The following is a 71,519-nucleotide window of genomic DNA, read 5'->3' on the forward strand; positions in this document are numbered from 1 at the left end:
ATGAAAACGTCTTATGGGTCATCCGACTCATAAGTAACCGTGGATAAAATCAAAGTCATCACAAATATAGTGTCGTTATTTTTCCCCAAAATACAATATATATAGCACCTGTATTGTGTTTTTTGTATTTGTGTCTAAGGCTGTTGTCTTGGCACAATCTACTAGACAAAACACTTTTTTAATAATAATAGAATATCTCAGTCTTAATCACTGGGGATGACAAGGCGGCGCAGGCTCTTTAAGTCCAGTGGCCGGCAAATCATGTCAGTGCGGTCGACAACTGAATACGACAGTGCTGGTTTTTTTCGCTCACGCAGCACAGATACACTGTATTCATTTTTGCTTCGCAAGACGTCACCTTTAAGCTCAAGGATCCAAATCGCCGAAAAACGGTTGCCTCACATGAAGGTCACCTCCACCTTATCAGGAGATCAGAGCCTCTCCCTCCCTGCAGCTCAGACGAGGGCAGAAGTCAAGAACCGAGCCAAGTTTCCTTCTAAGGGTTCCCATGGATAATCCGACAGCTGCTTTTAATGCACGGGATCTCGATATCACGGTAACATCGACCAGGATCACGCGAGGTCGGAAGAAGAATTTCAGCATCTGTTTCTGCATATGGAAACACCTGAAAAAATATGTCATTCTCCCAAATCGCTTTAAATTCATTGATCTGACAGGCTGAGCGTTACGTCACACGTTTCTCTGGTTTTATATGTAAAATATGTCTGTTCTGCAAATAATAAAACATACGAAACTAACCTGAAGGGAGCTGGGAGAGAGCCGGCGATGCTTTGTTTGGCAATTAAAATGGCCTCAAAATGAAGATTTAATTACATTATGAAGATATGTGTGTGTTTGTGTCTGGGTATGTTAGTGTGTGTGTCTGTGCGTGGTTGGGTATGTTAGTGTATGTATGTGTGTGGTTGTGTATGTTAGAGCGTGTCTGTGTATGTTGTGTGTTTTTGGGTATGTTTGTATGTGTCTGTGTGTATGAGGGTGTTTCTGCGTGTGTTTGGGTATGCTAGAGTGTGTCTGCGTGCATGGGTGTGTTAGTATGTGTGCGTCTGGGTATGTTAGTGTGTGTGTTTGGGTATGTGAGTGCGTTTCTGTGTGTCTGGGTATGTTAGTGTACCTCTCTCTCTCTCTATTTTTATTATTAAAGATAATAAATTGTAAAAAACCCGCGGGATGCGGTCTGTCAGTAGTACTCGCAGGGCTCCTCCATCCCAACTCTATCTTATCTATAAACTTGGCCTCGTGACTTAGCAGGACCTTGAACGTGTCACCCGCTGTGATGAATGAATGATATTATTTATTCCGACACCTGCGGAACCTTGAATGTAACTCGTTCTGTGCGTTCTAGAATGTATTCACCCGTCTCACTCATGCAGTGTGGGGGGTATGAGAGTGAATGGGTTAAAGCAGATATTTTGTGTCCTTAATTTGCTGCCCCCCCACGGACACTGATTTCAGGGGCTGTTGTATATCCAGAACCGCTCTGTGTGTATTTAAAAGTGGAACAATTAAATCTAATATAAACCTCTTCAGCGTTTCTGCGCCTGCATAATTTCCATCTCGGAAAAATATTAAATCTCTGGGTGTGCGATATATCAAAGTGACAACTTAATCCCGCCAGCGGGTAATGGAAAGTTCTTACACATACCTGGCACTAACCTGCCGAGTCCCCGAGATCTGTACCTGCAGAGCGTGTGTTACTGCGCTGAGCTAGAGTGTGTATACATCAGTGTATGGTGTTAGCATGAGTGTTAGAATACAGTGCTGGCATGTGTGTGAGTGTATAGAGTTAGCGTGTATGGGTGTAGGCTATTAGTCATACTGTATGGTGTTAGAGTGTGTGTGTGTTAGTGTATGATGTGAGCGTGTGTTTTAGTATTTGGTGTCAGTGTGCGTGTTAGTGTATGATGTGAGCGTGTGTTTTAGTATTTGGTTTCAGTGCGTGTGTTAGTGTATGATGTGAGCGTGTGTTTTAGTATTTGGTGTCAGTGTGCGTGTTAGTGTATGATGTGAGCGTGTGTTTTAGTATTTGGTGTCAGTGTGTGTTAGTGTATGACGTGAGTGTGTGTTTTAGTATTTGGTGTCAGTGTGTGTGTTAGTGTATGATGTGAGCGTGTGTTTTAGTATTTGGTGTCAGTGTGTGTGTTAGTGTATGATGTGAGCGTGTGTTTTAGTATTTGGTGTCAGTGTGTGTGTTAGTGTATGATGTGAGCGTGTGTTTTAGTATTTGGTGTCAGTGTGTGTGTTAGTGTGTTATATCTGGAATGTAGGAGACTGCATCTCGCTGTCCCTCTCACTTTAACTAGTGGCTCCGCCTCTGTATTTGCCTCACAGGTCAGGGAGCACGGTGGCCATTTTGTAGAGAGGTTGTTAAGCAGTGATGCAGCTTGGTATGAGACTCTGATTTGTGTCAGCATTAAATATCCTGATGATTCATTAATGTTCAGCAATAAAGCAAGGTTGTATTAAACTACTGGTATTATATATGAAGCAGTTAGGACTACAACAGTGGCGACGAGGATGGGATTTACAAAGGCCCTACTCAGCCTGAACTAGAAAATAACAAGAGGTATTGTAATCTTTACTCACTGCCATCCACAGACAGCCCAGCAAGATAATGGCACTGATAGGCACATTATGTGAGTTTGATGGAGAGCAGACCTCCTGGAGTTCCTGGACTGAAAGATTAGAACATTACTTCAGTGCAAACACCATACCACCTGAAAGGCAGGTAGCTGTATTCCTGACAGTGGTGGGAGTTAAAACATATGACACTGTAAGAGACCTTCTGTTTCCTGAAAAACCAGCAAGCAAAACATTAGTGGAATTACTAAAACTACTAGGGGATCATTTCCAGCCAAAACCTCTGGAAATTGCAGAAAGATTTCGCTTTTATCAGCGGCAGCAGCAATCCGGGGAAGATATTAAGGCCTATGTGGTAGCCATTCGCAAACTGGCCTCCACCTGTTCATTTGGGGAGTACCTACCCATAGCTCTTAGGGACAAGTTTGTCCTGGGACTGAATAGTGAAACCATTCAAAAGAAACTTCTGACTGAACAAGGACTCACCCTTACACGGGCGATTGAGATTGCATCAGTCATGGAAATGGCTGTCAGGGATACTGAGGCATTAAACCATCAGGTTCACAAAGAAGGAGTGAAAGAGGAGGTTTTCAGAGCAGCAGTCACTTCTGCTACATCCAACTGGAAATACAGATCTCCACCCCAAACCAAATCAGCTTGCTACCGGTGTGGCAATACAGACCATGACTCCAAAACCTGTCGATTTAAGGACCAACCTTGTCACCATTGTGGAAAAATGGGCCACCTCAGACGCGTCTGCCGTAGCAGGAACATAAGGGAAAAACAACCGCGGTACATCAAGAAGAACACGTACAGAGTTGAGAAACCTATCTCTTCATCTGAATCAGACAACGATGAACCATTACACAGATTAACTATACATCGACTACACTCGTCAAACCCTGCAATGACAGTAGAAGTAACCATTGAAGGAAAGGCACTAAAAATGGATGTTGATACAGGAGCTGCGGTTTCAGTCATCACACAAAGACACTGGAGACAACTACATATTCAGGCAACTATCCACCCAACCCCAATCAAGCTGCAGACATATTCCATGCAAGTACTCCACCCACTTGGTTGTGCAAAGGTACAGGTATCATACAAGGGTCAGACAAAGAGACTATCATTATATATTCTGAAACATGGAGGACCACCTCTCTTTGGTAGAGACTGGATTGCTCATCTGGGAATGCCAGACATCATCAAGAACCCTTGCAACACCCTTACAGTCCCATCAACACAGAATGATGGATGGGTGGAATCCTTGAAAAAGCATTTTCCTGAGATTTTCAAAGACCAGTTGGGAAAAATAAAAAATGACTGTGTGAAGCTCAAGCTGAAACCAGATGCCCATCCTAGATTCTTCAAGGCCCGGACAGTACCATTTGCCCTTCGAGCAGGAGTGGAAGCTGAACTCATCCGGCTAGAAGAACAGGGCGTCATTTCCAAAGTAGAACACAGTGAATGGGCATCGCCTATTGTGCCAGTAAAGAAATCAAATGGGGACTTACGCATCTGCGGGGATTTTCGCATGGTATTGAATTCTCAACTGGACGTAGACCAGTATCCTCTACCCAGAGTAGATGACATCTTTGCCTCACTTGCTGGGGGACAGAAGTTCACTAAGATTGATCTCCGACAAGCCTACCTACAGTTTGAGGTCCACCCCTCTTCCAGGAAATACCTCACCATTAACACGCACAAGGGCTTGTACGAATACAACCGTATGGTGTTTGGCATAGCACCTGCACCAGCCATCTGGCAGAGGAAGATGGATACAATCCTAGCAGATATTCCTTTCACACAGTGTCTCTTAGATGACATGCTCATCACTGGTCGTACGGACCAAGAACATAAGCAGAATGTAGAGCGTGTTTTACAAAGACTTCAGGATCATGGTCTTAAGGTGAACTTAGCAAAATGCAAATTTATGGTGCCCAAATTGGAGTTTTGTGGCCACCTAGTAGATGCTGAGGGTATACATACCACTGAAGCCAAGGTCGACGCTCTAGTCAAAGCGCCAGCCCCATCAAATGTCCAACAACTAAGATCATACCTTGGCCTACTCAACTACTATAATAAGTTTCTTCCAGACCTGGCTCATACCTTGTTCCCACTGCATAAGCTTCTAGAGAAACAATCGAGATGGGAGTGGTCAGCAGAATGTCAACAGGCTTTTGAGTTCTCCAAACGTAAACTATTGGCCTCACGTATGCTTGCACACTACGACCTCCACAAGCCTCTCATTTTGGCTTGTGACGCCTCACCTTATGGTCTGGGTGCGGTACTTTCCCACCTCCTACCTGATGGTTCTGAGAAACCAGTGGCATTTGCCTCGAGATCCTTGACAAAGACAGAAAGCAACTATGCCCAAATTGATAAAGAAGCACTTGCGTTGATATGGGCAATTCGAAAGTTTCACCTTTACCTCTATGGCAGAGAGTTCGCCATATTAACGGATCATAAACCTCTACTTCAAATCTTTAGCCCCGACAAAGGAATCTCCCAGACAACGGCAGCCCGTCTGCAACGCTATGCCCTGTTCTTGGGCGCATATAACTACCGTATACAGTATCGAAGCCATGATGCAAATGCCAATGCGGATGCAATGTCCCGGCTGACGGAAATGCTTCCAACCTCTTCTCCATCTGTCAAGGTTTGTGGGTACACCACCACACACCTCCTGACTTCTGGAGAGATAGCAGCCCATACGATGAAGGATACTGTTCTGAAAACAGTGCTTTCCTTTGCACAAACAGGCTGGCCAGTGACTATAACAGAGGATTATGAACCTTACTACCGAAGGCGGATGGAATTGACTGTGAATGACAATTGTGTCTTATGGGGAGAACGAGTGATCATTCCAAAAACCCTGCAGAGACATATCTTGGACTTGCTACATGCTGGTCATCCTGGTACCACACGGATGAAACAGTAAGCACGAGGCTATGTGTGGTGGCCTTGCATAGATGCCGATATCACAGCCTATGTCAATGCTTGTATAGGATGTGCACAAACTGCCAGAGACCCACCACGAGGATGTATTCAGCCCTGGACTTGGCCCACGGTTCCTTGGTTTCGCCTTCATTTGGATTTTGCCGGTCCAATAAAGGGGCAAACCTTCTTGGTTATAATTGACGCCCACTCGAAATGGCCCGAGGTGTTTCCGATAAACCAGCCAACTACAAAAGCTACGATTGTCATATTATTGCATCTCTTTGCCACATTTGGATACCCTAGAGAGATTGTCACAGATAATGGGGCCCAATTCACAAGCTATGAATTTAAGAGTTTTGTTACTGTTCATAACATCAAGCACAAGTTAACCGCGCCTTACCACCCAGCGACCAATGGCCAAGCGGAACGGTTTGTACAGACTTTCAAGAATTACTTCAAGGCCACAGTGACTTCAACTAACCAAAGGTCCCTATCTCCTCAGAAGTTGGACTCTTTTCTTTTCGCTTACAGAACAACACCACATGCTACTACTGGTACAACACCAGCTGAGTTGCTTTTAGGCCGACGGCCATGGACTGCTTTTGACATGCTTCATCCTAAGACTGTTCATGACCATGTATTGCACTCCCAGGAGAAAATGGTCACGTCCAAAGAGTCACCCATTTTTGAAGTCCGCCAAGCGGTCTGGACACGATCTTATGGATCTTCCAACACTCGGTGGCTTCCTGCCACTATTGTGGAATCTTTGGGACCCAAGATGTACACAGTCCGTCTGGAAGATGGTTCTGTTACCAGACGACATGTAGACCAATTAAGGTCCCGTTCCCGGTTTCCCGAACCCTTGAACCCCAAACTTTCCGATTTCAAATCCAGTGAGACGGAGGACATCTGGAACGGCGTTTGGGTTGACTCTGAAAGCTTGAATTCACCTTCTGGGGCGGTCTGCGATTCTGGTTCTGAGGTTCCTCATGGTTCTGAGGTTCCCAGCTTGAACCCACCACATACCCCTTCGTCCTGTCCTGCCACCTCTGACACCCTGACGGCTGGGGGCCGTCCCCAGCGCCACCGCCACCCTCCTGACCGCTTACAACTTCAAGAACGAATACGCGACTTCAGTCGGTCCTTCCATAGGACACGGAAAAATCCTGAAGGTTATTCGTCCCCTCACCTTCCTTCAGAAGACTAGCCTTCTGACACCAGTAACACTGTTCCTGTGGATTAACTGTGTTCGGATGGATTTTTATTGTTTTTGTTATTGGGACATATGTTTATTTTGTTTGTTTGTTTTGTTTTTTTTTTTGTTTTGTTGGAAAGGAGGTGTTATATCTGGAATGTAGGAGACTGCATCTCGCTGTCCCTCTCACTTTAACTAGTGGCTCCGCCTCTGTATTTGCCTCACAGGTCAGGGAGCACGGTGGCCATTTTGTAGAGAGGTTGTTAAGCAGTGATGCAGCTTGGTATGAGACTCTGATTTGTGTCAGCATTAAATATCCTGATGATTCATTAATGTTCAGCAATAAAGCAAGGTTGTATTAAACTACTGGTATTATATATGAAGCAGTTAGGACTACAACATAGTGTATGATGTGAGCGTGTGTTTTAGTATTTGGTGTCAGTGTGTGTGTTAGTGTATGATGTGAGCGTGTGTTTTAGTATTTGGTGTCAGTGTGTGTGTTAGTGTATGATGTGAGCGTGTGTTTTAGTATTTGGTGTCAGTGTGTGTGTTAGTGTATGATGTGAGCGTGTGTTTTAGTATTTGGTGTCAGTGTGTGTGTTAGTGTATGATGTGAGCATGTGTTTTAGTATTTGGTGTCAGTGTGTGTGTGTGTTAGTGTATGATGTGAGCGTGTGTTTTAGTATTTGGTGTCAGTGTGCGTGTTAGTGTATGATGTGAGCGTGTGTTTTAGTATTTGGTTTCAGTGCGTGTGTTAGTGTATGATGTGAGCGTGTGTTTTAGTATTTGGTGTCAGTGTGCGTGTTAGTGTATGATGTGAGCGTGTGTTTTAGTATTTGGTGTCTGTGCGTGTTAGTGTATGATGTGAGCGTGTGTTTTAGTATTTGGTGTCAGTGTGTGTGTTAGTGTATGATGTGAGCATGTGTTTTAGTATTTGGTGTCAGTGTGTGTGTGTGTTAGTGTATGATGTGAGCGTGTGTTTTAGTATTTGGTGTCAGTGTGTGTGTTAGTGTATGATGTGAGTGTGTGTTTTAGTATTTGGTGTCAGTGTGCGTGTTAGTGTATGATGTGAGCGTGTGTTTTAGTATTTGGTGTCAGTGTGTGTGTTAGTGTATGATGTGAGTGTGTGTTTTAGTATTTGGTGTCAGTGTGTGTGTGTTAGTGTATGATGTGAGCGTGTGTTTTAGTATTTGGTGTCAGTGTGTGTGTGTTAGTGTATGATGTGAGCGTGTGTTTTAGTATTTGGTGTCAGTGTGTGTGTGTTAGTGTATGATGTGAGCGTGTGTTTTAGTATTTGGTGTCAGTGTGAGTGTTAGTGTATGATGTGAGCGTGTGTTTTAGTATTTGGTGTCAGTGTGTGTGTTAGTGTATGATGTGAGCGTGTTTTAGTATTTGGTGTCAGTGTGTGTGTTAGTGTATGATGTGAGCGTGTGTTTTAGTATTTGGTGTCAGTGTGTGTGTTAGTGTATGATGTGAGCGTGTGTTTTAGTATTTGGTGTCTGTGCGTGTTAGTGTATGATGTGAGCGTGTGTTTTAGTATTTGGTGTCTGTGCGTGTTAGTGTATGATGTGAGCGTGTGTTTTAGTATTTGGTGTCAGTGTGTGTGTTAGTGTATGATGTGAGCGTGTGTTTTAGTATTTGGTGTCAGTGTGTGTGTGTTAGTGTATGATGTGAGCGTGTGTTATAGTATTTGGTGTCAGTGTGCGTGTTAGTGTATGATGTGAGCGTGTGTTTTAGTATTTGGTGTCAGTGTGTGTGTTAGTGTATGATGTGAGCGTGTGTTTTAGTATTTGGTGTCAGTGTGTGTGTTAGTGTATGATGTGAGCATGTGTTTTAGTATTTGGTGTCAGTGTGTGTGTTAGTGTATGATGTGAGCGTGTGTTTTAGTATTTGGTGTCAGTGTGTGTGTTAGTGTATGATGTGAGCGTGTGTTTTAGTATTTGGTGTCAGTGTGTGTGTTAGTGTATGATGTGAGTGTGTGTTTTAGTATTTGGTGTCAGTGTGTGTGTCAGTGTATGATGTGAGCGTGTGTTTTAGTATTTGGTGTCAGTGTGCGTGTTAGTGTATGATGTGAGCGTGTGTTTTAGTATTTGGTGTCAGTGTGTGTGTTAGTGTATGATGTGAGCGTGTGTTTTAGTATTTGGTGTCAGTATGTGTGTTAGTGTATGATGTGAGCGTGTGTTTTAGTATTTGGTGTCAGTGTGTGTGTTAGTGTATGATGTGAGCGTGTGTTTTAGTATTTGGTGTCAGTGTGTGTGTTAGTGTATGATGTGAGCGTGTTTTAGTATTTGGTGTCAGTGTGTGTGTTAGTGTATGATGTGAGCGTGTGTTTTAGTATTTGGTGTCAGTGTGTGTGTTAGTGTATGATGTGAGCGTGTGTTTTAGTATTTGGTGTCTGTGCGTGTTAGTGTATGATGTGAGCGTGTGTTTTAGTATTTGGTGTCTGTGCGTGTGTGTTAGTGTATGATGTGAGCGTGTGTTTTAGTATTTGGTGTCTGTGCGTGTTAGTGTATGATGTGAGCGTGTGTTTTAGTATTTGGTGTCAGTGTGTGTGTGTGTTAGTGTATGATGTGAGCGTGTGTTTTAGTATTTGGTGTCTGTGCGTGTTAGTGTATGATGTGAGCGTGTGTTTTAGTATTTGGTGTCAGTGTGTGTGCGTGTTAGTGTATGATGTGAGCGTGTGTTTTAGTATTTGGTGTCAGTGTGTGTGTTAGTGTATGATGTGAGCGTGTGTTTTAGTATTTGGTGTCAGTGTGCGTGTTAGTGTATGATGTGAGCGTGTGTTTTAGTATTTGGTGTCAGTGTGTGTGTTAGTGTATGATGTGAGCGTGTGTTTTAGTATTTGGTGTCAGTGTGTGTGTTAGTGTATGATGTGAGGGTGTGTTTTAGTATTTGGTGTCTGTGCGTGTTAGTGTATGATGTGAGTGTGTGTTTTAGTATTTGGTGTCAGTGTGTGTGTTAGTGTATGATGTGAGCGTGTGTTTTAGTATTTGGTGTCAGTGTGTGTGTTAGTGTATGATGTGAGCGTGTGTTTTAGTGTTTGGTGTCTGTGCGTGTTAGTGTATGATGTGAGCGTGTGTTTTAGTATTTGGTGTCAGTGTGTGTGTGTGTTAGTGTATGATGTGAGCGTGTGTTTTAGTATTTGGTGTCAGTGTGCGTGTTAGTGTATGATGTGAGCGTGTGTTTTAGTATTTGGTTTCAGTGCGTGTGTTAGTGTATGATGTGAGCGTGTGTTTTAGTATTTGGTGTCAGTGTGCGTGTTAGTGTATGATGTGAGGGTGTGTTTTAGTATTTGGTGTCAGTGTGCGTGTTAGTGTATGATGTGAGTGTGTGTTTTAGTATTTGGTGTCAGTGTGTATGTGTTAGTGTATGATGTGAGTGTGTGTTTTAGTATTTGGTGTCAGTGTGTGTGTTAGTGTATGATGTGAGCGTGTGTTTTAGTATTTGGTGTCAGTGTGTGTGTTAGTGTATGATGTGAGCGTGTGTTTTAGTATTTGGTGTCAGTGTGCGTGTTAGTGTATGATGTGAGTGTGTGTTTTAGTATTTGGTGTCAGTGTGTGTGTTAGTGTATGATGTGAGCGTGTGTTTTAGTATTTGGTGTCTGTGCGTGTTAGTGTATGATGTGAGTGTGTGTTTTAGTATTTGGTGTCAGTGTGTGTGTTAGTGTATGATGTGAGCGTGTGTTTTAGTATTTGGTGTCAGTGTGTGTGTTAGTGTATGATGTGAGCGTGTGTTTTAGTATTTGGTGTTAGTGTGTGTGTTAGTGTATGATGTGAGCGTGTGTTTTAGTTTTTGGTGTCAGTGTGTGTGTTAGTGTATGATGTGAGCGTGTGTTTTTGTATTTGGTGTTAGTGTGTGTGTTAGTGTATGATGTGAGCGTGTGTTTTAGTATTTGGTGTCAGTGTGTGTGTTAGTGTATGATGTGAGCGTGTGTTTTAGTATTTGGTGTCAGTGTGTGTGTTAGTGTATGATGTGAGCGTGTGTTTTAGTATTTGGTGTCAGTGTGTGTGTTAGTGTATGATGTGAGCGTGTGTTTTAGTATTTGGTGTCAGTGTGCGTGTTAGTGTATGATGTGAGCGTGTGTTTTAGTATTTGGTGTCAGTGTGTGTGTTAGTGTATGATGTGAGCGTGTGTTTTAGTATTTGGTGTCAGTGTGTGTTAGTGTATGATGTGAGCGTGTGTTTTAGTATTTGGTGTCAGTGTGTGTGTTAGTGTATGATGTGAGCGTGTGTTTTAGTATTTGGTGTCAGTGTGTGTGTTAGTGTATGATGTGAGCGTGTGTTTTAGTATTTGGTGTCAGTGTGTGTGTTAGTGTATGATGTGAGCGTGTGTTTTAGTATTTGGTGTCAGTGTGTGTGTTAGTGTATGATGTGAGCGTGTGTTTTAGTATTTGGTGTCAGTGTGTGTGTTAGTGTATGATGTGAGCGTGTGTTTTAGTATTTGGTGTCAGTGTGTGTGTTAGTGTATGATGTGAGCGTGTGTTTTAGTATTTGGTGTCAGTGTGTGTGTTAGTGTATGATGTGAGCGTGTGTTTTAGTATTTGGTGTCAGTGTGTGTGTTAGTGTATGATGTGAGCGTGTGTTTTAGTATTTGGTGTCAGTGTGTGTGTTAGTGTATGATGTGAGCGTGTGTTTTAGTATTTGGTGTCAGTGTGCGTGTTAGTGTATGATGTGAGTGTGTGTTTTAGTATTTGGTGTCAGTGTGTGTGTTAGTGTATGATGTGAGCGTGTGTTTTAGTATTTGGTGTCAGTGTGCGTGTTAGTGTATGATGTGAGCGTGTGTTTTAGTATTTGGTGTCAGTGTGTGTGTTAGTGTATGATGTGAGCGTGTTTTAGTATTTGGTGTCAGTGTGTGCGTGTTAGTGTATGATGTGAGCGTGTGTTTTAGTATTTGGTGTCAGTGTGTGTGTCAGTGTATGATGTGAGCGTGTGTTTTAGTATTTGGTGTCAGTGTGTGTGTGTTAGTGTATGGTGTGAGCGTGTGTTTTAGTATTTGGTGTCAGTGTGTGTGTTGTTAGTGTATGATGTGAGCGTGTGTTTTAGTATTTGGTGTCAGTGTGCGTGTTAGTGTATGATGTGAGCGTGTGTTTTAGTATTTGGTGTCAGTGTGCGTGTTAGTGTATGATGTGAGCGTGTGTTTTAGTATTTGGTGTCAGTGTGTGTGTTAGTGTATGATGTGAGCGTGTGTTTTAGTATTTGGTGTCAGTGTGTGTGTTAGTGTATGATGTGAGCGTGTGTTTTAGTATTTGGTGTCAGTGTGTGTGTTAGTGTATGATGTGAGCGTGTGTTTTAGTATTTGGTGTCAGTGTGTGTGTGTTAGTGTATGATGTGAGCGTGTGTTTTAGTATTTGGTGTCAGTGTGCGTGTTAGTGTATGATGTGAGCGTGTGTTTTAGTATTTGTTGTCAGTGTGTGTGTTAGTATATGATGTGAGCGTGTGTTTTAGTATTTGGTGTCAGTGTGTGTGTTAGTGTATGATGTGAGCGTGTGTTTTAGTATTTGGTGTCAGTGTGCGTGTTAGTGTATGATGTGAGCGTGTGTTTTAGTATTTGGTGTCAGTGTGTGTGTTAGTGTATGATGTGAGCGTGTGTTTTAGTATTTGGTGTCAGTGTGTGTGTGTGTTAGTGTATGATGTGAGCGTGTGTTTTAGTATTTGGTGTCAGTGTGCGTGTTAGTGTATGATGTGAGCGTGTGTTTTAGTATTTGGTGTCAGTGTGTGTGTTAGTGTATGATGTGAGCGTGTGTTTTAGTATTTGGTGTCTGTGCGTGTTAGTGTATGATGTGAGCGTGTGTTTTAGTATTTGGTGTCTGTGCGTGTTAGTGTATGATGTGAGCGTGTGTTTTAGTATTTGGTGTCAGTGTGTGTGTTAGTGTATGATGTGAGCGTGTGTTTTAGTATTTGGTGTCAGTGTGCGTGTTAGTGTATGATGTGAGCGTGTGTTTTAGTATTTGGTGTCAGTGTGTGTGTGTTAGTGTATGATGTGAGCGTGTGTTTTAGTATTTGGTGTCAGTGTGTGTGTGTGTTAGTGTATGATGTGAGCGTGTGTTTTAGTATTTGGTGTCTGTGCGTGTTAGTGTATGATGTGAGCGTGTGTTTTAGTATTTGGTGTCAGTGTGTGTGCGTGTTAGTGTATGATGTGAGCGTGTGTTTTAGTATTTGGTGTCAGTGTGTGTGTTAGTGTATGATGTGAGCGTGTGTTTTAGTATTTGGTGTCAGTGTGCGTGTTAGTGTATGATGTGAGCGTGTGTTTTAGTATTTGGTGTCAGTGTGTGTGTTAGTGTATGATGTGAGCGTGTGTTTTAGTATTTGGTGTCAGTGTGTGTGTTAGTGTATGATGTGAGGGTGTGTTTTAGTATTTGGTGTCTGTGCGTGTTAGTGTATGATGTGAGTGTGTGTTTTAGTATTTGGTGTCAGTGTGTGTGTTAGTGTATGATGTGAGCGTGTGTTTTAGTATTTGGTGTCAGTGTGTGTGTTAGTGTATGATGTGAGCGTGTGTTTTAGTGTTTGGTGTCTGTGCGTGTTAGTGTATGATGTGAGCGTGTGTTTTAGTATTTGGTGTCAGTGTGTGTGTGTGTTAGTGTATGGTGTGAGCGTGTGTTTTAGTATTTGGTGTCAGTGTGTGTGTTAGTGTATGATGTGAGGGTGTGTTTTAGTATTTGGTGTCTGTGCGTGTTAGTGTATGATGTGAGTGTGTGTTTTAGTATTTGGTGTCAGTGTGTGTGTTAGTGTATGATGTGAGTGTGTGTTTTAGTATTTGGTGTCAGTGTGTGTGTGTTAGTGTATGATGTGAGTGTGTGTTTTAGTATTTGGTGTCAGTGTGTGTGTTAGTGTATGATGTGAGCGTGTGTTTTAGTATTTGGTGTCAGTGTGTGTGTTAGTGTATGATGTGAGCGTGTGTTTTAGTATTTGGTGTCAGTGTGTGTGTTAGTGTATGATGTGAGCGTGTGTTTTAGTATTTGGTGTTAGTGTGTGTGTTAGTGTATGATGTGAGCGTGTGTTTTAGTTTTTGGTGTCAGTGTGTGTGTTAGTGTATGATGTGAGCGTGTGTTTTTGTATTTGGTGTTAGTGTGTGTGTTAGTGTATGATGTGAGCGTGTGTTTTAGTATTTGGTGTCAGTGTGTGTGTTAGTGTATGATGTGAGCGTGTGTTTTAGTATTTGGTGTCAGTGTGTGTGTTAGTGTATGATGTGAGCGTGTGTTTTAGTATTTGGTGTCAGTGTGTGTGTTAGTGTATGATGTGAGCGTGTGTTTTAGTATTTGGTGTCAGTGTGCGTGTTAGTGTATGATGTGAGCGTGTGTTTTAGTATTTGGTGTCAGTGTGTGTGTTAGTGTATGATGTGAGCGTGTGTTTTAGTATTTGGTGTCAGTGTGTGTTAGTGTATGATGTGAGCGTGTGTTTTAGTATTTGGTGTCAGTGTGTGTGTTAGTGTATGATGTGAGCGTGTGTTTTAGTATTTGGTGTCAGTGTGTGTGTTAGTGTATGATGTGAGCGTGTGTTTTAGTATTTGGTGTCAGTGTGTGTGTTAGTGTATGATGTGAGCGTGTGTTTTAGTATTTGGTGTCAGTGTGTGTGTTAGTGTATGATGTGAGCGTGTGTTTTAGTATTTGGTGTCAGTGTGTGTGTTAGTGTATGATGTGAGCGTGTGTCTTAGTATTTGGTGTCAGTGTGTGTGTTAGTGTATGATGTGAGCGTGTGTTTTAGTATTTGGTGTCAGTGTGTGTGTTAGTGTATGATGTGAGCGTGTGTTTTAGTATTTGGTGTCAGTGTGCGTGTTAGTGTATGATGTGAGTGTGTGTTTTAGTATTTGGTGTCAGTGTGTGTGTTAGTGTATGATGTGAGCGTGTGTTTTAGTATTTGGTGTCAGTGTGCGTGTTAGTGTATGATGTGAGCGTGTGTTTTAGTATTTGGTGTCAGTGTGTGTGTTAGTGTATGATGTGAGCGTGTTTTAGTATTTGGTGTCAGTGTGCGTGTTAGTGTATGATGTGAGCGTGTGTTTTAGTATTTGGTGTCAGTGTGTGTGTCAGTGTATGATGTGAGCGTGTGTTTTAGTATTTGGTGTCAGTGTGTGTGTGTTAGTGTATGGTGTGAGCGTGTGTTTTAGTATTTGGTGTCAGTGTGTGTGTTAGTGTATGATGTGAGCGTGTGTTTTAGTATTTGGTGTCAGTGTGCGTGTTAGTGTATGATGTGAGCGTGTGTTTTAGTATTTGGTGTCAGTGTGTATGTGTTAGTGTATGATGTGAGTGTGTGTTTTAGTATTTGGTGTCAGTGTGTGTGTTAGTGTATGATGTGAGCGTGTGTTTTAGTATTTGGTGTCAGTGTGTGTGTTAGTGTATGATGTGAGCGTGTGTTTTAGTATTTGGTGTCAGTGTGTGTGTTAGTGTATGATGTGAGCGTGTGTTTTAGTATTTGGTGTCAGTGTGTGTGTTAGTGTATGATGTGAGCGTGTGTTTTAGTATTTGGTGTCAGTGTGTGTGTTAGTGTATGATGTGAGCGTGTGTTTTAGTATTTGGTGTCAGTGTGTGTGTTAGTGTATGATGTGAGCGTGTGTTTTAGTATTTGGTGTCTGTGCGTGTGTGTTAGTGTATGATGTGAGCGTGTGTTTTAGTATTTGGTGTCTGTGCGTGTTAGTGTATGATGTGAGCGTGTGTTTTAGTATTTGGTGTCAGTGTGTGTGTTAGTGTATGATGTGAGCGTGTGTTTTAGTATTTGGTGTCAGTGTGTGTGTTAGTGTATGATGTGAGCGTGTGTTTTAGTATTTGGTGTCAGTGTGTGTGTGTGTTAGTGTATGATGTGAGCGTGTGTTTTAGTATTTGGTGTCAGTGTGCGTGTTAGTGTATGATGTGAGCGTGTGTTTTAGTATTTGGTGTCAGTGTGTGTGTTAGTGTATGATGTGAGCGTGTGTTTTAGTATTTGGTGTCTGTGCGTGTTAGTGTATGATGTGAGCGTGTGTTTTAGTATTTGGTGTCTGTGCGTGTTAGTGTATGATGTGAGCGTGTGTTTTAGTATTTGGTGTCTGTGTGTGTTAGTGTATGATGTGAGCGTGTGTTTTAGTATTTGGTGTCAGTGTGTGTGTTAGTGTATGATGTGAGCGTGTGTTTTAGTATTTGGTGTCAGTGTGTGTGTGTTAGTGTATGGTGTGAGCGTGTGTTTTAGTATTTGGTGTCAGTGTGTGTGTTAGTGTATGATGTGAGCGTGTGTTTTAGTATTTGGTGTCTGTGCGTGTTAGTGTATGATGTGAGCGTGTGTTTTAGTATTTGGTGTCAGTGTGTGTGTTAGTGTATGATGTGAGCGTGTGTTTTAGTATTTGGTGTCAGTGTGTGTGTTAGTGTATGATGTGAGCGTGTGTTTTAGTATTTGGTGTCAGTGTGTGTGTTAGTGTATGATGTGAGTGTGTGTTTTAGTATTTGGTGTCAGTGTGTGTGTGTTAGTGTATGATGTGAGTGTGTGTTTTAGTATTTGGTGTCAGTGTGTGTGTTAGTGTATGATGTGAGCGTGTGTTTTAGTATTTGGTGTCAGTGTGTGTGTTAGTGTATGATGTGAGCGTGTGTTTTAGTATTTGGTGTCAGTGTGTGTGTTAGTGTATGATGTGAGCGTGTGTTTTAGTATTTGGTGTCTGTGCGTGTTAGTGTATGATGTGAGCGTGTGTTTTAGTATTTGGTGTCAGTGTGTGTGCGTGTTAGTGTATGATGTGAGCGTGTGTTTTAGTATTTGGTGTCAGTGTGTGTGTTAGTGTATGATGTGAGCGTGTGTTTTAGTATTTGGTGTCAGTGTGCGTGTTAGTGTATGATGTGAGCGTGTGTTTTAGTATTTGGTGTCAGTGTGTGTGTTAGTGTATGATGTGAGCGTGTGTTTTAGTATTTGGTGTCAGTGTGTGTGTTAGTGTATGATGTGAGGGTGTGTTTTAGTATTTGGTGTCTGTGCGTGTTAGTGTATGATGTGAGCGTGTGTTTTAGTATTTGGTGTCAGTGTGTGTGTGTGTTAGTGTATGGTGTGAGCGTGTGTTTTAGTATTTGGTGTCAGTGTGTGTGTTAGTGTATGATGTGAGGGTGTGTTTTAGTATTTGGTGTCTGTGCGTGTTAGTGTATGATGTGAGTGTGTGTTTTAGTATTTGGTGTCAGTGTGTGTGTTAGTGTATGATGTGAGCGTGTGTTTTAGTATTTGGTGTCAGTGTGTGTGTTAGTGTATGATGTGAGCGTGTGTTTTAGTATTTGGTGTCAGTGTGTGTGTTAGTGTATGATGTGAGCGTGTGTTTTAGTATTTGGTGTTAGTGTGTGTGTTAGTGTATGATGTGAGCGTGTGTTTTAGTTTTTGGTGTCAGTGTGTGTGTTAGTGTATGATGTGAGCGTGTGTTTTTGTATTTGGTGTTAGTGTGTGTGTTAGTGTATGATGTGAGCGTGTGTTTTAGTATTTGGTGTCAGTGTGTGTGTTAGTGTATGATGTGAGCGTGTGTTTTAGTATTTGGTGTCAGTGTGTGTGTTAGTGTATGATGTGAGCGTGTGTTTTAGTATTTGGTGTCAGTGTGTGTGTTAGTGTATGATGTGAGCGTGTGTTTTAGTATTTGGTGTCAGTGTGCGTGTTAGTGTATGATGTGAGCGTGTGTTTTAGTATTTGGTGTCAGTGTGTGTGTTAGTGTATGATGTGAGCGTGTGTTTTAGTATTTGGTGTCAGTGTGTGTGTTGTTAGTGTATGATGTGAGCGTGTGTTTTAGTATTTGGTGTCAGTGTGTGTGTTAGTGTATGATGTGAGCGTGTGTTTTAGTATTTGGTGTCAGTGTGTGTGTTAGTGTATGATGTGAGCGTGTGTTTTAGTATTTGGTGTCAGTGTGTGTTAGTGTATGATGTGAGCGTGTGTTTTAGTATTTGGTGTCAGTGTGTGTGTTAGTGTATGATGTGAGCGTGTGTTTTAGTATTTGGTGTCAGTGTGTGTGTTAGTGTATGATGTGAGCGTGTGTTTTAGTATTTGGTGTCAGTGTGTGTGTTAGTGTATGATGTGAGCGTGTGTTTTAGTATTTGGTGTCAGTGTGTGTGTTAGTGTATGATGTGAGCGTGTGTTTTAGTATTTGGTGTCAGTGTGTGTGTTAGTGTATGATGTGAGCGTGTGTTTTAGTATTTGGTGTCAGTGTGTGTGTTAGTGTATGATGTGAGCGTGTGTTTTAGTATTTGGTGTCAGTGTGTGTGTTAGTGTATGATGTGAGCGTGTGTTTTAGTATTTGGTGTCAGTGTGCGTGTTAGTGTATGATGTGAGTGTGTGTTTTAGTATTTGGTGTCAGTGTGTGTGTTAGTGTATGATGTGAGCGTGTGTTTTAGTATTTGGTGTCAGTGTGCGTGTTAGTGTATGATGTGAGCGTGTGTTTTAGTATTTGGTGTCAGTGTGTGTGTTAGTGTATGATGTGAGCGTGTTTTAGTATTTGGTGTCAGTGTGCGTGTTAGTGTATGATGTGAGCGTGTGTTTTAGTATTTGGTGTCAGTGTGTGTGTCAGTGTATGATGTGAGCGTGTGTTTTAGTATTTGGTGTCAGTGTGTGTGTGTTAGTGTATGGTGTGAGCGTGTGTTTTAGTATTTGGTGTCAGTGTGTGTGTTAGTGTATGATGTGAGCGTGTGTTTTAGTATTTGGTGTGAGTGTGTGTTAGTGTATGATGTGAGCGTGTGTTGTAGTATTTGGTGTCAGTGTGTGTGTTAGTGTATGATGTGAGTGTGTGTTATAGTATTTGGTGTCAGTGTGTATGTTAGTGTATGGTGTGAGCGTGTGTTATAGTATTTGGTGTCAGTGTGTGTGTTAGTGTATGATGTGAGCGTGTGTTTTAGTATTTGGTGTCAGTGTGTGTGTGTTAGTGTATGGTGTGAGCGTGTGTTGTAGTATTTGGTGTCAGTGTGTGTGTTAGTGTATGATGTGAGCGTGTGTTTTAGTATTTGGTGTCAGTGTGTGTGCGTGTTAGTGTATGATGTGAGCGTGTGTTTTAGTATTTGGTGTCAGTGTGTGTGTTAGTGTATGATGTGAGCGTGTGTTTTAGTATTTGGTGTCAGTGTGCGTGTTAGTGTATGATGTGAGCGTGTGTTTTAGTATTTGGTGTCAGTGTGTGTGTTAGTGTATGATGTGAGCGTGTGTTTTAGTATTTGGTGTCAGTGTGTGTGTTAGTGTATGATGTGAGCGTGTGTTTTAGTATTTGGTGTCAGTGTGTGTGTTAGTGTATGATGTGAGCGTGTGTTTTAGTATTTGGTGTCAGTGTGTGTGTGTTAGTGTATGATGTGAGCGTGTGTTTTAGTATTTGGTGTCAGTGTGTGTGTTAGTGTATGATGTGAGCGTGTGTTTTAGTATTTGGTGTCAGTGTGTGTGTGTGTTAGTGTATGATGTGAGCGTGTGTTTTAGTATTTGGTGTCAGTGTGTGTGTTAGTGTATGATGTGAGCGTGTGTTTTAGTATTTGGTGTCAGTGTGTGTGTTAGTGTATGATGTGAGCGTGTGTTTTAGTATTTGGTGTCAGTGTGTGTGTTAGTGTATGATGTGAGCGTGTGTTTTAGTATTTGGTGTCAGTGTGTGTGTTAGTGTATGATGTGAGTGTGTGTTTTAGTATTTGGTGTCAGTGTGTGTGTTAGTGTATGATGTGAGCGTGTGTTTTAGTATTTGGTGTCAGTGTGTGTGTTAGTGTATGATGTGAGCGTGTGTTTTAGTATTTGGTGTCTGTGCGTGTTAGTGTATGATGTGAGCGTGTGTTTTAGTATTTGGTGTCAGTGTGTGTGTTAGTGTATGATGTGAGCGTGTGTTTTAGTATTTGGTGTCAGTGTGCGTGTTAGTGTATGATGTGAGCGTGTGTTTTAGTATTTGGTGTCTGTGCGTGTTAGTGTATGATGTGAGCGTGTGTTTTAGTATTTGGTGTCAGTGTGTGTGTTAGTGTATGATGTGAGCGTGTGTTTTAGTATTTGGTGTCAGTGTGTGTGTGTTAGTGTATGATGTGAGCGTGTGTTTTAGTATTTGGTGTCAGTGTGAGTGTTAGTGTATGATGTGAGCGTGTGTTTTAGTATTTGGTGTCAGTGTGTGTGTTAGTGTATGATGTGAGCGTGTGTTTTAGTATTTGGTGTCAGTGTGCGTGTTAGTGTATGATGTGAGCGTGTGTTTTAGTATTTGGTGTCAGTGTGTGTGTTAGTGTATGATGTGAGCGTGTGTTTTAGTATTTGGTGTCAGTGTGTGTGTTAGTGTATGATGTGAGCGTGTGTTTTAGTATTTGGTGTCAGTGTGTGTGTTAGTGTATGATGTGAGCGTGTGTTTTAGTATTTGGTGTCTGTGCGTGTTAGTGTATGATGTGAGCGTGTGTTTTAGTATTTGGTGTCAGTGTGCGTGTTAGTGTATGATGTGAGTGTGTGTTTTAGTATTTGGTGTCAGTGTGCGTGTTAGTGTATGATGTGAGCGTGTGTTTTAGTATTTGGTGTCAGTGTGTGTGTTAGTGTATGATGTGAGCGTGTGTTTTAGTATTTGGTGTCAGTGTGTGTGTTAGTGTATGATGTGAGCGTGTGTTTTAGTATTTGGTGTCAGTGTGTGTGTTAGTGTATGATGTGAGCGTGTGTTTTAGTATTTGGTGTCAGTGTGTGTGTTAGTGTATGATGTGAGCGTGTGTTTTAGTATTTGGTGTCAGTGTGCGTGTTAGTGTATGATGTGAGCGTGTGTTTTAGTATTTGGTGTCAGTGTGCGTGTTAGTGTATGATGTGAGCGTGTGTTTTAGTATTTGGTGTTAGTGTGTGTGTTAGTGTATGATGTGAGCGTGTGTTTTAGTATTTGGTGTTAGTGTGTGTGTTAGTGTATGATGTGAGCGTGTGTTTTAGTATTTGGTGTCAGTGTGTGTGTTAGTGTATGATGTGAGCGTGTGTTTTAGTATTTGGTGTTAGTGTGTGTATTAGTGTATGATGTGAGTGTGTGTTTTAGTATTTGGTGTCAGTGTGTGTGTTAGTGTATGATGTGAGCGTGTGTTTTAGTATTTGGTGTCAGTGTGTGTGTTAGTGTATGATGTGAGCGTGTGTTTTAGTATTTGGGGTCAGTGTGTGTGTTAGTGTATGATGTGAGTGTGTGTTTTAGTATTTGCTGTCAGTGTGTGTGTTAGTGTATGATGTGAGTGTGTGTTTTAGTATTTGCTGTCAGTGTGTGTGTTAGTGTATGATGTGAGTGTGTGTTTTAGTATTTGGTGTCAGTGTGTGTGTTAGTGTATGATGTGAGCGTGTGTTTTAGTATTTGGTGTCAGTGTGTGTGTTAGTGTATGATGTGAGCGTGTGTTTTAGTATTTGGTGTCAGTGTGTGTGTTAGTGTATGATGTGAGCGTGTGTTTTAGTATTTGGTGTCAGTGTGCGTGTTAGTGTATGATGTGAGTGTGTGTTTTAGTATTTGGTGTCAGTGTGTGTGTTAGTGTATGATGTGAGCGTGTGTTTTAGTATTTGGTGTCAGTGTGTGTGTGTTAGTGTATGATATGAGCGTGTGTTTTAGTATTTGGTGTCAGTGTGCGTGTTAGTGTATGATGTGAGCGTGTGTTTTAGTATTTGGTGTCAGTGTGCGTGTTAGTGTATGATGTGAGCGTGTGTTTTAGTATTTGGTGTCAGTGTGTGTGTTAGTGTATGATGTGAGCGTGTGTTTTAGTATTTGGTGTCAGTGTGTGTGTGTTAGTGTATGATGTGAGCGTGTGTTTTAGTATTTGGTGTCAGTGTGTGTGTTAGTGTATGATGTGAGCGTGTGTTTTAGTATTTGGTGTCAGTGTGTGTGTTAGTGTTTGATGTGAGCGTGTGTTTTAGTATTTGGTGTCAGTGTGTGTGTTAGTGTATGATGTGAGCGTGTATTTTAGTATTTGGTGTCAGTGTGTGTGTTAGTGTATGATGTGAGCGTGTGTTTTAGTATTTGGTGTCAGTGTGTGTATCAGTAAATGTCAGGCGTGATTTAAGGATTAGTGGTGTGAGGGAGAGGAGGGAGATGTGTGTGTATGTGTAAGTGTATGGTGTCAGTGGGTGTTAGTTAGTTGATGTGTTACTATGTGAAGGCGTGATTAACCCCAGCCTCACCACTGCCAATAGGCAACAAGGTCACATGAAAAGTTTTGGTAATGCGACCCCCCACAGGCCCCCCCACACCTCCAGCCACCTACATTAAAATTTTTAGTGAATAAACTCCTTTTGGGTTTTTGCAGATTGTGCCAACTGCATACAATGGGTTAACCGGTCGGAGTCATTTTTTTAAAGACCAGATTCTCCTACTCTTATGTTTTTCGTTTTTAGAAATGAGTGCAAAAAGCCCCGTCCCGGCCAAAATAAGTAGAAGTCTCCAGATCGTCCGGCCTCGTTCCCGTTCCCCTCCCAGACTGGGCCCTCGTAATGTCTCCTCGCGGTACAAGCGGCCCATTCACGGGCCGTGTTTTAATTTCGCCTTCCGACTCCCCAGATGCCGGGGCTGGGATTACGGCCCAGTTTAAACAGCAGTAAAATAAAGTGAAACAGCGCAGGATGTTTCTGACAGCGGAAAATATGACACACGCACGTATATATATATGAATGCAGAGAACAGATGTGTAACTAACTGCCCCTAATTGCCCCTGAACGGCTCTGCTAATATGATCACAATATATGAGGCTAGAAAGAAAGGTTAACTCTTTGGGTTCCTGAAATGTGACTTTCTTTTTATTCACCCCTATCGGGTGACAGGGACGTATTCTGGGACACCTCAAACGAGGGCTGTAGGTCTAGGGGGCATCAGTCGATCAGGCCCCCCCCAGTATCCCGCTGCTCAATGAGCCGGTTATAGGCTGCACGCCGGTAAGACATGGAGCACAAGGATGTGATGTCATATTCTGGAGCTCCGTGCAATAAAGGCATGACGCCACTTTTAAGGCGATGTAGATTCCGACGAGAAGGCAGCAGCCGGGGGGCTGCTCTAGGTGGGGCTTCGGGTGTCAGTGGGGCCGTCTGTGACGGTATCGGGGCCACTCATTGACATCACTGGGTAGTCCTGACCGCGTCCCGCAAGGGGGGAGCCTAAAAGTTCCCAGGTATGGTCCCGGGGTAAGTGTCCCTGGACTACAGGCTCCTGGGATCAGACCCCTCGACTCAGTAATTATTCTGTGGATATTCTTAGAATAATTTACTCTGATTCCGAGTGAAAGTTCAAGGATTCTATAATTTTGCAGAATTAAAATCTTTTTTTAAAAAAAAACGTATTGTTTTCAGTCAAAATCCTTTAAATATATTAATTTTGTTAATCACCGTTGCTGCAGTATAACCTTACAAAAAAGCAAAACGGAATAAAAAATTTAAAATTTCCCATGCGGAACGGATAGAATCCGTTCACAATTTAATTTCATGTTACATTTATAGAGCGCCAACAGATTCCGGAACACTGTTTCAACCAATCGGAATGCAAGACAAATATCCCAATATTCCAGAAGCACTTTAATCAAACGACTCCGTGCTTTCCATTTTATTTTCATCTTTTACCATTTATATTTTGGGTGATTTTAATTGTTTCATTTGGTTTTAGCGATTCTATTGGTTCCTAAATCTTGAAATTTGGTGTAAAATCTGCTTATTATTATTATTATTATTAGAATGCGTCGTTATATCAGAACCCGGGTAAGGAAATGTTATTAGATTATACCATTCATTAACTATATGGATTTAATATCAATAAATACAGTACATTTTGATATTAAATATTTTTTAATCATCTCTTTTTTTGTTATTTCCTAGCAGGATATGAACATTTAAAAAAGAGCAATAAAAATAAATGATATATATTTTGATAGATGACGTATTCCCGACACACCTGTCTGCAGCCGGTTTATTAGAAGGTGAAGCATTCAAAGCTCTTGGCTCGGTACTCATAAAGCCGCGTATTATTTCATTATGAGAGGCGGCTGGTACAACGGCGGTAAAAGCCAACGCCTGCAGGTAAACGTTCACCAACACAGTGATTATTATTATTATTATTATTACGTTATTTTGTTATAAAATAGCCGTAATATTTCCATACAGGATTGAATAGGGCTCCCTGCTGACATCATACATCCACTTCCTGTTCCAATACATCATAAGGAGGTAGAGGAAGTGGGCTGTCCTACCTCCAACCACACCCCCACTGTGAGAGGGAATGCGTGATGTCAAACCCCGCCTACGTCACATTTGGCTTTTATGATGTCATAGTTACATGGTGGGGATGAAATATTGGATAAATGCAGTAAAATCTCATGGACATCTAAATAATATGTTGAGGTTTTTTTTACACTGCACACACTTTAGACTGACCATGCGCATTATACGTGGGGCAAACACAAACCTCTTTTGAACGGCGGGGACAGCGTACATTTATCCCTGCGCAAGGGAGGGCCAGTTTTTGTAGTTTTGTTCTAGTTACATTTAGGGAACAACTTTATACTTTAACTGGGAATACAATATATAGAATATAATTATGTCAAAAGTTTGGGGTCACTTAGAAATTTCCTTGTTTTTGAAAGCAACGCACATTTTGTCCATTAAAATAACATGAAATTGAGCAGAAATCTAGTGCAGACGGGGTTAATGCTGTAACTGAATATTGTAGCTGGAAATGATTGATTTTTAATGGAATCTCTTCATAGGCGTCCAGAGGCCCTTTATCACTCCCATCACTCCTGTGTTCCAATGGCCCTTTATCACTCCCATCACTCCTGGGTTCCAATGGCCCTTTATCACTCCCAGCACTCCTGTGTCCCAATGGCCCTTTATCACTCCCAGCACTCCTGTGTTCCAATGGCCCTTTATCACTCCTGTGTTCCAATGGCCCTTTATCACTCCCATCACTCCAGGAGTTCCAATTGTGTTCGTTAATGCAAGTTTAAGATTGAATCGATGGTTGGAAAACCCTTTTGTAATTATGTTACAGCCAGAAATGTTTTTTTTTCCCGAGGAAACCACAGAGTGACCCCAAACTCTTGAACGGCAGTGTATGAATTTAATTTTTTTTATGAAAAACTTATGGCAAACCATGTGTTCCATTGATAATATATAACGTAATATAACGTAATAATTAGATTATTTTCCCATACAGACCAAACCCAAAGAAGTAACATACAAAAATTAACTAATTCTCTGACATAGATTGCCAAGCGTAGTGATTTTGGGCGATTAAAAAAAATATCAATGAACAGAGGCACTCAGGGTTATTGGAATTTTTTTGTGCAGGAAAGGTCATGGTGGTATGGAAGGGAGTGATGAAAGGAGCGATAAAGAAAGTGAGATGGTAATTGTGCTAGGGAGGAAGTATATGTGTATGTATGTGTGTAAGTATGGTAGAGTTGGTGTGTATGCATGAGTGTGTATGTGTAAATGGGTGTGCGCTTGCACAAATGTGTACGTGTGCGTGTGTTAGTGTATAAGCGTGTCTGGTAGCGTGTTACTTGGCGTGAGTGTGCGTGTTAGCGTGTAAGTTTGAGAGTGTGCTGATGGGGCCGCTTGGCTTTACCTGACCCCAGGCTAGAACATGCCAGCCCTTCCCTGCTTTGGAATCAAGAAGGATTATTTTTACCCCTTTGGGACAATATTGTACAAAAGTCTTCATTTGTTTTTTATTAACAACTTTTTTTTTGCCTTCTTCTGGACCAACAGATACCGATCCTAAGAAGGGTTTAGACTTGATTGACCTTTTCAGCCTATGTTTTTTTGTTTTTTTTGTAACTAACTTTCCAAAGAAAAGATTCAAAAATAAACCAGCACATATTTATTTTAAAAAAATGCTTTTTTTAATTTTCTCTCTTTTACATATATATATATATGTATGTAATACAGCAAAAAGTGTCATATTGCGTTATGGTGTATACATACTGCTTATGTACATTTCTCAGCCAAATGTGCGTGTGAAAAGCCAACAAAATATTAATGCTTTGCAGTCTCTTATCGACATCCTGTGATGTCACTTCCTGTAGCGATTTCGATCCAAAATAACTTCCGGTTTGGAAGCTCCGTTTTTTTTTCTTGACATGTTATAGAGTTTATTTTGCTGCCGGAGACGTCTCCCGGTTTAATAATCTCTGCGACGGAATCGAACGTCCGTATTGTGACTCCTTTCACCGAATGCGTCGGCCCCTTCCGTTTATTGATCATTTCAATATCTCATTATAAAGAAAATAAACTCTATGTACAAGTGCATAAATATATAAATATATCTTTCATACAAAAATAAATTCTTCTTCTATTTACCTTAAAGAAAGGGTGAATTTGCTGCAGGATATAATAATACTAAGCACCTCTAACCGCGTTTACTGATACAGAACCCTTTGTTGGTTACGAAACACAATCTCCTTTGGATGAAAACGATTTAAAGGAAGAAAAAGGGTTTTTTTGCCATTCTCCAAAAAAAGCCACAAGCCATAGGTCAAGAACTTGACGTTACCAAGTAAAAGCGTGGAAATCTGTAGCGATATTAGGACTATAATTCCTATCAGCCTTTCTAGGAGAGGGTGGCTGAGAGCGAAGATGGATCCTTCAGCGCTTCCTCGATGTTCTGAACCGGTCTGTATGGAGACATCGTCCCCGGATTTTTATTACTAACCGGTCGGCAGTTGAAGATGGGAACAAAGGTCTTCTCTAGGCAACAGAAACGATGTATCCATCTCTTCCGTTAGTTCACAAAAAGAATCTTTTGAGACGGTACGGACACGGAGATACCGAGTATTACTTTATACTGCATCAGGATCACACCTGTCAAGAGTCCTTTAGTTATTTTGCGGTCCTTTAAGTGGCCGGTCTCTCCGATGAAGTCTGTGGACATACGGCATCTCGCTGCCGAGAGTCTGAGCTTCTGTCTGTGTCCACGACCAGTATCGTGTCGTGATGGAGTCCACCAAGAGCCTGCATGCAAATAGGTATTTCCGAAATCTCCACTGGTGGAAGCGCGTGTGTGGAACCTGAAAAAAAATATATAAAAACCCAGTTACTATATTTGCTTGGGGTAAAAAATACATACATATTATATATATATATATAATATTAGTACTAATATACAGTCACAGACAAAGGTAGCCAATAGTATGTCTCAGTCTTAATCATTCAGTCTATGGAGGAACGGACTTCATTAGCATTGCCGTAAAGCATCAGCTCAGTGTGGTTTTTGAGCCCGGAAAGTCACCCAAAATATCACGACTGACAGCAACGGCGGCTCCAGGTCTGCAGGTAAAGGGGGGTTATTGGGGCATTTAGCGATAATCAGCACTGGGTTTGTGTGTTTATTTTTCCTTGGGACTTGTCCTTTAAGCAGTAAGCGTTGCCCGTTAGTAGAGACGGGATGTGGGTCAGGCAACAACAGACAATCACAACAGAGGGTCGTTTAATAAGAAATGCTAAGGCCCAGCGGGTAATAAGCCGTGCACTAAATAATCAAATGACCTTGTTCGGTGGGTAAGGTGAGGACGGGGCAGTTGTCGGTTGTCACACAGCGAAGGACTGAAGTCTTGTCATCCTCCTCCATGTCGTGCAGAGAAAGCTCTTCCTTCAGTGTGGAGCACGACCTGGGATTTAACAAAGAACATTAGCTATGCAACTAATCCACCTTGAATGACAGAGAAAGTCTGTTTTCCAAAACAAGGGGCCCCAATTTACGTAAAACTGTGTAATAATTACGGTTATTAATAACCACAAATATGTCATAATCAGAAGCGAACTTAATGACACCGGCACCAGACACCGAATGCCAGTCTAGAGGGGCCCTGCGGAAATTACCCTAAAAAAAGCCCCCTTGATTGCAGACCCTTCATATATATTTAAGGAAAGTTCCGGGGTTATCCCAAGCATTACTGAATCCAATTACTGCAATTTTCTGTAATTACATCTACTCAACAACAAAAAATAATAATTGCTCTGCGTAATTTTTCCTGAATTTGCAGATTAACTTCCAGCATCGGCGGGAGCGGCCAGAAAAAAAAAAAAAAAACTTACCCTGCGGGTTTGTGATTTTCAGTAAAATGCCCGTCTTCTACGTCGCCTCCCTGGAGAAGAGTATTAGCTTCATCCTGAAAAGAGATCAGCACAAAAAAATAATCAGTGGTCACAGAATAAAAAAATTAAAGCAAAACTAAAGATGTTGTGTGAGCGTGAATGTGTATGTGTGAGCTTGAATGTGTATATGTGTGAGCGTGAATGTGTATATGTGTGAGCGTGAATGTGTATATGTGTGAGCGTGAATGTGTATGTGTGAGCGTGAATGTGTATGTGTGAGCGTGAATGTGTATGTGTGAGCGAGTAGTGTACCTTAGAGAGTTAACAAATAATTGAATACTAATAATAATCTACATAAAAACATTTAACTATACATTATACAAGGCCAGTTTAGCCCAGTAAAAGATTACGACCCGCAATAAATTTGACGTTGGATTAGTAATTGACATCTTTAAGACTTCAGAAAGGATCCACAATGTCTCTGTACCTGATTTACGGTGTCTGAGCTGTAATCTCTCTGCTTTGCTGCCGGATAGCCTGGCTTGTCGGATGGGCAGGAGCCGTTCACGACGTCACCGTTTGAATACGGAATGGGGCCGACGGCGGGCGTCCCTCGTAGGGGCACCATGGTGTACTGGCTCGATTGGGGGATGAGGCTTACGCTGGGGAACCCAATGTCGGTGGTCTGCTCTGTAAAGGGAGAACGTGTGTTATATTTCGGCACTGCCTTTACAAGCCACGCAGGATAGAATGTTGGAGACTCCTGGGTTCTGGCAGATTCCCCGTGTGTATAGAATGAATTCATTCCATACATGATTTGTTATAAATAATAATTAGACGTACTCTGTTTGGACCACGGTCTCCAAAGGCAGACAGGGATGAAAGCGACGATTATGAGGACAATGGAACCGAGGACGACGCCAACAATCAGGTAGGGCAGGTCGCTGGAACGGGCTACGGTGGCTGGCCCGGGTACCCCACTCCCGGGAGGCAGTTGGGGTGAAGGGATGACCGGCTGAGGCAGGGGTCCTGTCTGAGAAGACTTTCGAGCTGAAGGAGACATGGGACAGAATATGATAAGACATCTAGAACAGAATCAGGAGAGACGACCTTTGTCTGGAACACGATATATATCGCGGGATTCTGCTAAAAACCTCGGGGTGTTCAATCTGTACGTTGCAGCAAAGATTAAAGTGGTGGTGGGAGCCGAGACGTGGCACTGGGAACCCACCTTTGGTCTCGCACATCATGACGTTGCTGAACTCGCTTTCTCCTCCCTCGTTGTAACACTGCATCTTAATGTCATACGAGGTCTCCGGCTGCAGGTGGCTGATCGAGTGCCAGTAACAATCTCCTGGAACACAGAATATTGACGTTTTCAGGTCCATCTCTTACGGTTAAAAGGGATTTGGATCAATAAGGACAATAAGTACAGGAAGGTGCATCTGCCAGGCTAATGTTCAGCTCATAACACTTCGATCTCCGACAGGAGATCAGCCAGACAAAGGCTCGAGCTGCACACAGTCCTTCCATTCTAGAAGCTTTATTTACGACCCCTGGGTCTACGCGGCACCAAAGCCTTCGTTTCCCGAAAAAGTCATTTAAAAAGAGAGAATTCTTACCTGGGAATTCCTTTTCCTTGTCCATTTCCAGGTGGCACATGAGAAGTAGGCTCCGCCTACCAGGTAGGGCAGGAAACACTATAAAAAAAGGATACCTCCCCCTTCCTCCCCAGTGTGGTTAAAAAGAAAGACTCAGACAAATAATAGCAAAAACCAAATAGATTTTAATGGGCGGGGAAAAAGTGTGCCACCTGGAAATGGACAAGGAAAAGGAATTCCCAGGTAAGAATTCTCTCTTTCCCTTGCCATTCCAGGTGGCACATGAGAAGAATTAGCAAGATAGGGAGGGAAGGATTCCAGTCTGAAGGACACGACGACCAAATTGAGACTCGTCTGAGAGATGAAGGTTCAGCCTGTAGTGCCTTACGAACGTATGGATCGACCTCCAGGTCGCTGCCTTGCAAATGAGAGACGGAGACACCCCGGAGAGTTCGGCCCAGGAAGTTGAGACGGATCTGGTCGAGTGAGCCTTCAGGCCGGAGGGAGGTACTCTTCCCGCGGAGACGTAACATAAAGCGATAGCGTCCTTAAGCCAGCGGCTCACGGAAGCCCTGGATACTGATCTGCCCTTGCGGGGCCCCGCAAAGGACAGAAAGAGAGAATCGGATTTCTTCCAGGCCGACGTACGTGAGAGATATGACAGGATACATCTCCGCAGGTCTAGCGAATGGAGTTCCAGTTCTTTGGGATTCTTGGGATCCGGACAGAGTGTAGGTAGGACGATCTCCTGATCCGCATGAAAAGGGGAGACCACTTTAGGGAGAAACTCTGGAGGCAAACGAAGGATAATGCAGTCCGGCAGAATCCTGAGAAAAGGTTCAACTCTGGAGAGAGCCTGGATTTCGCTCACCCTCCTAGCGGAAGTGAGGGCTACGAGGAGGACAACCTTGTAGGTGAGCAGCTTAAGAGAGGTATCTACTAGAGGCTCAAATGGAGACAAGGTGAGTTGATGCAATACGAGATTAAGGTCCCAAGGAGGGACCGACGGCCGGATCCTAGGGCGAAGTCTACACATTCCCTTAGAAAATCTGGAGATCCACGGATGAGAGGCCAGATTGAAATCCAAGAAGTTACTCAGTGCTGAGATCTGGACCTTGATAGTAGCAGGTTGAAATCCTTTATCAAAGCCATCTTGAAAAAAGTGCAGCACCTCGCGGATAGATGGAGTGGATACTTCATGCACATTGCACCAGGCGATGAATGTCTCCCAAACCTTTTGGTACTTGGTGGCCGTAGAAATTTTGCGGCTGGAGAGAATGGTGTTCACCACAGATGCAGCTAATCCTTTGGAGGACAAGATCTCCCTTTCAGAAGCCATGCAGAGAGGTTGAGTCGGAATGGATCTGGGTGGAGAACAGGACCTTGAATGAGAAGATCCTTCACCTGAGGAAGAAGCAAAGGTTCGTCTATGGACAAGGTGGTAAGGTCCGAGAACCAGATCCTGCGAGGCCAGAAAGGAACAACCAGGATGACTTTTTGAGGGTTTCCCCGAATTTTCCGGAGTACTCTGGAGATAAGGGGAAGCGGAGGAAAAACGTATGCGAGGTCGAAATCCCAGGTCTGCGAGAGTGCTTCCAGTGCTCGGGGATGACCGACTGGTGAAAGAGAAAAAAACTCCTTTACCTGAGCGTTCAGGTGCGTGGCCATCAGGTCTATCTGAGGAGTGCCCCATTTCCTTGTAATGAGGGCGAAGACTTTTTTGTTTAAGGACCATTCTCCTGGAGGTACTGATTTCCTGCTGAGGTAATCCGCCTCCTGATTCAGAGACCCCTTGATATGAACCGCAGAGAGAGTGCAGAGATTGAACTCCGCCCATCTGCAGATCTGAGCAGTCAGGGTCTGCAGGCGTCTGCTTCTGGTGCCACCTTGTTTGGAAAGGTAGGCCACCACGGTGATGTTGTCTGAAAGGATCCTGATGGACTTGTGCCGCAGGATTGAAGACCAGAACCTGAGAGCCCTCCAGACCGCCAGTAGTTCTAGAAAATTGATGTGTAGGCTTGATTCTTGGGGAGACCAGGATCCCTGGGCAAAATGGCTTCCCATGACGGCACCCCAGCCTGTCAAACTGGCGTCGGTGGAGATTACCACCCAATCTCTCGTCTGCCAAGGGAGACCCTGCGAAAGATTCTTGGTTGACAGCCACCAACGGAGTGACTCCCGAACGAGGGGAGAAAGCCGGACCTTCTTGTGTAGGGATGTCTGGGAGCGATCCCAGTGATCCAGTAAAAATTGTTGAAGGGGTCTTGCGTGAGCCAGTGCCCAGGGAACCGCCGGGATGGAGGAAGTCATGAGACCGAGCAAGGACATGACGGATCTGAGGGACACTGACTTGTACTGCAGGACTGTATGTGAGAATTCCCGTAACCTTAGGATCTTGTCCTGCGGGAGAAACGTCTTCTGTACTTCTGAATCGAGGATCATTCCCAGAAAAGACCGACGTCTGTTTGGCAGAAACTTTGACTTTAGGGGGTTCACTAACCATCCCAGTTTGTGGAGCGTCCTGAGGGAAAATTCTAGATGAGATTGGAGCAATGATGCCGAAGCTGCTATCAGGAGCCAATCGTCCAGGTATGGGACCACCTTTATGCCTCTTTGCCTCAGGAAGGCCACGACGACTGACATGAGTTTTGTGAAGATTCGTGGTGCTGAAGCAATCCCAAAGGGAAGCGCCCGAAACTGAAGATGCCGAATCCCTTGAGGTAGTGGAACGGCCAGACGGAGGAATCTTTGGTGGTCTTCTCTGATGAGGACATGTAGATAGGCGTCTCGCAGGTCTATAGTGACCATGAAGTCCCCCGATGAAACAACCTCCGTGGCGGACTTCAGGGATTCCATCCGGAACCTGTTGTATCTGATGCAGGCATTTACCAACTGTAGATTGATTATTAGTCTGAATTTCCCGGATGGTTTTGGTACGACAAAGACGTGGGAATAAGTTCCCTCTCCTATTTCTTGAAGAGGCACCGGGACCAGAGCCCTTTCGTGAATAAGGTTGTTGAGTGTGGAGAAGAATCCCGCTCTTTTCCAAGGATCTGTGGGAGGCATGGACAGCAGGAATCGCTGGGCAGGTAGGTGAGTAAACTCCGGAGCATAGCCTTGATTGATGATGCGAAGAACCCAGGGGTCTGAGGTGATCTCTTCCCAGGCATGCAGGAAACCGGATAGCCTGCCCCCTACCTGAAACCTGCTGGCGTCAAAACTTCCCTGATTTGCCGTCCCTGCCTCTGCCTCTTCCTCTCTGGAATCTGCCTCTCGCGTAGGGTTTACCCCGAAAGGACTGGTACTCTTGATAGGATGTTGAGGGCCTGTAGGACTCCCTGTCTCTTGGAGCTCTGAAATAATTGGACCTGAAACGCGGTGGTCCCTTCCTCTGAGGTAACCAGTGCTTATCACCCGTGGTGGATTCCAGAATCGTGTCAAGGTCGCTGCCGAAGAGGTGGTTCCCCTGGAACGGAATGCTGCACAGCTTGTGTTTGGAGGCGTTATCTGCAGACCACGACTTGAGCCAGAGCGCTCGTCTAGAAACCGCAGAAAGTGCCGTGGCTTTAGCAGATGTACGGACAGATTCAATGGAAGCATCGGAGATGAAGTCAATAGCTAGGCAGGTGTCGGACAAGTTTCTTGCGACCTGCTCAGACCCTGGAATAGCTGCAAGATCTTCCACCGCTTGTTGGAGCCAGATCTTAATGGCTCTAGAAGTTGACGCTATTGCAATGGCTGGACGAAAGTTCGCCGCTGCTGCCTCAAAAGCCCTCTTGGCGGCATTCTCAGCCCGCCGGTCCATGGGGTCTTTGAAGTGGGACGCGTCCTCCATCGGAATGGCTGTTTTCTTCGTAGCCTTGGCTACTGCGGTGTCTACTTTCGGGACTTCCCAGGCCTCAGAATTCTTGCCATCAAAGGGAAACAGCTTTTTGGTTCTGGAAGACGTGAAGAATCTCCGGTCCGGATATTTCCACTGCTCCGTGATTATGGCCGAAAGCGAGTCGTGAACTGGAAAGGTCTGCGGCTTCCTAGAGTGACCCTGAAAAGGATCCGGTTTTGAAACTGGTATATCATCCTGTAGATTTAGAGTAGATCTGACTGCAGAGATTAGCTTCCCTGTTTCTTCGACTGGGAAGAAAAAGGTTTCTTCTTTAACTTCCCCCTCCTCATCCGAAGACTGGGGGTCATTAGACTTGTAGTCGTATTCAGAAAAGGGTGCCGAATAATCTTCCAGGGTATCTGGTAGAACATTTGGAGGACCCTGCTGGAAAAGATGATGCTGAGACACCGGCCCCTGAGCGGAGCTTGCCATGGCACGAAAACAGTCAAAGGTGGACTGCAGCTCCCCCTTCAACCAGGAGGTAAATTCTGAATTGGAAACATCTTTAGGCCGAGAGCAGGAGCTGCACATTTTGGCCGTAGGATCGTGTAAGGTCTTTTTACAAGATGAGCAGGCTTTATGTTTCGTTTTCCCCACAGACTTCCTATGTGGGGAGGCCTCAGAAGGAATGTCTGGATTTTTGTCTGACATAACTGAGGAGAAAACACAAAAATTATAACATCAGAAAGCAATGGAATAGGCCATAGAAATCTCTCTCTAAACTAGGAGAGAAAACACCTACTTGAAAAGGCAATATACAGTCCTCAGGCACAGGCAGGCAAAAAAAGGAGGAGTAAAAAATCCAATAATACAGTACAGGTCGAAGAGCATGGAAAGATCTTACCCATTCTGGCGTTTTTATAGAGGCATTTAGGCGCCAAGGCCCGGAAACCGTCACATCCGGAAATTCCTCGTCAATTGACCTCTCGTGACCCCGGACGGAAGCCGGAGTAATTGCAGAGAGGAGATAATAAAACCGGGTGCCGAGAGGTCGGCACTGCCGGCTTAAAGAAAACTGCTCGCGCCGGAGCGCTCTCCTGCCGCCGCACGCTGAGGATTCCCCCTCCCCGGGACGGAGAGAACCGGAGCCCGGGGATGTACGTCCCAGTGAGCCCCCTGGGCTGTGGGCAACGTATAACGAGGACTGAGCCTCGTGTTACCGCGATTACCGCGGAGTTTACAGCCTCCGAGGCTGCCGCATCACCCTGGATCCACCGGGACCACTACCGGGTGTCGGGAGAGAGGATGCCCCCCCGGGGCTCCAAGAAAACAAAAAAAGAGGTAAGCTTCAGCCTAACCGCTACCTGAGTAGGGCAGGAAACAACACTGGGGAGGAAGGGGGAGGTATCCTTTTTTTATAGTGTTTCCTGCCCTACCTGGTAGGCGGAGCCTACTTCTCATGTGCCACCTGGAATGGCAAGGGAAAAATCACTGGGTCGTCAGCAAAGATCACTCACCTTTCACTACGTCTTTCTTGTAATCGCTGTCGTTGTCGCTGTCGGTGGGACGGTAGTAAATGTAGAAGCCGTGGATAGGAGTGTTATTGTTGCTGGCCAAGATGTACTAAAAAAATTAAATTAAAAAAATTAATCAAATTAATCTACGCTACTTTAAGGAGTTCAAGACAAGAGGAAGGAGCCTTTGACTCGGACCCCCTTTAGGGGATGGAGGAGACCCCTGTTCGAGTTCATCTATTACAGCGCTATATTATTGTAATGTTCTTTTCATCTAATTCTATCCGTTCCAAGAATTTTATGTCTATGGCTCCTAAGATCCTGGTCAAGTTCCTGGATAGGAGCAACAGACTGTAAGCTCCTGCGCACGAAACCCCTCTCTTATCCTTCTTTCGCATGGCGGCCTCTAAGCCGACAGCCGGCACATTGATAGAATCTTACCATCCACTTCAACATGATGGTGGTCTCATTGATGGCCTCCGTGTAGGTAATGTAGGGTCCGGTCACGGGCCGCTCGTACACGCGGTTACTGTAGCCGGACACCACGTATGGCTTGGAGGGGGCGCTGGGCTGGCTCTCCCCGAAGATATTCAGAGCTCTCACCCGGAACTTGTATGAAGTCCCTAGAAACGGAAAAGACTCATCGTTAGCAGCCTGAAAGAGTTAAACGAAAGCCGTCTACGGAGTCTGGCCATGGTATCCGTTCTATCTGGAACCTCTGAGACTTTATCATTCTAGAGAGAATTTGTGTCTCATTTTAACTCATTCCACCCAAACACCTCCAAGACATGAACCTGGGAAGCGAGGAAAGAGACAGAAAACAACAATTTGGTTTAAAAGGAACAGAAAACTCGGAATGTTTGATTAAAGATAGAGGGTAAGAATTCACACGGCCTCCCTCCACGTACGTTATAGAAAGGCCGGGGTATTTCTGGGTGCAAAGTCACAGGAAATGGGTCTGGTTTTTATTATTATTTTTTATAAAGATATTGGCATGTCGTGACTATGAACCTGCGAGGAGTAACAGGGAATTTGTCGATTTTGGACAAAATACTTAATTATTTCCAAATGTCTGGAGCGCAGATAAAATGTTTGGTTTAGCAAAATAAAGAGTCAGATAAATCTTAATAATCCACGTTTAGCATTTGGTACTCATCAGTCTATAAGATGCTGATGGTGGTTTTTTAAATTGTAATGAAAGATCAAATGTCATACAAGAGGACCACCAAGACGGGAACCCAACCTCACTGGTGGATCAGTAACACTGAGGAGTAAAAGGGCAACAATGCATCAAGCTATAAAGTTTCAGCTTTACCTTTTTCGAGATTTTTTATTTCCACCGACAGACGGGACGGCGGGATGTCCCTGGTCGCTAAGACCCAGTCTCCCGGTTGTTTCAGCTTCTTGTACTCTACGCGGAACGACTGGATGGGGAAGCCGCCGTTGCGTCTCGGGATCCACGTGACGTACACAGAGGTCTCCGAAGCTGTTGAGATGGTGGGTCGGTCTGGAGCCTCGGGAGCTGTTGAAGAAAATCAATTATTGAAAAACAAAGTATTTTAAGATTTTTAAGGTCCTCATTTCCAGCGACTTTCACGTAATTCATAACAGTTACTATGACAATATCTGCCCCTTTATAGGACAAAACCGACAGCGAGGCAGAAATCTGTTGCATGCTGTAGAAGAGATGTAAGTTGGGAACTTTCAAAAAAACCTAAATAGGTCCAGAATTAACTTTTTTTTCTTTTAATCCGAGCGATAAGTTATTAGGTTTCAGGGACTCTTACGGGAGAGGCGGTTGTTATCCAAAGGGACGCTGCTCTGGGTGCTGGTTCCAGGATCATCCTTCTGGATCTGGAGTTCTTTACTGGGTATGATGTCCGGTTTGGGCCGACGTCCTGTAAAACCAATGTTTTTAACAAAAATCAAAGGAGGGACAGATTGCCGAGAACCAAACTTGTGAAATAACTCCCCAAAGCGGAGAGCCTAAGGGGGGGTCTCATCTGCTGTCCCATTCTATGGTGGGAAAATATAAACTATTCCGGGGAATTGGCCTCTCTGTGCCGGGCGGTAAGAAGTCCGCTCCTGGGTTACATCTCTTAGCCGATAACTATACACACGTACCCGTCCTGAAGGTCACCATGGCCGTCTGCCCCTCTCCGGCACAGTTATAAGCCGCCATCTCCACTTCGTACAAGCTCCCGGGGTCCAGTTTGCTCAAAGTGAGACGGGACTGAGAGCCGGGGACCCTGGACACTGTCCACTCATCGGAGGCATTGACCACCTGCTGCACAAAACAACGGGGGGGAAAAAATAAATACAGACAAAATCACAGTTACTTAAAGCAAACTGACAATAGTTCTGGCTGTATTAGAACTCTAAGTGCATTCGTAACATAGTAACATAGTTTGTAAGGTTGAAAAAAGATCTAAGTCCATCAAGTTCAACCTTTCTACCTAACCTTCCTATTCTTGATCCAAAAGAGAATTATAATTAGAGCATTGGAATTCTAAATTGAGAATCTCCAAGAGGCTATTAGTAACTAAGTATTAGTAACTAAGTAAGTATTAGTAACTAAGCTATATTAGTAACTATTTAGTAATTTTTAAATACACAAAATAAACACCTTTGGGACAGAAACATTTGTTTAAAGTAAAAGCAGCTCATGGAATGTCTTCATTTAAATATTGGAGGAAGATGAGAGTGAGAACATTTTATTGGTAACGTGTCCTGGAATGGCAGCCACGTTGGTTTCTTCTGATAAGCGGTATGAGTCCATAAGCCGGTAAGCGCGGTTTTAATACCTTTCGATGCTTCACTAAGTAGTACAGCAGGGGGGCTCCTCCATCGTGCCGCGGCTTCCACACCAGTTCGTAGAAGTCGGTTTTAGATGTTCGGGGAGAGCTGAGGACGATGGGAGCTTCCGGCTGGACGATGCTGTCTTTACCCGTCGGGCACGGAGCAGGTACTCCGGGAGTTGGGACCCTCGGTTTTAACTGGGCTTTGAGCAACAATTGCCTGTCGTAAGCCAAGGGTGGTCCCGTGGGGGGCAGGGTAAGAACATCGGACCCAGGGTTCAGGAACGTTCCTTTAATGAGAGAGAGGAGGATGAACAGTGAGATATGATCCTTAAACAGATTAGAGATATTGTCCTTCCCGTATCAATTATAAATTATATAAAGAAAATAATTTAATTAATAATTTATTAAAAATAAAATGAACAAAAATATCAGCGTCCACAAAAGAAGCTAATTACACGATATGTGAATTGTTTGATTATAAAGGATTATACTTTAGTTTTTTAGCGGTTTTGCCGCCCGCCCGTTAGTAAGCCGCCACTCCTCACCTGGCCTGTTGGTTATGAGCAGAGTTAAGGCCTGCGCGCTCCCCACTTCATTCTCCGCCATGCACTGGTAAATCCCTTCATCTTCGGGGCCCACGTTGTTCACCCGCAGAACCTTCCTGGAGATTTTGTGCCGCGGGCCGGGCAGCACCGGCGTGGCGTTCCTCAGCCACACTACGGAAGGCTGGGGGTTACCCCTGACCTCACACGTAAACCTCGTGCTCTGACCCCATGCCACCGTCTGCTGGGAAAGCTCCATGCTGACCTCGGGGGGTTCTGTGGAAGGAAGAAAACCAACCTTATGAGGAATCTCCCACCATTGTTTAATTACCAGATAAAAATACATTTTCATTAACTTTGTCTGCATATCAGCCGTTTGTATGATTCTCGCTCTGTTATCTGAGCCCCGATCTACTAAACCCCCCGACTCCTTATCATACTGCCTGTGGGAACAATAGAATGCCTCAGTCTTAATCACCCAGTCGGACTCTCTGACTAATAAAAGTCTATGGAGGAACGGACTTCATTAGCATTGCCATAAAGCATCAGCTCAGTGTGGTCTTTGAGTAAGGAAAGTCACCCCAATTTTTTTATGGGACCTTCTCTTTAACTGTGATCAAGTAGACCCAGATTTAATACCAACCAATCCCATAAGCCTCAAGACCAAAGGTCTCCATGATCCCACCCCCCAAGGGGCAAATCTTCACCATGGCAGAACCGCAGAGCATTTCACGTGTGCCCGTAAGGTCACCGGTAATATAAAGACCAGGAACACTCACCGAAGACCTGAACGTTATAGAAGATGAACGCAGATCCCTCGTCCCCTATGCCATTGCTGGCCGTACACGTGTACGTCCCTGAGTCCTCCTCGCTCGTGGCATCGATCAACAGGTTACTGAGTAGGAAGCGGGTCTTGTTGTGCCCCGCGATGCCCGTTCCGTTCTTGGTCCAGGTGATTTTCGGAGGTGGCATGCCGCTGGCCACACACTCCAGGATGAGGCTCTGGCCCTTGGTCACGATGATGGTCTGAGAGACAGGAGGATAAATAATACGAGCCGCCTCCGCCGTGGAGCCTGGAGGGTGAAAAGCAAATTGAATTATATAACTAAAAGATAATAATAATAATAATAATAATAATAATAAAAAGTTGTAATTTTAGAAGTAGAAAATATAATACAAAAGCCAGCAGGGGCAGTTGATGGAGATCAGAAGAACATGGTGGCCAAGGATCCTCCAGAGTCCAAACATTGAGAATTCGGGACTGTTGGCACGTATGATTATCGCATTAACCGGTGGAACTGTTGTTTCTCTGTTCCTTTTAAGATATAAAATACTTTTTAAGCATTAGAATACTTACGGCGAACGCGCAGCCGGTCACTGGACACAGAGGTTTTGACTTCCTGGGTGACGGGGTTATACGCGGCGCACTTGTACGTCCCTTCATCTTCCTGAGTGGCGTTCACGATTTGGAGGTTACCAGAGGGCATGATCAGATAATGATCTGCGGACAGACAGAGATTACAGACTGAGCGGGCTTATCAGCATTAGAACGCCTGCATTTGGAGGGGAAAAGGGAAGCAAACCACTCGATGGTGTAACAAATTATTTAAAACCTGGAGGAAACGGGGAAGCAGGCAGAGCTCCATTTTTGGAATTTAAGATTTATTGGTATTCTGAAAAAAAAAGTTCGGTCAGGATTGGCAGTCTATATATTGGTTTCAGTGATGTCATCATAACCTCAGGGTGGTAGATAAGTGGAACAGCCTCCCAGCAGAGGTGGTAGAGGGTAATACAGTGAGGGTATTAAACATGCATGGGACAGACATACGGCTCCTGAATCTAAGGTTTGAGTCTATGTTTGTATAATGTGCCAATAACTTTTTAGTCTATTAAATGATTTAGACCCCCGGGTCTTACAGAATTCTGGAGGCCGTTACGCTCCCCTCGCAGACACCGGTTAACGTTCTGCGGAATGTGAGAAAACAATGAACGCCGGGAGATGCAGGTCAAAAACCTCACGAGTCTCCCATAACAGCTAGGAGACCATGCGCCACTCAGCGCCCGAGGCACCTCTGCTCGCCTGGCAGACAAGCTTCTATTATCCTCTTATTTTGACGTTTGAAGCGAGTGTGGATTGTCAGCTCCGAGTCCGTGCAGCTCCAGGCACGTCCCGGGGAAGCGAGGTGTGTTTGTGCGCTCAACCATGGACGGCAGGAAAGCGTGACCGAACCGGCAGCCGGCCAGGACTTCCGCGTTTATACAGAGGCAGCGTTATACAGAATAGAATATTATTATTATTAATAACCATAATAATAATATAAGTGATACTAGTAACGATTGAGTGGGAGTGAAAGCTCTTCACTCGGGGGGGGGGTGTTGAGAAGACTATTGGGTCTCGGTGTAGAGGGGGCTCCCCTGTGCGTTCCACATATCGCACTCGCACTTTCATTTAGAATGTTATAAGCCTGCAGATACATTATATTAAAGCTAGCCGGAGATATGCAAGTGAAAGGGTTAAACACGTGTGTGCCGATTGTTCTCATACATTCTAGAACGTACAGAACGCGTTACATTCAAGGTTCCGCAGGTGTCGGAATAAATAATATCGTTCATTCATCACAGCGGGTGACACGCTCGAGGTCCTGCTAAGTCACGAGGCCAAGTTTATAGATAAGATAGAGTAGGGGTGGAGGAGCCCTGCGAGTACTACTGACAGACCGCATCCCGCGGGTTTCTTACAATTTATTATCTTTATTGCCAGCGTTATACTTATTCTGTTCTCTGCTTTATTGATTCGTTTATAGATTAAATTGTTGTTTATTTTATATATTTTAATAAACGGATACGTTTGATTAACTATTCTCTATTTTATTAAATCCTCCATTATTCTTTATAAATAGAGTTTATATAAAATGATTATTTAATTGAGAAATAAGAGGTTAATAAAGGGAATAGAGAAGAGCGTAAGGAACGGCTGAAGCAATCCATTGGGTTCCTGTCTGGAATTCGGAGAGTTAAAGACAGAATTTTCCGTACTTTATCACTTCTGTGATTTGTGAATTCGATTAATAATCAGGTTAAATTGCGAAACGAGTCGGTGGTTTTGGACGCCGGTGGCCGGTGGTCTCACCTCTGGAGGTCTCCAGCCATTCCTGCTTGACGCTGTAGCGCACCTGGGCCTTGGGGTGGCTCTCGGGCAGGTTACACGCGATCACGGCTGTGTTGCCCTCATCCACCTCGATCACGTGCTGCGTGTCCAACTTAAAGTCTTGCAGGTCTGTAAATAAAAAAAATAAATTAAAATAAATAAAATGAATTAAAATGTTTCAAGGAAGATTCAGAATGTATCAAGAATGTATCAGAACGGCTGGAGTTGGAGGATTGTGCACTGAGCGAGGAAAGGGTGCGCTGGGCGAGGAAAGGGTGCGCTGAGCGAGGAAAGGGTGAGCTGGGCGAGGAAAGGGTGAGCTGAGCGAGGAAAGGGTGAGCTGAGCGAGGAAAGGGTGCGCTCGGCGAGGAAAGGGTGCGCTCGGCGAGGAAAGGGTGCGCTGGGCGAGGAAAGGGTGCGCTGGGCGAGGAAAGGGTGCGCTGGACGAGGAAAGGGTGCGCTCGGCGTTCTGGTTAGGGAGGGGTTCCAATGGCCTCCACTAAATGAAATGGAAAAAGAACACACATATACCCCCCCGCCCCCCCCCCCCAGACTGAGAGAGATCTGGTTTCTTGACACCTGGCCCGCGCATGCTGCTACATTTGAGAAATCCATTAGGAGCGGTTATTACAGCAACTTCCTCGCTGCATTCCAAACGCTCGCTCCTATCAGCCAACTCCCATCAATCAAGCAAAGCCCTTCGCCTCCCGAGTCTCCTGCCATCTCACACACTCATTCTTTCTGTCATTACTGGCTTCAGACCCCATTTCATCCGCCTCACCCCCCCCAGCCCCGGCCCCCCCGGCCCTCTCTTCCAGTTATAACCCTCCTATGAATTGGCAAAGGGCTGGGAGGTGGAAAAGCAGGCAGTTAGCGATGGAGGCCGAGTCATGGCAGAGAGACGGCCAAAAAATTATTCCTGGCAGGCAAATGGGGGGGGGGAGAAGAGACCCCAAAAACAAACTGAGAAGTAAAAACGCTTTCTGATTTTAATTTAAAAGAAAAAAAAAAAAGAAAATCAAATGAATTTTTGGAAAAGGGGAAGATTATTGGTTATTATTCCCTGTATTTCTACACTGCAACCAAAATAGCGTACACACACACGCAAACATACATACACGCATACATACATACACACATACACGCGTACACACACACGCATCCATACACACTTATATGCAGATCGGCCTCCGTCTAGTCACCCGTTTCTCCTGCTGTAACGACTCAAACCTTAATCAGTCGTTGGTCTCGTCTTAGATTCAGGAGCCGTATGTCTATCCCATGCATGTTTAATCCCCTCACTGTATTACCCTCTACCACCTCTGCTGGGAGGCTCTTCTACTAATCTACCACCCATATGGATATATAAAGATGTATATATACACGTATGATATTATAATCTTATAATGTATCACTTTCCACAGCGGTTCGCGTGGTTCATGAATACAAAGTAACAGAAAGGAACCTAAAGAATGTTTGGGGGGTTTTACGGACGAGCCCCCCCAATACGACTAAAACTTCTCTTGTTACAAAAGTTACAATAATTAACCATTTGCAACATTAATAGAAAGTTCATTTTTGTGGAATATCTGAATCCTCGCCGTGACGCGCCCAACGCGGTTCTTGTTTTCGCGCCGGTTTAGAACTCGAGACGCGGATCATTTAAGTACAAAAAGGGACATAGCGGCCAAAAATGGGGGGGGCAAGGAAGTCGCCCCCGCCTGTCGTTATTAACTTAAGCTGTGGCCTTTCCGTGTGATTTGCTGGGATGTGGTTTTATTTCCGCGCCGGCGACCGATCCGACGGCCAAAAGCCGCTGCCCGAGACAATTAAACGACGCCTCAAAGGAAAGGAAGAGCCGCCAGACGCGTTTCTCGGAGTGCATTAATAGCCCAATTGTAAACTATACCCGGGGTCCCCTCGGCTTGGGCGCAGGGGTCATTATTCAAGAACACAGGGGTATTGACGACCCGTGGCGTGCGACCAGGAATAACAAAGTAACCCCTGGTTACCAAAAAACGGAGACTTTGAAGTCCTCTGCGTGATTGAAGGAAGGTGAAAAAAATACTGGGGAGGAAAAAAAACAAAACGAAAACAAGCAGCTATTGGGAAACAACAACTCCCATCATCCTGGACGGCACATTGAGACATACCGTCGACTAATTTCATCGCTGCGATAACTAACCGAGGAAAGACAAGAAACATTCTGAGATCGTAGAAAAGAGGGAAACCAGGGGAGGAAAAAGGGACACAGTGATTAGGGGAGAGGGACTGGCTGAACTTAGCAAGGACACTTGGCAGATATGCAAACGGCATTTTATGGCAGAAAATATTAGATTGTTAACCAATAAAAGCCGCCGCCATGTGTTGTGCATAAAAAACGCGTCCATATTTAATAAGGTCTTTGAAAAGGTTTTTTTTATTATTTTTTTATTTTTTTTATATCCTGCGTTCCAAACTTAACTGGAAAAAGTTCTCTAAGTGAAATATTTAAACCAGGTTTTTGCTGTAAAATGTAAAAGCCAGGGTTTTCTTTAACGCAGTAAAATTGCACCTTTAATCTTCGGCTCGGAATGTAATTTCTCTTTTTTTTTTTATCCTCCTTCTGCCATTTAAATCAAGCAAATAAAAAAAAAATAATAATACAATAGTTCCAAGTTCTCATTTTTCTCTCCCAAAAGATCTTTTTTTTTTTTTTTTTTTTTTTAGCGTCTCGGAGAGAAAAGTAATTCCAGATGATGCTTAATAGATGAAAAGGAATTTTTTATTTTATTTTTTTTAAAGAAATGGAAGAATAAAGAAGTTTTTTTTTTTTTCAGGGTATCTGGGCTCCCCTCTGCGTCTGCCCGGGACGCCGGCTCCATGATGATTTCGGGGACAAAACATATTATATTTGAAGCAGCCGAGAAATCCAATGTTTTACCCCAAATTTAAACAAATTAAAAAACTATACATTTTCCCACCAGTTTTATTTTTGGATTTTTTTTTGCTTTAGTTGAGTTAAAAGTTGTTGTTTTTTTGGGGGGGATATGGGTTTGGAATCGGTTTTGCCGAATATATATACTAAGCTGTGGGTTTTGACTTCTGGAGGCAGAGAAGCACCAAGCATTGGCCACCATCTACCATCGAGGGTTTTCTGGGGGCTTTGTGGTCCTAGCGGGTTCAGGGTATATAGCGAGTCTTGGCTACGAGCTTTTTGGGGTCCGAGCCCCCCAGAGAACCTAAACTTTCCAGGTGATCTTGTTAATAGCTATTGGATTATCTGGATAACCATCTAGAGCGGGATGTGCGATGGCGGCGACTGAGACCTTATGTCTGTAGAGCATCAGGAGACGTAACTTCTGCATAATCTGTCCCTGATTAGTTTTCTCCAATCCTTCATTGGTTTCCAAACCTGATGCCCCTCCCTCCTCCCCTGATGCCCCTCCCCCGATGCCCCTCTCACCTCCCCTGATGCCCCTCTCACCTCCCCCAATGCCCCTCTCTCCCCCCCGATGTCCCTCCCTCCTCCCCTGATGCCCCTCTTTTCTAGGAGGTGAGAATGTTTGCTGGGTATGAGGGGATCGCAGGGTTCTACGGCCCTAAAAGCCCCGATAATGTGTATAGAAACAGCAGAAACGGCTTTATAAATTAAACGGGGTAAATAAACCCCATTATTCTTCTTCTAAATGCCCCACTCAGTTACACGAATACCCCGCATATAAAAGCTCTGGGTAAAGCCACGCCCCATCCATGCCTCTAACCACACCCTCTTTGGCCATATTAGGCATTACAGTACATGCGGCCGCCCCCATCCCAAAATTACAAAATTTCCCATGAAAAACACACCTTTACGCACGAGAGCCGGAGACGCGCTGAATACAAACTCCTTCCATCTCTTAAAACGTTAAATTCCATTATTTATGTATTTTTTGTATCGCGTGTAACGCGTTTATTTTCATTCGTTTAACTCCAGTGGGTGAAAACGAACGTCAGCAAGAAATTTTACAAAATGACGATTTAATTACCCCAAAAAAACCTATAAAAATAGTCCTGTTTATTATACGACGCTGGCCCTTTAACGTTCCAAAAATGTGAGTTTTCTGCCCGTAATAGAAGCGTAATGTTTTTGGAGGCCACACACCCGCACCGAGGGTAATCCATCTCTCGCACATACCTCCTGATTAAAGCAAATCAGTCCCTTTCTGTCTCCCGGCCAAACAAAAACAACTCCTCTGGCAGCCCGGACCCCCGACGCCTTCCCCGGGCCAACAACATTCTCCGGCGGCGATGCGCATGGAGACGGACGGGGGGGAGGAGGCTGGCGGGGCGCGGAAACTATTATTATATAGTTACATACGGTACCGAGATGTGTTTAAAGGGACGCCGACCGGTATAAGAAACGAGTACAACGCTTTATTCCGCTTACTGTATCTTATCGCCAAATTCATGATTCTATTTATAAACCGCGGCGTCCGACGAGATCGCAACAAAGTATCCGTTTTCTACATTCTTAGCTAAATTCTTTGGGCATCACGGGCACCCGTAGCCAAGGTTTTTTGTTTTTCCTTTTAATAATTTATAAATTAATTTATTATTTTTATTTATTTTTTAAATTTTTTTATCCTTTCCTGTTATGCAGCCGTTTCCTAAAAATTCAGTGAATATCCGGAGTTTTTTTAGCAGCTCACTGCTGCGCACCAATATTTCACGTAAGGGGGGGGTGTTTTGGGGTCCCTTTAAAGTAGCACAGACAGCATGGTATGTTTAGTATTGTTCAAGAAATGGCCACTTTTTAAAGGTTTTTAACCCACGGCGTGCCAACTAAAAATCAGTTTAAGGGTCCTGGAGGATTCCTCCATAAACTTTACAGATCAAGGATCGACACAAAGTTACAACGTTACGCCGGTACGGGAAAAGCAATTGTTTTGGGGGCAAATAACCTATTCCACGGGATTTCTTTCTGTATTCTATTGACAGATATTCGCTTATAACCCTCCCTGCTCACCCCCCCCACCCCCCCGGTACTGTATTAGATATCGGGTGGGGAAAATTCCGGTTTTTTAATGGATTCGGAGAACAGGAAATGAAAAAGATTCAGGACTCCAGAAAGAATTTCACATTTAATCTCCTGCCTCGGCCTCATCTGCCGAACACACAGGATATTCCTCAAAGTTCCACGGGGAGCATATAAAAAAAAACTAAATTAAAAAATGTAAAAAAAAAAATCTAATTTTCTTTTAAAATCATTAAAAAAAAAAAAGGTTTTTAGTAATAAAATACCATCTTCGGCAACGTCACATTTTTTTCCTTCAATGATCAATAAAGACTCAAGTGAACGTAGGGATTACCTGTCATACGTGAGTGATCGCTCAGGCGTCCCGTGGCCAAGAACCCTGTTAAATGTATGAATTTATATAAAGCCGGACGGATGGGAAGTTCCTTCCTTCTGATCTGAACTAAAACTTTCCACAATGGCCGTCACTGCACAACCAGTTTTCTCTTTGAGGTTCCTGGATGAGCATCATGGGAGTTGATGTGTAAAACTAGACAGGGCCCCTGTTGACCCTCCTTGGTCTAAAGGCAGACTAAGGATTGTGGGAGTTGTAGTTCAGGAGAATCTGAAGACCTGCCGGGTTCCTCTGTGCAAAGATGAGAATCGGAAAGTAAAAATGGCGCCCAGAGGTTAAAAGACCTCAAATAATCCCAACCTCCAGAAAACGAGCCAGAATATTCATTTCCCAATAGATAAAAAAAGAAAAGGAAGGAATAAGGAACTTTGGCCGGCCTCTACCCCAAAACCATGTCTGTGTCCCTTCAAACATTACGCGTCTCAGACTCAAAACACGTTTCCAACAATATTCCGCTGTTTCCTTTTTACCCCAGTTGTAGTTTTTTGCCCCATAATATAAAGTTTTCAGGCAGCTGCATATCAGCCGTTTGTATGATTCTCGCTCTGTTATCTGACCCCCGATCTACTAAACCCCCCGACTCCTTATCATACTGCCTGTGGGAGCAATAGAATGGCTCGGTCTTAATCGCCCAGCCGGACTCTCTGACTAATGAAAGTCTATAGAGGAACGGACTTCATTAGCATCGCCATAAAGCATCAGCTCAGTGCGGTGTTTGAGCCGGGAAAGTCACCCAAAATATCACATGACTGACAGCAACGGCGGCTCCCGGTCTGCAGATAAAGGGAGTTTATTGGGGCAAAATGAGATAAAACCAGGTTTCTGTCACCGACAAACATTACTGTATACAGTGCTAGGGGTTATATTACTGTATACAGCGCTGGGGGGTTATATTACTGTATACAGTGCTGGGGGTTACATTACTGTATACAGCGCTGGGGGTTATATTACTGTATACAGCGCTGGGAGGGGTTATATTACTGTATACAGCGCTGGGGGTTATATTACTGTATACAGCGCTGGGGGGTTATATTACTGTATACAGCGCTGGGGGTTATATTACTGTATCCAGCGCTGGGGGTTATATTACTGTATACAGCGCTGGGGGGTTATATTACTGTATACAGCGCTGGGGGGGTGATATTACTGTATACAGCGCCGGAGGGGTTATATTACTGTATACAGCGCTGGGGGGGGTGATATTACTGTATACAGCGCCGGGGGGTTATATTACTGTATACAGCGCTGGGGGGTTATATTACTGTATACAGCGCCGGGGGGGTTATATTACTGTATACAGCGCCTGGGGGTTATATTACTGTATACAGCGCTGGGGGTTATATTACTGTATACAGCGCTGGGGGTTATATTACTGTATACAGCGCTGGGGGTTATATTACTGTATACAGCGCCGGGGGGGTTATATTACTGTATACAGCGCTGGGGGTTATATTACTGTATACAGCGCTGGGGGTTATTACTGTATACAGCGCTGGGGGTTATTACTGTATACCGTGCTGGGGGGTTATATTACTGTATACAGCGCTGGGGGTTATTACTGTATACCGTGCTGGGGGGTTATATTACTGTATACAGCGCTGGGGGTTATATTACTGTATACAGCGCTGGGGGTTATATTACTGTATACAGCGCTGGGGGTTATATTACTGTATACAGCGCTGGGGGGTTATATTACTGTATACAGCGCTGGGGGGTTATATTACTGTATACAGCGCCGGGGGGGGTTATATTACTGTATACAGCGCTGGGGGTTATATTACTGTATACAGCGCTGGGGGTTATATTACTGTATACAGCGCTGGGGGTTATTACTGTATACCGTGCTGGGGGGTTATATTACTGTATACAGCGCTGGGGGTTATATTACTGTATACAGCGCTGGGAGGGGGGGGTTATATTACTGTATACAGCGCTGGGGGTGATATTACTGTATACAGCGCTGGGGGTTATATTACTGTATACAGCGCCGGGGGGGGTTATATTACTGTATACAGTGCTGGGGGTTATATTACTGTATACAGCGCCGGGGGGGGTTATATTACTGTATACAGTGCTGGGGGTTATATTACTGTATACAGCGCCGGGGGGGGTTATATTACTGTATACAGCGCCGGGGGGGGGTTATTTCTGTATACAGCGCTTTGAGGACATTTCAATAACATTATAAGTAATCAGAGTGACTCCTTGGGGTTCTCTTTGCCCCGGACTATGGCTGGAAAAGGATTTCTGTATCTCGGGTTCCAGAGAGCCGACGGCAGGGCGAGAGCCGACAGCTGCCAAGCGCCCCGTTTACATTGGACGACGTTAAGCAAATTCATGTGAATAGCAGGGCCTCGGGGACGGTTTCTGAGAACCTGATAGGAGCGTCGGCGGACGGGGCCCTTCTTGGAGACAGAATACAGCCTTTGTTTCCTATTAAAACTTCTGCTCCCCGAGGGTCGGGTTTCTGCCGAGCGCAGGATAAAGAAAAACATCACTGAAGTCATTAAAAAAACAGCAAAGTGACCCTTTTTAAGAGAAAAAAAACTCTACCGTTTCCCAAAAGATGGGAGAACTAAGAAGGAGCTCTGAAGAGGATTTGTTCCGTGATACACGACTCTGATTTACTTTACTAAAGTTAAATCAATATCTATGCTCTGCGGTGGATCATTAGAAGCTTAAAATTTACTTAACCAAGAGAGTGGTAGATAAGTGGGACAGCCTCCCAGCAGAGGTGGTAGAGGGTAATACAGTGAGGGTATTAAACATGCATGGGATAGACATACGGCTCCTGAATCTAAGACGAGACCAACGACTGATTAAGGTTTGAGTCTTTACAGCAGGAGAAACGGCGACTAGACGGGGGCCGGATGGGGCCGATCTGCTGACAGGTTTTATGTTTACATTATTTTAACCCCAGGTAGGGATATAAAGAAACCCCCGCGCAAGAGGAGATGTCTCCAATGATCTTACTGCACGGGTATAAAACACATGCGGCACACGTATGACGGCCAATCATAGAATAACGAAGAGGAGACTGAGGAGACGGGAAGCAACCGGCGAACTGCAAGTCTGCAAGTCGGGTCTTTGGATAATTATGGGGTCTTTGTCCCTGGAACGGATTTACATCGCTCAGAGTCGCCGAAGGGTCCCCAGGATCTAGATTTTAATCGTTTTATATAAATAATAATTAAAAAAATGTAATAACTCGTAATAAAAATAATAATAATAATAGAAATAGTCCCGCAGCCCATTCCGTTCCCCGCACCCCGTGGGGGTAGAATGAAACCCGGTCATTGGCTTCTGATCCGACACATAAAGAACCCCCGCAGATCTCACTGCTACAAATTATTCCTTCTCCATAAAACGTAAAAGGGGTTTTTTGGGGGGCTTTTTACTTGGTTTGATTTTTTTTTCGTCCACTTCCTGGTTCTTCAGCCATCGGACCTTCCGTTAGAACGCGTGGGAATGGAATATAAGTATTGTCCGGCCGGAGCCGCATCATTCGGGACTCGGAGGAGTTTATCCCGTCTCGGATTTTTGGGATTTGATTAATTAACATGGAATTAACGCCGTACAATACCAGCCATTGTCTCCCTGAAAACCTAGACGGGACAGCCCTGACCCGGGGGGGGGGGATTTGGAACAAAAAAGGGGGATTCTACTGAATCTTTGGACAATGGATTATTTTTGTCCCTCCCAATCGCCCGGCTGAGAGTAACTGTAGTTGAAGTCCAATAGCCGAAGGGGGTATACACACACGGCAGTGGTAGCCACGTCAAGCATCAGTGTAGCCACATCACATCGGTCTGCCCAATGACACTCAAAGGGTTAATTTGCCTTTTTGTCTAGGTTCTGCGATCTGTTCTAAGTTTTGTGATGGGGCGTTTGGCATGGCGGGGGCAGCTATGGGGGGGGGGGAGTAAAAGCCATTTAACCCAAAATTGCATTTAAGCCCCTCTGGAACTAATAGGGTTAAAGTGGTTCCAGTCTGATGAGCCTCTGAAATAGAGACCCCCGTTAACCCACGACTGCCAATCTGTAAGGATTAAGAAGGATTTCCAATCAGCTCCGGGGTCCGCGCTGCATCTTGTAATTACAGGAGGACCCTCGTCATCATGGCATCTTGATCCCCCCCTCCCCCGGCCCCGACGTCCTGATTGCCGGCATCGCAGGGGTTAATAGAACTGAGAAGCCGTGGGGCTGTAATCAGAGCTCCCATCTGATGTGGCCGCCTCCACTTTTCTCCCGCGTGTTCATTTATCAAGTCGCTGGCAGAACACTGGCCCCATTCTGCTCCGGAATGTTTCCAGAAACCCAATCCCCTCACCCGGGCCAAGTCCCAAAACTCACAGGGATTAATGACCCCCCCCAGGGGCAGCTCCTATTACTCTCAGCCCCCACCGCCCCTACTGGGATCTTCACCTGCAAAGAGGATTGTTACCCAAATCAAGCTTATGACAGATACTTTGTAACCCTTTCCCTTCCAGCACAGATACTTTGTAACCCTTTCCCTTCCAGCACGGATACTTTGTAACCATTTCCCTTCCAGCACAGATACTTTGTAACCCTTTCCCTACATCTCAAACGACCCCTGGGGGGGTTTCACATTCCTAAAGCATGGCGGATGTCAAAACATTTCTTTAGCCCCGAACCCCCCGGGTCTTACGGCGGAGACGTTACGTGAATCTGCTTATCACGGAAACATCTTAAACCGGCTGCCAATATCTTAACAGAATCGCTGAAAAAAAAAATGCCAAAAATATATATTTTTACAAAAGAACACATTTTCCACACGCTCGCGCTTTACGTTTACGACTAACCTGCATTAAACCCAAAATATGCACAAAAATATACCATCATCGTTAAAACGTATGTGTTCTGTTTAACCCAATGTGTGCCAGAGGTCAGGATTGTAGGTGAAGAGGATGAGAGCGACGCTGAAGTCATACAAGGAATCACGTTCTAATAGGTAATTGTAACTGGTGAGAAAGTGATGTTTTTTACTTTGAGAGAGTGTGGGAGATAAGTGGAACAGCCTCCCAGCAGAAGTGGTAACGGTTAATAAAGTGAGGGAATTGAACCATGCATGGGGCAGGCATATGGGTTAGTGCTAGCGGTGATATACTTACTGGCCAGGGTGACTATGGCTGGAACACTTGCCATCGCTCCCATGGAGGTTTGTGCGATGCACTGATACCTCCCCACCGTGTCGTTGTTCAGACTCTGGATGATCAGAGTTCCGCCGGACACCAGAACGCCGGGGACCTCTCCGACGGGGCCGAGTTCCACTCCGTTCAGCCTCCAGGAGATGACGGCGTCGGCCGGCTCCACCGAGCAGCTCAGGGTGACCGAGCCGCCATATTTCTGGAAAGTAGAGAGAGGCTGCACCGCGAACTGCGGACTCCGGGCTGCAAAGAGAGACAGAGACGGCGCGGGGTAAGGACGGGGTGTCACCTCGGCCCCAACGGACAGACCCATAAACCAGAACCACTCACCTGATTACAATTCTCTTCTCTTATATACTGGATTTAAAAAAACAACAAACTGCTACATATGCAAAAAAATATATATTCATAAATTCATGCAAAAAAAATTATTTTATAGAAACACAGAACCGGACGGCAGATAAGAACCATTCGGGTCATCTAATCCGGTTCTAACTCAGGTCGTATCCAGTAGTTGGTGCGTCAGAATAGGTTTACGCCGATCTCATGCATGTTTAAATTCCCTCACTGTACCAGCCTCTGCCACTTCTTCTGGGAGGCTGTTCCACTTATCTACCACCCTCTCAGTATTTGCTGGGTGAAAGATGCAGCCAGGTACTTTAAATGTTACTTGGAAGTTTTGTGCAAGGTTCCGGGATTAGATGTAACTTAAGCAAGTTTTTTGTTTTACTGAGAAGGTGATAGATAAGTGGCACAGCCTCCCGGCAGAAGTGGTAGAGGGTAATACAGTGAGGGTATTAAACATGCATGGGATAGGCATACAGCTCCTAAATCTAAGACTAGACCAACGACTGACGGGGCCGAATGGGGCCGATGTGCAGACAGGTTCTAGGATTCTTTGAACCCCTCTAATTACATTGTATCCAAACGTGATTCTGTTTTGAGAATCTTTAGTAGCGATCAGTTTTTCCTCCTCTGTATTTTATGACCTTGTGATGTCATTAAATAAAAGCTTTATCTCTCGGGAGGAGGAAATCCACGCACGCCCCGCAGACGATCCGCCAACGGGCTGATCTCCCACCAGCTCGAAGCCACAATGACTTCCATATGTTTCTGGAGACCCCCTCCTCATTGCCGGGATAATTGGGGAATTGATCCGTCCCTGGATCCTTGAACCCGTTCCTCTGCGTTACATCATGTCTGTTTCTTCTCAATGACATCACGGGTTCAGACAAAGGCTTTACGCGGCTCCACGCCCGGCAATTATCATTAAGGATCCGTCTTTCCGCTCGGGGAACGATCCGCTTTCTTTGTCTGGATCTGGATGTTCTGGAACCGTCAGCAGATCGGGGTCTCCTCGGAGGGCTTATAGGTGAACCGCAGAACCCACGCCAACGCAGCGAAGGATTCTGGGTAATAATATATACAGGGTAACGTACCGGGCATGTATCTCGTTATACAACGTAAACGAGGAGCGTTAGCTGTGTATCGAGGTCAGACGCCCGGGTGAAACGCGCTGCGTGGACCCTTCGGATAATCCCAGCGCTTCCCAAAAAGAAGCTCAGAAGGCAGACATTTCACTATATAGAGTATTGGGGGGAGGGGGGGCTCCACGTAGATCTCCGAGTCTTTTAATAATAAACCAAGTTGGAGATGCTTTGTTACGAGATCAGGAAACTTCATCGAACGAGGAACGCTTTATAACGGCTTTTCTCCAGATTCCAGGCGGAACTTGTGTGTCATTATGATGTCATTATGATGTCATTAGGATGTCGACACCGACATGGAGATAAACATCAATTTAGCATTTTATTTTTTTCTTCTTTTCCTGAAAAGTTCTAGAATCACTTAAAGGCCAAACCAAGTCATAACCAGGTTGAACATGAATAGATTGTAAGCTCACCAGATCAGAGCCCTCTTCTTCTGTAGCTGTATGTTGATCTTATCGTCACATTGTATCCCACCAGTCTTAGTGTTATTGTTCATTTTCACCGTCCGCTATTGTAACAGCGCCACGGAAACCGCTGCGCTCTATTATTATTATTAATAATTATTATTAATTATTATAGTTATTATTAATTGTTTTTATATAGTTTGTAATCAATGGAATGTAAATTATTAATAAGGATGAGGATCTATAGGTGTTCCACATCTAAATCATCTAATATTAACTTTCCATTAATCAGGTTAAATATTAAGCCATGTAACCCCAAAGGGGTACAAAGAAGTGGTGTTGCTATAGCGACTACGTGCTGATTGGATCTTTAGAACACCGAAGTCGATTTTTAATCTTTTACGTTTTTCTTTTTATACATAAACCTCCAAAAAGTTTTATGTCGCTCAGGGGCCGGATCTTATTAAAGCCCTTCTCTCAGTGGGTAAGAAGGGATTAGGCGCACGTTGGTAAAATATTACGGGGCGGGAGGAGGTCACAGGCGCCAAATACACCAAAAAATTTAAAATGAAGAAAAATAACTAAACTTTAGGTTTCATTTAATTGAACATTAAAAAAGTAATTGGGGTACAAGGTTTGAAAATAGCTCTTATCACCATGGCAACCAATGGTTGCTGTACAGATAAAACTTTTTCTCAGAGTTTGCGGTGTTTGTTAAATCAATTATTTTTAACTGATTTATATAGCGCCATCATATTCCGTGGTGCCGTACAATAGGATGGATGCTCTAAAGTCTTTTGTTTTGCAGTAAGGTAAATTTTAACCCCTCGACGGGAAGGTGTCAGGTTGGACAACCCACTGAAGGACGGGTTCGGCCCTCCACAGCACATGAAGGGTTAATGATATATTTTTCTTCCTCTTCTGCGGCTCAGATTCAGAATACTCAATCACCGCGTGTGCTACGTGACAGGTAACGCATCGGTTGCACGGTATACATGCGTGTCAGCATCCAACAATAACACGGACAGGCTCTTCCCTGGCATAGTATGGAGCCGAGCCACGGAGGTATTAACCCTTTCTGCACAACATCCTCTCAATAAGTAACATTTGGGAAACGTGAGTGCGTCTTAAAAGCAGATTTGGGGAGCCAGCGCCCACTCGCCTAGGGGAGCCAGCGCCCAACTCACTTTGTTACCAGCTTTAGACCTCACAAGCTCATGGAGTGAACACTCACCGGATTGCGCGAGGCAGCAGACAGCAGCGAGGAGCCCGTAGAACGCGGCGGTGACCGCGTCACTTTGGTCTACCATTTTGCTTCCATGCACAGGCGGCGGGGAGAATGTTTCTGGCCTCGACTCATGCAGCGGCCCCTCTGGAGACCCCCAGCGAACGCCCACCTAGAGGGAAAGAAAACACAGGTTTTAAACATGGCCAGTAATGCAGCGATATCTCACCCTAATTATTATTATTATTTATTGTTAATAATCCGGCGGGTTCTGGGGTTTTATGTTGGTAAATGGCGGCAGAGCGGGGGAGGGGCGTTTAGCTGTCACCGTCCTATCAGCAGGACGTAATTGTTTACCAATAAACACCCAACCAATCCCAACACCATGAGCCGGAGAGGGTGATGAAGGACGGGGATTAATGCGATGATAACCATCCTGTGTGTGAAATAACAGACAGCGGGGGCAAGGAGGCCAAAGAGATCGCAACATGTACAACTTGGGGGGACGGGAGAGAAGGGAGAAAAGAGGGCACGGCAGAGAGAGAGAGAGAGAGAGACTGTGGAGAAAAGAGAGTGAGGGGTTGGGAGAGAGACACAAAATGGGGTTAATAAAGGACAGGAGGGAATTTATGACAAAATGACAACAAGAGAGCGGAATCTAACACTAGAGAGTCAGAGACTGAGATGGAACGGAAGGAAGTTTTACTTTACTGAGAGGGTGGGAGATAAGTGGAACAGCCTCCCAGCAGAAGTGGTAGAGTCTAATACAGTGAGGGAATAGGCAAATCTAAGACGAGGTTTAAGTCGTGAAAGCAGGAGAAATGGGCGACTTGACGGGGGCCGGATGGGGCCGATCTGCCGAAGTGCTGTAGTAGGAAAAGAAGTCGTAGGGGCAGACACTCTGGTGCTTAAAAAACTTTTTTTTTTTTCCGCAGTGATTGTGGTTTGGCCCTTAGCTGCAGGGGCCACAACAGCAGAAGAGTTTAAACGCCAACCCCCGACGAGGAACAGGTTGAATTTCTTTTCCAAAACGAGAAAAAGGCCCAAAACCTCGGAATCCGAGTCCGGTTCACAATGTAACGCATTAAGACACAAAAGCCGACTTTAACCAGACAAGGAGAGCGGTGGCCCCCGCGTCCTCCCCGCGTCCTCCCCGGTAATGAAGGCAGCCCCAGCTGTTCCCACATCTTAATACCCCCCCTGCCACCAGGTTAAAATAACAATTTCCTGAGAGTGGGGGTTTAGATGGCCCCCTGACCCCAAGCCCCCTTTCTCCTCACACCCCTCCTGAATAAAAGCCCCCCTTCCCTGGCTTCAGACAGGCCTGTAAATCAAGGCCCCAGGAGGGAGTCATTAGCAGAGTGAAATTAACGAGCCCTGGAATGGGGCAGAAAGGGGGGGGGTAAAATGCAGCGTGGGGCACATAAAGGGTAACCAGGAACAGTTTAATGTCTCCGGCCCGCGCTCTGCGGCTCGTTAATACACCGATAGGACGAATCCCGGCGGGTTTATGGAATCCCGTGTAACTAAAATCTAACAAAAAGCATCTTCGGGATTCCGCCGGATATGTGTCGGGCCCCGCAGAAAACTTGGATACATAAAAATGTAACAAAGCCCCCCCCCCCGTGCACGCACTTTATTTACCCGCAGGTAGTAAACACGGTAGCCGCGGTGCGGTGAGCTCCGGGGCAGAGCCGGGTCACTAGCGGGTTACACTTTCACACGACCCGCAGAACGTGCGGTTTCGGGGCGAATCGGCCCCTTCCCACACAAACCACCCCATTAGGTGAGGCGGAAAAATTAAGGGCTGAACTGTTCCATAATCTTTACTTGTCAAAATGTGACTTGGGAAGCATTACTACCCCCTTCCACTGACGCTATTTGCCCCTTAATGTGGCGTCTTGGTCTTGTCGCCATCGCAGCTTTCCGCTTTAGTAAATTGACTTTTTTTTTTCGTTTTTATAACTTTTGCTATATTTACTTAAATGTTCACCTCGATGGAATCCAGCTACTTGAGACAGGTGGCAGCCTGTGGCAGAGCCAGCGTCATCTAATCAATTTCCTGCCCTCACAAAGGCTGAACCAATCGGCAACGTAAAACAGCCTCAAGCCCCACCCCTCCTTGCTTCTGGCCACACCCCATAATAAAAGTGCCCCGGTTTGGACATCTGAAATGTTCGATGGGGGGTGCAGAGGGGAAAATTGGGGTCCGTACAGCGTTTTAAGTCACGTTCAAGAACGATAATGTCCGTTTTCCTCTCATACTGCAGATTATTGCCTTTCGTCGGACAAGGCCAAGGGCACAATTTTTGCGCAAAGGGGCACTAGTGGGGCAGTTACCATAGCAACCAATTAAACCTTCCTTCTAAATGCTCCCTTTGCAACACAACTACTCTTTATGTATAAAGGGGGCCTCTCTTACGCACGGCTCATGAGAAATATGTGCGTATATCTCCCACGTTTGTCGGCCATATTCTGCGTCCAAGCTGGAGGTCTTGCCGCCATTTTCTATCTAGCTAAAGCCCGCATATTAACGCGGGTCAGGCCCGTGCCAGCTCCCGACGGCTTTTGGCAGAGGACCTCGCCGCTGGGACCCAGGCGCTCCTCTTCCCGAGCTCTGTTTTATCTCAGCCTGGCTATTCCTGGCAGCCGACGGCTTTGGGTGATGATGGTGGGAGGTAGAAGACTTATGACTTATGCATTATGTGGAAACTTGGCTTCTTCAGCCCCGCGTCTTGTGAGATTTTTTTTTTATTATTTCATTTTTCTTTACTTTCCCCTCTTATGCTTGGCAGCGCAGCCTAAACAAGTGAATACTGAAATATTACCGTGGACGCTACGCCGCGCATGGTCTCAGTAACCCATCGGCTGCCAAGACAATCACAGCACAAACACATTTCAAGAGTTGGACCGAAAAAACCCTGTTATCCCCCAAGACGGCTATTGGATTGGGGGTGGGGGGGGTTATTCGGCAAGTACACCCTGGCAAAGAACCACTGATTTTCTCTTGAGGAACGGTGGGAGGTCAAAATGGCTGTCCGTTTGCCAGCAATGAATGGGAGGTTTATATGCCGTTACAAAATGGCTGTCAATTTGGCGCCGATGAGCAGGAGGCTCACATAGCTTTACAAAATGGCTGCCAATACACCAGTGAGGGGGTGAAAAAGGCGGATTTAGTGTCACAAAATGGCTGCCAATTTACCAGCCTTAAAAAAAAGCAAAGACTGAACAGCGACCAGCAAAATGGCTGCCAAAGCGAAGGCGCATATAATTACACATAGAGATTATTTATTAGCATTGGCTGCAAATTTTGGGGGTGGGTTACAAATGAACTGGTCCTTCTCACCCTCACAAAAATAAAATGGCCGGACAGGGGGGCACCTACCGATAAAAAAACCCAGTAGAAAATGTTTTAATTAGTAATAGCAACAATGGAGGCCGGTGGCGTTCACAGAGTCGCCAGGCCATGATGGAGGCCGTCAACTTCTCATAAAGCTTTGGGCAGAAGGGGTTAACATAGGCTTCTGCTAATAGCATCGGTGGGGTTAATAGCGCCAGGAATTCTTTCCAGGACTGTATGAAATATTATGTGGAAAGCAGAGTCTCTGTTTTGTGTCAGTGAAAATACCTCCGGCCGAGTGCGAGAGGGGAGGAAAAATGGAGGCTACGGACACTCGGCACAATCTGTCATGATTCTGTATATAGTATGTGCCCCTCACAGCTGCTAAACCCCCCTAAAGAGAAAAGAAGGATAGGGGGGCTGGGGTAAGAGGGGGATTTTGCCCTGTTTACAGATCATCGGTGAGACCCTGTCTGGCTATAGAGGAGCAAAACCCACAAAATGTCCTGAAGAAAAAGATAAAAGTTAGTTTTTAAACTGTTCTGGTACGGCCCCATTGTAGATGGTCATGTGATAGTTGGGCGCCACCCCCTGCTGCCAAACGGCACTGACTGATTGCTTTATGGCAACGTTGAAACGGTCCTTTTCCCTGAACCGTCACCATCCAACAAAACCCTTGAAGTCTTATCACAATTTAGCCAAGTTAAAGCCTTAAGGGGACGCTGGAACGAGAGGACGGGGAGGAGGAAATACTCAGAGATACTTTACAGAAGTCGAGATACCTGGCATTACCTTCCAGCAGAAGAGGTAGGGGACAGCCGCAGTTTAGAAATACTTGTTGCTATCCACAAGATAATCCTAAACATGAAAAATATTATGATAGGAACACAGAAGATCGGTCAAGGAGGTGGGTGATACGACATTGGCGGGCATTCAGATGGAAAGGGTTAAAAAGGAGCAGATGCAGATACTAGGTACCGCCAGCGCTTGGCAGACGTCTCTGCGGATATTGGCGGCCTATCCTGCAACGAGTTAAAAAATGAAGACCTCTAGACAAGAAAATGCATCCCCTGCAGCTAAAAAAACTCATTTTTTATTCCAAATTTATTTCATTTATTTTTTTTTAATTCCATTTTGAGAAACTCAAACATTTAATTTATTTATTTTTTGACACTGGATGTTGATATTTTTTTTTTCTTCTTTTAAATATTTTACCTTCAATGGCTTAATTTATTAGATTTTTTTTTTGCAGTCTTTTTTTTGTGTTTATTGATAGTTTATATTTTTGAGAAAAATGTAATTTTTTTTTTTACTTTTATGCATGTTGCTTTCAGTAAATCACCATATTTAAATATTATTAGTTATTATTTATTAATATTTCTTCAAAACTATTTTCCTGCTCCCTCTCCCACATAAAATGAAAATGCCAAAATTTAAATCAGCGAAACTTTTTCCCAAGAAATGACCTAAATCGGAAATCATGGTGGTGGTGGAGGGGTTAAAAATGTATTTAAAAAAAACAATTAATAATAATAATAATAATAATAATAATAAAAATGCCAAAATTTAAGCCTTGAAACCATTTTCAAAAAAAAAGGACCTAATTTCATACATGGAATGGCAGAACTTCTGGAAAGTTCTCGTTCTGACGCCAGGTTCCGTCCCCCGGAACGTCCCCCCCCCTCACACCCGTGGGTAACAAAGCCGGCGTTTAACGTACCTTCTATTTGTAAAGCACAACATTTATTTTAGTTAAATCTCTCCCGGAATGGGATAAAGAACATGTCTAAAATACAATTCCAAAAGAGAGAGAAAAGAAAAAAAAAAAGGGGGGGGGTAAAAAAAGTTTTGTTAGTTTTTTTTCTTTCCTTCTTTTTAAGCGATTCTATTTAATTTATGTCCCTGCGCCCCGTATCGACTCAACTTGACAACCTTGCTAATTGGATAACTGGAACTCCCACACTCTCTGGAAGCATTATGGGGAACGGGGAGGAAAAAAATGGGGTAAGGAGGGTGGGGTTTTTTTTTTAGTAAGATGGGGGAATTTTCCTCAACATGAATTCCATCTGCTTTCTTATCTGGACCATTCAAGATGGCTCCTGAATATTCATAAGTTCCTCGCTCCCCCGCCATTTTTTTTTTGCTGGCTCCATCCCTCTCATGGACTGGAACCAAACAATATCCAGCAGCCCCCCCTCCACGCATTAGATAAACACCGGCCGTGTCAAGTGTGAGGAGGGGGTTCAACTGCCAGTCATCGATCCGCCCTACAATGGGGCTTAAGTTCCTCCAACAATACGTTGCATGCTTTCCATATGGGGGCCGAGTTGCCCCGGGAGACACTTAACAGGCAGAACGAGGCTTAATAGAGTCCACACTCATTGTAATGCAGCGAGATGGCTCAAGAGACTATTGCCCCTCGGGTCGTATTTCTTTATTCCCCCCCCCACACTCCCCATTCTTTATCCCCCCCCTCTTTCATTCAAAAAGAGACAAAAGATGAAGGTTGCTTAAGGGTCCCGATCTTAAGAGGTTTGGGGGGCCTATCAGAAAAGACGTCTCTTCGTTTTCGTAAGGGTGGGGAGAGAGCGTGAGCGGAGAGAAGGGGGGGTCTGGAAGAGATGGGGAGGGAGAGTTTTAAAAATTGGGTATGGATTTTTTTTTTTTTTAAGTTGAAAAAGCGTGGAGGCCATCTGAAAAAATAGGAGGCCCCCCAAAAGGAAGGAGGTTTTTAGGACACAAAGCCCCCCGGCATGAAATAAGGTCAACCCCTGATAGAAGAAACAGCTGCTTGAGAGAAGAAGGCTGCCCGGCCACCCTCCTCGAAGCTCATCGTCGCACGAAAGGAACAAGCCCCGTCAGCCATGCGATGGCCGCGCCGCCCCTCCCCGGAGCACGGACCCCAGGAGGCTTTAATAGAGTGGCCGGGGCAGTTAATTTATTAAGAATGTCATGAAATCACTAGAACCCCCTTGTTAGTCTCGAGCTATTATCTGCCACGGGCAAAAAAAAACTTCCGAGCCTTCGCGTTCCGACTCGGGAACCAACTTCTCACCCCGTTCTCTCTGTTATAGTCGGGGGGGGGTAGTTATAGTTTGACCGACGGAGCCTTAAACCCAAATTCCATCAACCAAAAATGATGGCGCCTCAACGATAAGTTTCCTAGACATGAAAGGACGATCAAAGAAGGTAGTAAAGGTGAACCTCGGAGGTCTCCTCCACTGGGGCAGGAGGACACCTATAGAACGCAAGCTTAAAATGTTGGCCCCTCACAGGCATCTTGAGTAAGGATCATCATGGGGTTTTTTTTTGTCATTAAGCCCGTTTTAGGCTATTTGCCCCATTCCCAAGGTTACAGAAGCTTTGAGGACCTCAGAGATCTCTTCTTCAGATGTTACGTTGAAGATGAGACCTTCGAGGCTCCCCCAAATGCTTTTGTAACTTTACATATTTTTTCTATGTTGACCTCAAAAAAGATTCTATTTTTTTTTTTTTTTCCAAACAAGTTAAGATATTCAGGGAATTAGGTGGCCGCCAGACCTCAGCTTTGTACGAGGACCTCCACGAGGAAGCTGGTTGGTTCCAAGAGTGGAGGATCGTGGGAAATGTAGTTCATGAACCTTTTTTTGAACAGATTTTTTCCCTTAGGCATCGGAATCTCTAAAAAACAAAACAAAACAAAAAATAAAAGGAGCGCAGCGTGTTCCTACAGGAACTCAAACACGAGATTAAGGGAAGCTTTCGGGAACGGTCCGTTACCATGGAAATAACAATACGCACGTGTGTGTTAATTACTCCACCTTGTATACCATGGAACAGCCATCTTAACCTCCTGTTCTAAGGATCTGCAGGATTATTCCTCCTTGTAAAGCTACCGCTCCCCTTCAGCTATGCCAGTGAGGAGAAGAAGGGGCTTCCTAATTAAGGGTCTCGTCATAGATTCAGGAGCCGTATGTCTATCCCATGCATGTTTAATACCCTCACTGTATTACCCTCTACCACTTCTGCTGGGAGGCTGTTCCGCTTATCTACTATCATCTCAGTAAAAGTAAAAAAAATATATACAAAATTGAAAAGTATTTGCAAAGTATTTTGACGCAGGGATTGCGTTATTGGCGGTCGCCCTCGCTCCTGGACATTCTGTTAACAAAGAAGGGATAAGTAAACTTGGCTTTAGGAGACCTCGGTAATCTGCTTAAGTCTATGCATTAAGTTGTTGACTCGTCCCCTACTTGTAAACCAATTACGCCACTGATTGCCGGCGACAGTACAAATATTTAGCCGCGGACGGCGGGAGTGCGGGACGTGCACCGGGGCCGCTCGTCCTCGGACAGAAGAAGAAGTCGTCGTCTGGAGTCACGCGGGCTCCGTTCCCAAAATTAAGGCGACTACGAAAAAGATTTTGACGGTTTCTACGGAAACCCGAGTTTGCTCAGAAATAATATTATTAATTTATCTTTTTGAGCGAGTGAAAAATACGTTGCGTCTTTTGGGAGATTTGCCAAGAAAACGATGATCCATCCAGGTTTTTTTGCTATATAAGGTCTTCGTGGAGCTGCGAGGGCCGCAGACGGCACCGTAACTTAAACAAGATAGAGAACATGAAGGTGCTACATAAATCATCATCATCGGCAACACGGGGCCTGTCTGTCGCCCTCCCCGAAACAAACTCAACAAGTCACAAGCCCCAGAGAGACCTCTTCAGGTCCGCGTTCCGAAGTAGAATCTTACGCTTACTCGATGATCTCTTCAAGGGCCTCGTTTGAGTGCCGAGAGGGCCTACTGAAGAGTCTGATAAGGGTTGAAGGACATCGCAGCATTTCGTTGGAACCCGGTTAGCGTGTCCCGTGTGCTCCTCAACATACATCAGGTTTTGGGTTTGGGACCCCATGATCGATGCCCAACACGCGTGACCCGGTAACTTTTGTCTTGGTTCACCAGGTGGATCAGGCCGTTTCCTGGGCCAACTACCATCGTTTTCTCGTAGAAGAAGACCAAGGTCACCTTGGACCTTAATTAGAACCTGAACCACAGGTCTGCTCATCCTCTCCGGTCAGCCTTGCGCCCGGCGGTCTATGGTTTGATCAGAGAGGTCTCTTGCTCCATAGACCTTTTCCGCAGCTCCATCTTTGGTCTGAAGACCACGATCAAGTAAAGTTGGTCTTTACCGATTCCCGAAAGCTCCTGGCCGGGGGTGTAGAATCTTCTGCCCCTACAAGCCGGAGCAGCCGGGGTATTTATTACCTCAGAGAAGTGCGATGTAAAATAAAGCAACTTAACAATGGTTTACGTTGTAAAGTTGCGGTGTCTGCTCAATAACAGCTGACAAAAACAGCACAATTCTAAGAAAAATAAATAGAAATTCCGGGGGGGGCGGTTAGCGAGGTCGTCGACGCAACAAATGGAAACAAATTTCTACATCGACGTTTAACTATTTCATGGCTGCTTGGGGATAAGGTTTTCTATTCTTGGTTCGGGGGGGGGGATCTTCTGTAATTAAACAGGATGTGGAGTGTTTTGATATCCTCTTTATGACCTCATCGACAGAACGCACCTACGACATCACGGTCCGCAACCGCGTTGCTTCCCATCCCATCGCCGATAGGCTCCCTGCTCAAGCCCTTTAAATCCTTCGTAGAAGCCCCCGACCCGCCAGTAACAGGGAGTTTGCGTCAGATAACAGTTTAGTTTCAGGCCCCCTCTCCCTCGTCGAAGTGCGACTGTCGTTCAAACAACGTTAACCTTTAAACAAATCTTCTGCCCCCGTATGCAAATCAGGCCGCCCCGGCGATGCCTTCAGACCAGACATTTATATATATTATTTGTTTGTAACAGTAGCAGACGACTCAAATATAAATAATCCTGCATATATTATCTCGATGTAAACGCCGGCCTCGCCGTCTGCTGAGCCGCGCACGGAATTTGTTTTCTAGAAGCTTTCAAGATGTCTTCAAGTCTTCTGGTCTACAAAACTTCCTCCCCGACGCGATCCCTTTACTGTACCGGAGAACTCTCAGGACTTGGCCCGACGTTCTAGGCATAAAAACCTAGAACCCGCCGGCAGATCGGCCCCCATCCGGCCCCCGTCTACTCGCCCGTTTCTCCTTCTGTAACGACTCAAACCTTAATCAGTCGTTGGTCTCGTCTTAGATTCAGGAGCCGTATGTCTATCCCATGCATGTTTAATCCCCTCACTGTATTACTCTCTACCACCTCTGCTGGGAGGCTGTTCAACTTATCTACCACCATCTTGTAAAGTAAAACCTCTGAACATTCCATCCAAATGTCTGACCCTCTAGTTTCAGATTCTGGCCTCTTGATCTAAGGGTCTCAGGGTGAAGGGGCAGATTCTCGGGGTCACACAGTCTGGATCTGACTCCTTCCTACCTACCCCCCCCAGATGTGATCGTATATAAGACTCCCAGTTGGTGCTTTGGCTCCCAGTGTATTATGGTTGATCTCCCTGCTTGAATGCAGGTGACTCAATTTAGTTTATCTTTAAAGAAATGACAAGTCAAGGTTTCCATGACGACCGGCATTTGGGTCACACATTTGGCAAGTCACCATATAAAATCTTCATCATGGGCTAATAAAGGGTTTATATTTCAGGCCTGTTAGGGCAACCAACAAGCTCCCCCCCCCCCCAAGAGATGTTTTCCAGGGCAAATCTGCCAACTCAAAGTAGGTGAATAAGTGGGTGCGACACCAGCGGCAATCAGCAACGTAACGGGGGATAGAATTTGGAAAAAATTGGATGAAAATTCCGCTTTGTATTTACAACAAAAGACGGGTTTTAAAAGCCAATAAATTATTTGTATAGCGCCGTCCTATTCCGCAGCGCTGTACAAACCGCACGTCCTGGCGGGGATCGGGAAAGCAGCTCGAACCGTCACCGACGCGTCTGACTCACCCGGCTAAACGGCCAAGTCTGGAGAATTTGAGGAGGAGGAGAAGGGAATGGAGCCCCCGGAGAACTGAATGTTACCCCCGCGTGGGCCGGGACGCACCCTTTCACTGCCGGGGGGGGGGGGGGGGAGTTTGTATAACAGGGGACAGGGCAATAAATTGAGCAGCTGTCCCTCCATTGAAAAAAAAATAAAACATTCCATTCGAAGAGGTGGAGATGTATTAACACTTTAGTGCGTAGGATCTGAGACATGCGCGAGTCTTGCGGCAGATGCGATGCTAATCAAGTCCGTTCCTCCATAGACTTTCATTAGTCAGAAAGTCCGGCTGGGTGATTAAGACTGAGCCATTCTATTGCTCCCCACAGGCAGTATGATAAGGAGAACCGGCCTTCTGGAGATCCAGAACGTTCTGATTTCTCTAACATGTAGCTCAACATAAAAGTTGTTCCGGTCGACGGCCGGACTGTCTAACGCCAGAAAGCGGCACTGCAGATGCGGCTCGCTGGGCCCGGTGGCTCGCGCTCGGCCCGGTGGCTCGCTCGGCCCGGTGGCTCGTTCAGCGCGTCTGCTCTAATAACCGCCAGCCATTAATACCCCGGCGTGTTTCTTCTTCGAGCTCTAAGCAGGAACAGAGGGCCTTTTGTGAAATCCCACCGTTTAGTACACACAGCCCTTGGCACACTGCAGATGACCCCGCTCTATAGGTAAAGTTGGCCAGCACGGCCGCCGGGTCCCCTGTACTGAAGGGGTTAAAAGGTCTGGCCGTTCCAGCCCAGCCGGAGGGGCCGTGGGGGGGCCGTGGGAAGTTTCTCCTGCGCGGTTTGAGGTTTAAGGTGACCGGGGTATGTTTTTAATGACATTGGTTTTGCTTTCTTAAAGGTTTGTGGCATTTCAGCCCTTGAGGCAAATTACCCTGTAAAAACCCCAAAGCTGTCACCGTGGCAACCAAGCCCATTAGTAAGGATGGAGGTGAGACGCACGGCTCTGCCGCTGGAACGACTCAAACCTCAATCAGTCGCTGGTCTCGTCTTAGATTCAGGAGCCGTATGTCTATCCTATGCATGTTTAATCCCCTCACTGTATTACCCTCTACCACCTCTGCTGGGAGGCTGTTCCACTTATCCACCACCCTCTCAGTAAAGTCTCAATCTCTTCATTTATTGCACTCAACAATCATTAGAGGTGAATTAAGTAGTTACTCATGGGGGGGGTCCCATTGTACTGCGCTGCAGAATATGATGGCGCTATATAAATAAAAAATGAATAAACAATAATCAGACAATATTCCCGACACCTTCTCTTCCAAAGTTTTTTTTCCTCCCCAGTGATATTTTAAGACACCTCTGTGCGCTGCAGTGGTGAGAATAAGGTCGAGGATTTAGGAGTCGCGTAGGAGGAGTGCGAAAATCAGCTTGGATTTGTTAGAAAGAATGAAAAAAAAAAGTTCTTTGGATCCAGTCTTACCCCAAATCGCTTACCGCCAGAAGGCCTTCTCTGCGGAGGAGCAAACCCGTGTCCTCAGATGACTTCCCCTAACAGAAACTATGACTGGCACCAAAAGGGTTAAACAGAGGAGGGGTTTTTTATTATTATTTATTTATTTTTTTACACCCAGACCTCAGAATTTCAGGAAAAATGCATTTAAAAATCTCCAAATCCTACGAGAATTAGAATATAGAATGTTTAACCCCTTCCCAGCCAGAGCTGTAACCAATTTCACGCGCTAAAGAGAAATGCGAACGTACAGAATCCCCTTCCAAGTCGATACATTCTAAACCAGCCATCTACTCTGCTGAATTCAATACTTTTGTAAGTCCCACTTTTAATGAGGGGGTGGTGGATAAGTGGAACAACCTCCAGGCAGAAGTGGTAGAGGGTAATGCAGTGAGGGGATTAAACATGCATGGGACAGACATACGGCTCCTGAATCTAAGATGAGACCAACAACTGATTAAGCAGGAGAAACAGGCAGACTAGACGGGGGCCGGATGGGGCCGATCTGCCAGCGGGTTCTAGGTTTCAATGATGAAAACATTCTTAATTGTAATGCTGGATACCTGTTGTACGGCGCTGCGGAATATGACGGCGTTATAGAAAACAATATCAACGTCACTCATATTTTTAGCTGGGACCGCTTTATTGTCATGTGACAACCACAAGTGGAACAGCAGCTTTAATACAGACTCGCGCTGCGTGCTGGTGACAGTAACTTGTGTTATGCTAATGAGCCGCTCTACCCGCAGACTTTAACCGGTTACACTTACTATGATACATGTATAGCCGGTCAGCATTTGAAGAGGAGACCTCTGAGGCTCCGAAAGCTCGTGTAACTTATGTTGATCCAATAAATCAGTATCCGTTTCAACGAAAGACTCCAAATATCTTTACGGGAGGCTTCATATTTTACTTGCCCTAAAAATTCCGGCCCCCAGGTGGTTGTCTTCTGCCCTGTGGGAGTAGGGGGCCGCGGGGACGGATCACACGGAGGCGCAGGTTTTTTTTTTTACAGTCTCTTTCAGCCCATTATGGCTTCCACCGTATAAACCCCCCGCGGCCGCCCTGCGGTTACACCGCTACACCTCGGCTGCTTTGTAGTGCAGCCTCACACCTCTCGCTCCCCCCATAAACCCGCTCAGCTGCACCTGACATAAAGCAGACCCCGGCCCAGACACCCCCCCCGCCTGGTGCCCCCCTAATATTAAAGGGATCAGTCCTAATGGCTCAATAACACTCGTTCTGCATGCGCAACACCTAGTCTGCTGCGGCCGGGCCCCGCACCGGCCCCAGGGCGGGGCACAGAGGCGCTAACGTGGGTGACGTAGACCCCGAAATAAAGGCATTCATCCCTCTCTATAACATTACGGCGAATAGCGAGATTATTATTCTTATAACCCCACGCTTATTAACGAATACTTTAGATGCGCAAGAAGCCATGTGATTGGACGACGCCAAGTGGAATATGAATGCGATTGGTTATTGATGATGGAATGTGAGCTTTATACAGGTGATGGCGCGATACAAAACACAAAATAATAATCAGCGTTATTCGAATAACAGAATCCTCGCCAATTTATGGATCAATAACGGCTGAAACAAAACGACACCGCATTCTGCCTAAAAGGCGACAAATCCACGTTCTTATAGCAGGGGTCAGCAGGTCATACACAACATGGATGGGTAGTGACGTCAGAGAGACGCGGTGATGTCATAGGTGCACAGGACCAGCGGGGAATGATGGCAGGTGATCGGCCAATGAGAAACCAGACCCGGGAGACCCCCAGTGAGCCGCGTACCGAGTGTTACTGGGACACGAGTTCTACTGTCTCTCCCCGAGACCACCACGTACCGGGAGATACCCCGAGTACACTGCTCCCCGGCAACCATCACCACACCGGTCAAAGGGCCGTTATTAATATTATTATGCTCTATTTATTAAGCGCCAATTAATAAATTTGTGTGAAATTTACACATTTACACACAGATCCACCATGAGCCGAGCACCGGGCCCGTGAGCTTACAATCTAGTCTTATGGCGCTTTCACACATAGTTCCTGACAGGGGGGGTTGGCTTCTGAGGGCCCCCCCGCACATGTGATGATTCCAGCGATAGTTCTGCTGCCCTATGACTACAACTCCCATCATTCCAATTCCAGAGACCAACAGTAAAAAGAATGCCACGGGCAACAAGCGGAATACCCCATGAACCCCGAACCGCACACGGCCAAGAAGCCCGACAGCCCGCGGCCCGTGAAGGGTTAATCCGTCGCCAAACTTTGGGAACCGTGGAATTATTTCACATTCCATGCGAGCGAGACAGCCTCGGACCTGTGGAGACGCACAACCGGAACATTCCCAAACAAGCACCGCGCCAGCCAGCGGAGGGCCAAGCGAGGGCCAAGCGAGGATCTTCTGTGCCCTCCGGAGTCCTTCACCCCCCAACACGACGGCGATGCCCCTCCTGGATCCAGACGGATCGATAGCGAGCGCTTCCAAAAATAACAACATCCGCCGGACCCAAACCTCACAAAAACGTTAATTACAACATCGACCGACGACGGACGCGACGAAGCTCGCCCTTCCAAAAGGACAAGACGTCTACGAAAACACACAAAAACACTCAAAAACACACGTTTTACCCCGGAACGACATCATTAAAAAACACAAGGAATTCACCGCTCTTAAAAAGGACATTTCTAAAAAAAATCTACCCGACAACAATTTACCAAATTCCTATTGTTTGGGGTCCTTTAAAAACTTTCAAAACACGCTTATTCCGTCATTCTAGAAGAATTTTTACGTCTAAACAAAATCACCGGATCACGAAGCATTCTTACAACCCAAATATTATGGAATGTGCCCCAAATGGGAATATTCAGGCAAAATTATTAATTTTAGCAAATATTTTTCAAAATTAGTTTCACAATTTCAAGAAAAACAAAAACAAAAAATACTAGTTGAAAAAAGTTTTGATTTGTTTTTTTCTAAGATTTACCATATTTTTACAAAAAAATACAAGTCCCAGTAACTAAAAAAAAAACAACAAAATATAGTAGATGAAAAAAGTTTTGATTCTTTAAAATTTCTCTTTTTTTTTTAAGATTTACAATATTTTTACAACAAAAAGAAAAACAATAAATGACAGATGTCCTGTAACTGTTACATTTAATATTAAAGAATTGTTTTAAATACATTTTTCTTGCATTTTTTTTTTAAAACATTTCCGGAATGTGACTTTTTTCCCCAATCCAATAATTATTAACCCTTAGTGTCCTAATTAGAACATCCACTAATTAACAATGCCATTAGCGCCAAGAAACATTTACATGTAATTAGTAATAACGGGTAATCGGCGGATTTGCATAATTATACAAGAAATGACCAAAATCACATGTCTGTAAAAAAAAATGTGATTAGATTTTAATAGCCAACTTTAAAATCTGTCATTTAACAAAAAAACATGTAAGAATTCTGGTAATTTTAAAAATATATAAAAACCCCCCAGGCATCAGCAGAGAGCAGGCCTCGGCAAACGGAATTCACCAGAAAAAAACAATAAAGAAATAAAAAATAAGAAAAAAATATATAAAAACTAAAAATGAAGAAAAAAAATATTTAAATAAATTACTAAACTCACAAAAAATGTAAATAAGCGCGGAGAGCTTTAAATGGGACGGTTTGTCTGAAAATAATAATAAAAAAAAGGTTCATCTGCTGTGGATGAAAATGTGAGACTTACCCCCAAAAATCAGCGAGAATTCGGAAATCAGAGAAATCCCGGAAAGTTGAGTTTTGTTGATGGCGGAGTGGATGTGGCGAGATGTTGCGAGTTGTTAGCGAGTCGTTGCGAGTCGTTACTTTGTGCTCGGAGGCTGCGCTCGGAGGCTGGGTTCCGGGGCTCCGGCTCTCTCCCTTCTTTTTGGATGAGTGACTCCTAAAACAATCCCCGCTTTGGCAGGGGCTCGGAGCCTCCCCTCAGACCGCTCGGGGAGAGGGGGAAGGGCTTGGAGGACTCGGGAGTCGCTTGCGCCAAAACAGCAGAGCCTTCCCTGCATCAAAGGGCAGAGGCTGGGGGGGAAACCGAGTGGAAGGGACGGGGCTTTAAAGAGCAGCCATGGGGGGCAGTGTGCTGGGGTACAGGGGGTCCGGGGCATTGGGGGGGGGAGTTGCCCTTTGGGGGTCTGGTGGGCAGGATCTGGTGCAATTGGAGCAAAATAGGGAATGGAGAACAGAGTCCCCTCCCCCAAATGTTTTGTGGGGTAGTTGAAAGACCCTCTCTCTGCCCTCCCTCTGTTCATGGAGGGGGGGTCTGTGCAGCTGTTCAGTGAGGAGTAACGGAGTCAGATTCCACTCATTGGACCCCCAGAATATAGACGGGGGGCACCTTCACCCACTTCAGGAGTGATTAACCCCTTTAGTGCCAGTGCATTCCAATGAAAAGGGGTCCATGAGCTGGCAGAGCCATTAAATGTGTTATTTGTATGTTTGAATGAACTTATTATTTATATATATCGCCGTCATACTCCGCAGCGCTGTACAATGTGTGTTATTATTATTATTTATATATCGCCATCATACTCCGCAGCGCTGTACAATGTGTTATTATTATTATTTATATATCGCCGTCATACTCCGCAGCGCTGTACAATGTGTGTTATTATTTATATATCGCCGCCATACTCCGCAGCGCTGTACAATGTGTTATTATTATTTATATATCGCCGTCATACTCCGCAGCGCTGTACAATGTGTGTTATTATTATTTATATATCGCCGTCATACTCCACAGCGCTGTACAATGTGTTATTATTATTTATATATCACCGTCATACTCCGCAGCGCTGTACAATGTGTGTTATTATTATTATTTATATATCGCCGTCATACTCCGCAGCGCTGTACAATGTGTTATTATTATTTATATATCGCCGCCATACTCCGCAGCGCTGTACAATGTGTGTTATTATTATTTATATATCGCCGCCATATTCCACAGCGCTGTACAATGTGT

General features: G+C 44.7%; 1 protein-coding gene across 2 annotated transcripts; it reads right to left on the reverse strand.

Moving 5' to 3' along the window:
- Positions 1-26,384: 26,384 nt before the first annotated feature.
- On the reverse strand, positions 26,385-54,926 carry BOC (BOC cell adhesion associated, oncogene regulated). Of its 2 annotated transcripts, none has more exons than XM_053455281.1 (18): positions 54,773-54,926; positions 51,609-51,887; positions 41,069-41,215; positions 39,296-39,439; positions 38,718-39,011; positions 37,942-38,214; positions 37,400-37,683; positions 36,720-36,879; positions 36,383-36,493; positions 35,911-36,117; positions 35,037-35,218; positions 34,599-34,704; positions 28,889-29,011; positions 28,501-28,707; positions 28,145-28,347; positions 27,658-27,731; positions 27,109-27,230; positions 26,385-26,630 (listed from the first exon to the last, which is right to left on the reverse strand). In XM_053455281.1, the coding sequence occupies exons 1-18, from the start codon at positions 54,846-54,848 to the stop codon at positions 26,458-26,460; spliced, it is 3,165 nt and encodes a 1,054-aa protein (XP_053311256.1). In that variant the 5' UTR covers positions 54,849-54,926; the 3' UTR covers positions 26,385-26,457. The 2 variants fall into 2 exon arrangements, with proteins under 2 accessions (XP_053311256.1, XP_053311255.1); XM_053455280.1 differs by having other exon boundaries at positions 36,720-36,882.
- Between the last annotated feature and the right edge of the window lie 16,593 nt (positions 54,927-71,519).

The sequence above is a fragment of the Spea bombifrons genome, chromosome 2 (genome assembly GCF_027358695.1).
Source record: "Spea bombifrons isolate aSpeBom1 chromosome 2, aSpeBom1.2.pri, whole genome shotgun sequence".
NCBI classification, from domain to species: Eukaryota; Metazoa; Chordata; class Amphibia; order Anura; family Pelobatidae; genus Spea; species Spea bombifrons.

What these genes read in the sequence shown, in the direction of transcription:
- BOC (XM_053455280.1), bottom strand. Translation starts at nt 54,848, where the DNA reads ATGGTAGACCAAAGTGACGCGGTCACCGCCGCGTTCTACGGGCTCCTC. An exon ending in CAAGAAAGACGTAGTGAAAG is followed by an intron (nt 29,012 to 34,598) that starts GTGAGTGATCTT and finishes TCTGTGTTCCAG; the next exon opens with GAGATTGTTACTGGCACTCG. An exon ending in GAAAATCACAAACCCGCAGG is followed by an intron (nt 27,231 to 27,657) that starts GTAAGTTTTTTT and finishes GTTAAATCCCAG; the next exon opens with GTCGTGCTCCACACTGAAGG.